The sequence below is a fragment of the Pholcus phalangioides genome, unplaced genomic scaffold, assembly GCF_987345545.1.
Source record: "Pholcus phalangioides strain wild (caught in Gottingen) unplaced genomic scaffold, Ppha-v1.0 ptg000017l_1, whole genome shotgun sequence".
NCBI lineage: Eukaryota > Metazoa > Arthropoda > Arachnida > Araneae > Pholcidae > Pholcus > Pholcus phalangioides.
In genome coordinates, this window is record NW_028301610.1 from 24,090,569 (window position 1) to 24,162,657 (window position 72,089).

Sequence of the window (72,089 nt, forward strand, 5' to 3'; positions counted from 1 at the left end):
TTTTAATTGCAAACTAAAGTAGAAAGGAATCACGTGGAAATTTAATTTTTCATCTCAGTACACTATGTTTCTATAACCAACAGTTCACGAGTTATTTGAGCTTATGATGAAGATACGCCCATCGCAATTCGTTATTAAAGAGCGACTGGGAAAACTCTCATCGGAGTTACGTGTCGTGAATCTAGATTAGTGCGATAAGAGTTTTAAAAATTAAAAAAAACTACAAAAATATTAACCTCAATTATGGACGAAATATTAGAGGTTAGTACTTGCACGTTACAATACCTATGCACGTTAGAACTTGTGATCCACGCACCTTAAATAAGACTAGCCTCTCAGTAATGAATGAAAACTAAAAATTTTACATCCATATCCTTAACATTAATTTTTCTCGATATGAAAGCAATTACTCCGGTGATCTCGGCAAGTAATTTGTAAGTCACGCGAAATATCCATAGATATTCCATGTTCCGCCCTCAAATTATCTTCGTGTAAATGTATATATACGAGTACACCTATACTTGGATATCGATTTTTTTTTTCTAAGTTGACCGGTAATAAACCCGTGGTGGCTCCTTACAATGAGAAAATTATAAACGACAGAAAATTGGGAAATTATCTGAATTTTTTTCCCTCTCGATTATATATGCACCTGCTGTCAAGTACGTACTTTGATTCTCAACTTTTCGATTTGTGCATAATGAAGTTTCTTCAGTTCGCGCAAGACTTTCATCGATCGCTTATCGATTCCTGGACAGAGTACGCTGAATTTCGTACTAAATGCAATGTCAGTGATTTAATCTATAAAGCTTACCGTATACATCCCGCATTAGCCGCCATGCCGGGGAACGTTACTCCGTCCTATGCATAGGATTTTAACATGGGGTTACGCTCGTTGGCTAAGATCACTGTTGGGGGGCGCGCGCGTCTTCGCGCCTTTATTACGAGCCGCCCTTTTAATTAGGCTGGTGATAATTTTTACTATCGTTTCACATTCCTTGGCAAAACGTTTGCTACAGTTAAAACTATTATTTTATTCCGAGAGATTCACGGCGGTGAATGTGTCGGGTAATTCTTTCAAACCTCGCTTTTCCCGGCCGCAGGGAATAGACCCGGTTCTAACACAAGATTCATTGAAAGACTGGTTACTTGTGGAGATGAAGATTACAAAGAAGAAAATTCATCTTTGCCCCCACGGGGACTCGGACCCCGGTCTCTCACTTGCCGGACGAGTGCTCTACCATCTAAGCTATGGAAACAGATGGAATATTTAAACCTTGGAGCGTATATATGCGTTGAAAGGCTCCGGCAAGCGAGAGACCGGAGTTCGAGTCCCTGTGGGGGCAGGGATGAATTTTCTTCTTTGTAATCTTCATTTCCAGAAATAACCAGTCTTTCAGTGAATCTTGTATTAACAAGTGGAGAGGACATTTCTACTAGTAGACTCTAACAATCAAAAAGTTTTTACGGTACGCTGGCTAATGCGGATGGATACCAGTATATTCTTCGAACTGAAGGATAGTTAATTTGTGCATCATGTATAATTTGCGTATAGATCAGTCACGATCACCACAACACGTCCTCTATTGTGAAAACTTCTGCCGTAAAAGCTTCGTCTCGGAAGGAGTTTTGGTCTTTTTAAATGAATCAATAGAATCGAGCACTTCCTTTTCCTTTTGCTCGCTTCCACCGATCCATGGCCTGCCCTTGCTTCTTATCTTTTGAAGCCTTTGAAGTTTTACATACGAAAATGTTTTATTTTTACTCATGACTTGCCGTCAAGTCGTAAACCATATACTCTTCAGTCTGGTTTTCAAACGTCTGCAAAATTACTAGAGGTCAGACAGAAGAGTATATGTTTATGATTTGACAGCAGTCACGAGTAAAAACAAAACAGTTTGGTATGTAGAACTTCAAAAAAGCTTTCGCCGAAGATAAAGTAAGGCAAGTCGTGGATCGACGATAGAGAGCTAAAGAATAAGGAAGTGCTCTGTTCTATTGATTCATTTCAAAAACAAAGGTGCTCAACCTTTTGAAGTGTGTGGACCACGTCATTGGTTTCAAAATGCATCTTGGGCCACTTAGTTGAAGTGAGAATGCCGCTGCGGTGGTCGAGTGGTCATAGTGACGGACTCGCATCGCGAGGATCCGGGTTCGAACCCCACCGGCGCCACAGTGGTGGTCGGCTGAAGTTGGTTTCCTGTGGTTCCCAACTTCAAGGCGCGAATGCGAGCCGATCTCGCCACAGAGAGCAACAGGCCTACAGAAAGTTACAAATATTCAATCATTACACTTCACTCACAATTTGAAGTATAGATGGCAGCACTGAAATATCAGGCACAACACTGGCCACACACTCAGATTGTTATATGCACTCACTTTGTTCCAGACTCTGCCACGAAGCAGGACTGGAAGAGATCTCGGCAACGGGATGTCCGGTGGCAGAGCCCCTGGCGTTCACTCATTCAGTTGAAGTGAGAATGTGCCACGAGCAACTTACGTGATCCGGAACAGCTCCTCAGGGCACTTATGTTATCTGAGAATGTGGCGCTGGTCACTGAAGCGATATCGAACTGCACTGCGGGTCACTTAAATGCTCTGAAAATGTACATCGGAGCACTTGAATGATCTGCAAACGTACCACGGGTAGCTTAAATGTTCTGGAACTGTGCCGCGGCCCATTTACGTTCTCTCTATGACACCGCAGGTCACTCAAGCAATCTGTAAATATGCCGCTTGGTTCATTTTTGTAAAATTAGGTTTGAGCTCGCGGGCCATGGGTTGAGCATGTGTAAATCTCTTTTTCTAGGAAGAAGCTTCCACGACACTTTAAATAATTCTCTTCATAAGTTTTCGAGCAAAATGCAACTTTATGCACCTTGAAGATACATTAATATGTTGTGGTTTTTTTTTTTTCCAGTATAAGCAGTATTATCTGAACCATGCTTACCCATCCAATATGGCGATAAGCTGCGAGTTATCTACAGAAAGAAAACCAAGACTATGTCTCGGCAAAGAATGTTGAGATAAAGTATAAGAGGAATAATAATAATAATTATTATTATTATACGAGTGTATTTCCCGTATTTTCAGTACAACTCTATCACGCCTCAATACTTTATATGTTGGGGAAAAAAACCTCATGGAGGTGTGTAATAAAACTCAGAAAGTCCATAAAACTTTCATTTATCCTTCCACTAGGTGGTTTTATAACTCAATTACAGATTAACCGCAGAGATTACAACCACAGGAATTCCTTAGTGCTAAAGCGAAATGAATAGCTTCTTCGCATAATAACGCTGAACCTACGATATCTACCCAGTATCATGCCATAACCACACCTTTACATCTTTTCTACGACGACGAGCACTGATTTTAAGCCACAAGCAAACATCTCCATCCGTTTCCATGGAGGTCGCAAAGGAATGCTCTTCAGCTAGACAAGCTATAATATTTCAACAGCACGTCTCGAACATTCCAGACATTTCCGTCTATAGAATAGAAATATACTGCTTCTCTCTCTCTCTCTTTCCTTCTCTCGTGCTTATTTCAATCTCCAACGGAAATTCTTCAAATTATCTTGCAAGACCATAGGAATGCTGTGAACGAATTCCTTACCTAATACCTTGGACAAAAAAAAAAAAAGAAGCCTATATATATATTTCGCGAATAATCTCGTTGTATCACGTTATTTTTATTTTATTGCGAAACGAAAATAAGTATTATATATGTTTTCCCTTTAATATCAGAATCTTGAAGCATGAGACATATCTTACAATTTCGTTTTTTTGCAAAATTTCTATTGATAATTCTGATCAGGTAAGGGCGTACGTATGAAGTACACACATATATAGAGTACTAGCTGTAGTCTTAGATTAAGATATGCAGTACTTGGAAGCATTTTTGCATTCTGTCATCTTGGCCAATTCTCTCCTGTTTCAGACCAAACATGAAGTGAATGGTGATAAGCTGGTTGCACTACGGAGCCGGTTTCTCGGCCTGTAGTCCAATATTTATGCTCTTTGGCAACATCTGCTTTTGAGCATTTAACCAGCTCAGTCGTTTCGTTAGCATTCATGCTATATTTTCAGGTTCTTTTTGCTCGCTCAAATACTGTCAAATTTTTCTTACATTCCGAATTTCCATACTTTCATCAGCATCCTTCAAGGATAAATTAGCGGGACCTCCATTTGACCGGCCAAGAAGGGGAAATCAGACTGAAGCACTGACTGCTGTGAACTGTAGCTTGCTAGAAGTTTCTTCTGCAATAGAAACTAGAAGTCAGTTCAACCAATAGAAACAACAATTTTGCCACTGGAAAAACGAAGTTTGCTGCCCTTCTCCCATTCAGAGTCTAATTTTCTTGACTACTCTTTCCCCGAATTCACCATCCTGTGCTATAACCCGCTTGGCCTTCCCCCCCCCCCCAATTTCGACAAGTACGTACACCTGTGTCTCTAAGTCACTCTTTAGGTAACTCCCGTGATTGCACACTCTCTAAGTCACTCTTTAGGTAACTCCCGTGATTGCACACTCTCTAAGTCACTCTTTAGGTAACTCCCGTGATTGCACACTCTCTAAGTCACTCTTTAGGTAACTCCCGTGATTGCACACTCTCTAAGTCACTCTTTAGGTAACTCCCGTGATTGCACACTCTCTAAGTCACTCTTTAGGTAACTCCCGTGATTGCACACTGTTTTAGTCCCACTCTCATGCTCGCACACTGTTTTGGTCACTCACATGCTTGCACAATGTTTTGGTCACTCACATGCTTGCACACTAATTTGGTCACTCACATGCTTGCACACTAATTTGGTCACTCACATACTAGCACATGCTCTAGACCAGAATTTTCCAACTGGTGTTCATAACATTAATCAAAGGTGACGCAGTCCCAAAAATCTTAATCATGAAGTTCAGCTTCATAATGTCGAATTCTTATCGCTTTTCTGAATAGCAAATCCTAAATAACGCTTAAATCTTGAGTATTCTTATGTTATTCTCCTGAAGATTTGAAAGAAAAAAAACGTAATTTTTCACTTTTTTAAAAACCTTTTTTTTTTGTTTTTCATATCTAAACAAAGTATGCAGATAATGCATCGAGTCCACTGCTCTTTGAAAGTTGCCTAAAAGAATTGAACCAAAATACTGGACATCAGTGTTTCTCAAACCACTTGATACCGTATCTCCGCCAAATATCAGTCAATTAATCAAAAATCAAAATTCAAAGTTTTTGAGGTGATAATATGCAATGAAAAACTATTATAGCGACACATTTTTGTAATTAACAATAATTACATAGATTCAATGCATAAAAATGATCATTTTTCAAACAATTTTAATTTGAGTTGAAGTGAAAACGTCGAGTAATTGAAGTTTTTGTGGCTCGTGAATGTCCTGTTGTCTCCTTTTTTGCTCCTGACCTCGTCTGTGTGGGACTCGGGTCATTTGAACCCCATGAGAAGAGCTCGAGAAATTTCTTGTCCCAGGTACTCATAGCTTTCTACTTCTATCTCTGTGTTATTGCGCAAGAGCCTTGTTGAGCCTCTTCAACGCAAAGGGGTTGAACATAACTTTAGTCTTTTGCAGATTCATTTTCAAGCCCACCTGAATACTTGTCTTTGCCACTTCTTGCATCACTCGCTTGTACTCGCTTCGGCAGTACATATACTAAAATTGGAACGATACAGAGAAGATTAGCATGGCCCCTGCGCAAGGATGACAAGCAAAATCGTGAAGCCTTCCACATTTTTTTTTTTAAAATGTGCCCGAGTGGCAAGGTGGTAATATACTCGTCTACCATCGTGAAGGTTGTTGTCTAGATCCCGGGTTCGAACCCAAGGGAGGATATAGATAAGATATTTTCCCTAACGAACTCGAGGCGACCACCGATAGACAGCGCCTTAACTTCCAACCCATCTCACTAATGGCAGTAAATTGCAATATAGCGATATGGCCCGAGTTGGTGTTTGGTGAAGTAGTTCTTGCATCATTTCATCTAGTTCGTCTGGATTACTGCTGATAACAACAATGTCGTTTGCGAAACGCAAATGGTTGAGAAATTCTCCATTCATTTTAATTCCTTTCTCATCCCAATCCATTTTTCTGAATACTTCTTCTAAAACAGCGGTAAAGAGTTTTGGTGAGATAGTATCGCCCTGCCTGACTCCTTTTCCAAGTTTGTTTTTTTTTTTTGAAACTTTATTTAACATGATGAAATAGCACATAATAATGAAACAAATTCATCAAGAGATCCCGTGGATCAGTACGGATGAACGCGAAGTATCGATGAGTAATTACAATGCAATTTCAAGGACAGAACAAGCAAACAAAAAAAAGAGGGGGGAAAAAATAAATATATCGAAATAATTCTGCATCTGTGAGCAAGTATACAATTTTAGAATACAATACAGAATTTTAGTTTAATCTTTACTTTTTCTTTATTAAAACGAATCGTTGCAGTTGCTTTGTCACATATTTTCTTGATGATATTGATGTAAGTCCTCTACATCTAGAGCTTTAACAACAGCAGATATGAAGACAGAGTCAAATGCTTTCTCAAAATCAACGAAGGCCATACACAATGGTAATTCGTATTCCTTGTGCCTCTCTATGAGTTCTCTGATTGGATATGGTCCATTTTGTACCAAATTCACTTCGAAATCCTGCTTATTCTTTTGGCTGAGTCCAATCTCGTCCAATTTCTTCATAAAAGGTCTTCTACTTCTTCCTCAGAATAGCTTGTTGTTGGTGCATGTAATTCTATAATCTGTGTCCGGTATCCGCTTGATATTTGCATAACCAACTTTGCAACTCTATCAGATGTCCTATCTAACTCTCAACGACGTGATTTTTCCGCTTTTTATGAATGAGAAATTTTCCTCCACTGGTTTTTCCATTATCTGTTCCTCTGTAGTAAAATACATGTCCACTGGCAAGTTAGATTTTCTCCTCTCCTTTTCTTCTTACTTCGCAGATGCCTAAGATGTCCCAATTTATTCTTTTTCTCCAGTTCTTCTTCCAACTCCTGCAAACGATTTTCTGAAGAAAGAGATTGTCCGTTATACGTGGCCAAGGTCATCATCTTATGGCAGCCTGGTCCAACCCAGATTCTTAGCACCCTCTGTCTTCATATCTTGCTGGTTGCTGCCGTAATCAGAGACACTCAGACTGCTGGGGACTGAGGGCCTTAGTTTATTGACAGAGTTCATATTTCTTTTTAGAGGGTTTTTGGCCGTGATCCTCCACGCTGTCCAGTGCGGGTTGGAGGAAACCCATCAACGTCTGTTCACCACGTGTAAAACATGGCTACTTACAGGCTGCACCACGAGAAGGTGCGGATTGGACTTTAAGCTTCTACTCCTAGTCGATTCCTTCAAATCTTTATAATGAAACAATTTATAGTTAACAATTAAAGACTACATACAACAGCCCATAATGTTAATCCTTAATACTCAATCAAATCCTTAATAATCCTTCGTTAACACTTAAACGAAAATCAGTGGTACTGTGTATTAGTTGCCATGATTAAAAAACCGTGGGTATTTGTGGAATACCTACTTACATAGCAATGGAATATGGTAGCCCGGATGTTCAGAGATGTCGTGTGGTCGATACCCTCTTTTGTCTTTGCAGTGCCTTTTCTGATACAAGAACTATTACAAAAACAGCCCCATGAGTATCAAACTGCTCATTGCTATTGAAGAAAGTCTGCATACCAAACGTATTGGTGTACGAACCTCTTGGTGAGAAACATAAAAAAGCTGTTCGGAATCAGCTGTGAACTGTATAAGTAACGGTCTAATTAGTCCTATTGTGCAGAAAGAGAAAGTGGTGGGGGAAAAATGATTAAATGAGCATTTTTTCGATATCCTGAAGCTATGTGTATAACTAGGATAACCAAATGAGGAAAAAAAATCTGACATTCTCATTGATGTAGCCTATAGCCCATGTTAAAATAACGAATTCATAAGTTAAAAATTTCAAAGAGAGTTTTTTTAGCAAACTTGACACAATCAGCATTTTTACTGAAGCGATGAAATAGCTGAATATTATAAAAAAAAATAACTTTGTCCCGTAAAATATGGGTCATATGGTCACACTGTGTAACACAATTTTTTTTTAGACACTTATAGGCGCGTATACATTAGCGCGCGGATCATGGAATGAAAGCAATGGCAATTGGTTGTTCAGTAATTTGTACGGTGTTGTGAACGATTCTTGAGCTGTTTACACTGGACCCACCCGGAATCGGTTCTTTCAACGAACACAAAGGAAGTTTGTGTGCCCACGAGCGGATTAGAACCGCTGCAGGGGGATCATGCGTTGCAAGATCGGCGCGCAAGTGCATACGCGTCTCTATATATTACAAGTGGGGATTCTTGTTCAGCAGAGCGAATGCGGACTTTTGAGACACCCTGTATATTGAAGAAATATTCAAAATTAGTTAAGGGTTCCGCGGAATAGCCTCGTAATCATTAATGGTTCCGAACGAGATTTCACGTTGGAAAACCCTGCTCTGGATCACTCTTTTGGTCACTCACTGACATGGTTCCTTGCTTTATAGGCCACTCTTTTGATCATTTACACGTTTACATATGAAGGGTCCAGGGGAAAAACGACTTTACAGCAAAAATTAGATTTTGAGGAAAAACGAGTTTGAAAGTTTGTAATACAATGGTTTTCCCCATTAAACCGAAACTTCATTGCTACTTTTTACATCTTTAAAGTTGTTCTACCCTAAAAATATGAATGCACGTGGGGATAGTATTCCTTGAAAGCTACAAGAAGACACTGCTATCTTATTTTCGAAAAAATTGCTGTAAAGTCGTTTTTCCCCTGGACCCTTCATATATGCTCTATATCAGTGTTTCCCAAAGTGGGCAATAACCCCCCCCCCCCTGATGGGCGATGGAATGGTCCAAGGGGGCGATAGAACCTACTGATTTAACATTGGATCCTATAGGTTTACTTGAGTTGGGGGGCGATGAGAGGAAAAAATTTCTGATGAAGGGGGCGATGGAACAAAAAGTTCGGGAGACTGCTCTAGATCACTCTTTTGGTCATTAACATGCTTTTACACTCTCTAGGTCACTCTTTTGGTAATTCACGTACTTACACACGCCCTAGGTCATTCTTTTGATCCCTCACTGACCCAGTCCCTTACTGTCTCAGCAGTTGCTGGTTTATTCTCCCATTTTCTATTACATTTTTTGGTCACTCATTAATCAAATTTGTTGCCCCTACAAAATCGCCGTCCTTGGCTATAGCTCGCTAAAAGCCCCCCCCCCAACCCTGCCCCCGTAAATACGCCACTGGCCACTCGGCGTAGTATTTGTTGTAGAACACGGATAAGTGTCTTTAGACAAACAGAATCACACATTAGTATGTACCAAAAACTAAAGTGGGGAGCAAAAAATGTCGCAAAAAAAAAACAAAAACACCAGGGAAAACCAAAAACCGACTATTGGGAACCGATTAATCAAACTGTCTGGAAAATGTTTGATAAATGACTTTGAAAAAGTTCTGAGTATTTTTCTGTTGTTGTTCTAAATTGCTGTAGAACGAAAAGTAAAATGCTAAAATTATAGTAATTAACACATTGGCACTTCTATAATATAAGTGAGTGAAGAAAAGCACAACAATTCAAAAATTTTCAGGTGTTTTTTCATACTCGGGATGACTGAAATAATCATTTCAAGCAAGTTTGAAAGTTTTCGGGCAAACTTTTCTTCTGGTAATTTTCACTTCAGACAGAAAAAAATAAAACTCGTACACTCATCGATGTGATATACTTCCACTATTAATGATATGTTTTTCGTCTTAGGACTTGGTCAAATTTTTTTGTTTGTTTAGCTGTAATTACTATAAGTACTGGTCACTCGAATTACGAGCAATTTTCGTTCGGTCTTCTCTTGGACAACCGTCTATTTAAAATCGATTAGGTTTTGTTTTTTTTTGGAGTTTCTCTAAACTTTGGATAAAACATTCTCTTGGGAATTTTTCCCAGACATATCACTATCTTGTCAGAGTCTAAGTGATCTTCTTGTCAAGAGAGGAGATATTATCGAAAAGAAATCAATCGCAAATCGGTTTCCTTCTTGTTTTACCAATAGTATTTGATTGTTGAAAGTTGCTTGACGCGTCACGACAATTTCTAAGTGTCTGGACCAGTTATTTTGATTGATCGATATGCTTTCGTAGTAACGAAATTTACTACGCAGTCTACAAACATTCTACAAAGACAGAATCAGTGTATATACAAATGCAAGGCCCCGACAGGTGAAATGGCCAACGAGGTGGCTGAGAAAAAGATGCCCATAACAAAAATATGAATGTCATATATTTCTAAAATGCAGCAACCAAATTAAAAATGCAATTAAAAAAACTAAAGATTATATACATGATAAAATATTATACAATGCCCGTAAAAAATATTTATGGTTGTCTTATTCCACGCATGTGGATAGCTTCTCGATTTACCCTCAACATGTTGGTTGATTTACCTTTGATTTCACAAAATCAAGTCTCTCTTCATAACTCAATCCCCGTGTGCCAATACGGACACGCGTAGCTCTTCTCTGCACCCCTTCAACCAAGTCTGAGTCCCTCTGTAGGTACGATCTCTAAAACCTTACAGCATACTCCTGTCCAGGACAAATAAGCCTCAGAAAAGCGGAAGAATAACTTTAGAAGAACGCGAAGAGACCTTCTTGAAAATGAAACTAAACCATTATATTCGCTTTCTTGACCACCGCTGAACAATGTTCAGAAAACCTCAGCCACTCGTCAATGAGAATTCCCAAATCGGGGACCCTAGATCATAATTTCCCAAACTTATTGTACCATCGCCTCCCTTTTCAGGAATTCTTTTCTCTCATCGCCCCAACTCCAGCGAACCCATAGGATATTATGGTATACCTGTAGCTTCTATCGCCCCCCCCCTGTACCATTCTATCGCCCAACGGGGGGGGGCGATATTGCCCACTTCGGGAAACACTGCCCTAGATGCATCTGGGATAGTGACACCATTCAACTCGTAAGAGAAACGTGGGTTGTGTTCGAACCAAAATGAGCGACCATGCACTTGTCAACGATGAAGGTCATGCTCCAATCATTAGCTCATGCTGCAATCATATTCAAGTTCGTCTGGAGCCTCTCCCTTTCGCTTTGATTCCCGACTACCGCATAAGTATCATGTCATCTGCGAATTTGTTCACAATCCCATTGATATCCTGAACGAGTTTATCGATAAAAAGTGGGAAAAGTATGGGCCAAGGACGCTTTCTAGAGGAACTCCAATTTGTGTGTAGTGACTTATTTCTCAACCATGATTCTATCCATTTCAACTAGTTGCTCCCAATCCCATGTAAAAGCTTCAAGAGTTTACCATGTTGGACCCGATCGAATGCCTTCTGGAAATCAAGATCAAGACAACATCTACATTTTTGCTCTTACCCAAAGCCTTAGTCACGTGATCATAGAAGCACAAAGGAGGTTGGTTACACGTGACTTCTTTCTGAACCCATGCTGATTATCCGAAAATACATAATTTTCTCGTCTATCCACTTTACCAATTGGCTTTTGTTGGAATTTCCAAAATTTTCGAGAGGGAGCACGTCAAAACTGGTAAAACGTCAAACCAGTATATGTCACGGTAAAAGCCCGACGACTGGTAGGAAATACCAAGGCGAGATGGTAAAAGCCCGAAATACGCTTGTAAACGTTTTCATTTCGGACTTTAACCACGTCAGAGCCAGTTTTTAATTGATCAATTAACCATCATGAACTTATCAGTTCTTGATGCTTGTCGCTTATTAGATAATTAACAACTCTAATTATTTAATAATTACAATCAATAATTGACTAGGGAATTAATTAACCACCACGAACTAAGTGAAGCTAACTAAGTAATAAATAATAATAATTATTTTTGATTAATTAATTGATTTAAAGTTCATACTGTTTGAAGTAAACTAATTAATTACTCCGAGCAGTAAAAGCCAGTTATTAATGAATCAGTTGACCATCATGAATTTTGTTAGTTCCTGAAGCTTAGAAATTGATATTTGTAATTATTTATTGATGATAATTAATTGTCATTTAATTAATTATAATTATTTAATAATTAACTAATGAATCAATTATTCATTCACCGTGAACTTATAATGCCCACATATGTATTATAACACACGTGTATATATATTAATAAAATTCTCCGTGAACTTATTGTCTCCTAACAATTAAGTAAGTGAGGGGTCATATAATACACTTGCTGCATGGGATAATTATAATTATCAATTATTTAATAGTCATTCATTGCCTTCAATTATTGAATAATTATAATTCTAGAGAGATTTTGATGGCTTTTTCTCAGCCCAAGAGATATCAAGGAAACAATAATTTTTCTGGATATTATGCTGAGGTGAACTCGGAAAGAAAAGCCATCTTTTCTCCACCGGGACTCGAACCCAGGCCCTCTTGCACACCGGGCAAGCATGCTACCATCTACACCACTGCAGGCACGACCCTGCCATAATATCCAGAAAAATAAATGTTTCCTTGATATCTTGGGCTGAGAAAAAGCCACCCATCTCTCTAAACCGTCCCACCTGGGAGGACCATTTCCTAAAGTTAAAAGAGGCTACTAATGTCTCTACTTCAGTGCCTCACGCCACAGTGCGTGAAATAAGGAAGGCAGGGTCGTGTCTCCAGTGGTGTAGATGGTAGCATGCTTGCCCGGTATGCAAGAGGGCCTGGGTTCGAGAGTCCCGGCGGAGACAAGATGACGTTTCTTTCCGAGTTCACCTCAGCATAATATCCAGAAAAAAATAAATATTTCCTTGAATTATAATTCTATTTCATAATTGAGCGTTATGTGAACTGAAAATTTCATGGAGTTTAATTTGTTAATTAGCTAATTTTTTAATAGCCGTAATTATTAAATAATTACAATTATTAATTAATTAATAAACACAACTCACACTGTATGTTACGATGAAAACTTTCATAGTAACATACAGGGGTGCATGGGCGAAGATAAGGAAGAGGGGAAGCAACCCCCCTCCCTCCCAGCATCAAAGGTGAAGTCGACGGATCTAATGCATATATGTACAGATGAATTGACATCATCATCATCATCGTGTTCCCCTAGCAATAATGACCGTGCCCCCCCCCCAGACATCCAAATCTACCCCCGTCTATGCAGGGGTGTCCTGTAAGTGCTAATGCGGTTTTTATCACATCAACCGTCCATCGTAGAGGTATATTTTTACTTCAAAAAAACGCTCAAAAGGCGTTCAAAAACTACCATGTACCAGTTTTGAGAGTGAAAATACAGCGTGTAACAAAATGAAAAAAAAAAACTAGATTTTTATACGGTCTCCTGTCATCTAACTTCTGACAAGAAAGTTGTTGCCCTGTCTCTCCTGAGGCCAACAAAAAAATCTAAGCTTGTAAGTGAAATATTCATTGAGATATTCGAATTAAAAAATTGGAGAAAAGTTGGGAAAGGACAGCATGAATGAGGGAAAGGAGCGTTGTGTCCGTTACTTTTTCCTGTTCTTTCGTAACTTTTCTCCAAATTTTGAATTCAAATATCTTAGCCAATATTGCACATAGAGATTTGGAATTTTTTTTCTGTTGGCCTCACACACACACAGGAGATTCTGTTCCACAACTTTATAATTGGAAGTTAGAGGACATTTCATTTCATACTGTGCACTGCCCAGGCTCTATCGACCACTGTCAATTTTAGCCTTTGCCCCGGATGAGGGGGGGGGGCGGGTGGTGTCGGGTGCTTTATTATGCATATAAAATACATTACATGAATATAAAACCAAATGTAAAAAAAGTATACACAGATTTAAAAAAAATTCTTATAAGGCTGGGATTAACCTATAAAAGTTTTGTAAAAGCTCTTTGATAAAACGTGAAAAATTCAACCAATAAGATCACCGGTTGCATTTGCTCGAATGCAAGTTTTATAAAAGATATTTTATCAAACTTTTATAGTACAATCCCGGCCTTATACAAATTTCCTATAAGGCAGGGATTACATTATAAAAGTTTTCTAAAAGTTCTGTTATAAAATTTGGAAAATTCAACCAATAAGATTATCGGTTGCATTTGCTCGAATGTAACCTATGAGCTTTACCGGTTGGATTTTTCAAGTTTTATAAAAGGGATTTTATAAGACTTTTATAGTGTAATCCCGGCCTTATACAAAATTCCTATTATACAAATTTATTATTGTACAAAATTCTTATTGTACAAAATTCTTATTATACAATATTTATGTCTATAAATGGTTCTTATTATGTCTTTGTACCCTGACCAGGCCAGGTCCTGGACTAGAAGTAAGAGAACAGGGAGACCGTATAAAAATTTAATTTCTTATTTCGTGACACAATGTATTTTCACTCTCAAAACTGGTACGGAGTTATTTTTTAACGACTTTTGAGCAGTTTCTAAATTGGAACCACACCTCTACGACGGAGGGTTAATGAGATAATTCCATAGTGAAAAATGAACTGTAAGGTTTTCTGTGACAGTTGAGACAAAACTACAAAAAACTCGCATTTGCTTCATACTATTTTATTCTAATACACAAATAAATCAGAAAGGATTCTATATTTCCCATTTCAGCTATAATTTCTACATCTCCTATTTTTGATTAATATACAATATTTATTCTAACCAACTGAGAATACAATTACCAGAGCATAATTATAAACGACAAATTACACTTTTAGGAAAAATCGTCGGTAATTTGAAGCACGTTACCGATGCAAAAATACAAAAAAAAAAAAATAATAAATTGCTGAAGCCTGCAGCATCATCCTTCAAAACAGCAGAATCAGCTTTTCCCCAGTCAAATAGAAGTAAGACGTAACTGTTTCTTAAATAGGCCATATACAAAGACTTTTTGTTGACGTAGAGAAAATATATGTATGTATGTACAAAAATATTGATATATATCCGTTAGTCTTGTAACTAACTAGCTAAGCAAAGTTCTTGCCGATTGATGATTGCTATAAGGCGGCACTGGTTATGATTTGTTCATTTTAGGGATGGCGTATGCTGCACGTTCTTACGAATTCTTATAAAAAATTCCAAAACTTTTACTATGACTCCGTAAACTTTTGGCCGTTCAATCTCATTGGACTGGCACTTTCTGGATTGACCGAGGAATCCCCAGAAATAGAATGATGTGTCGAGCCACAGAAATTCACCATCGATAACCCAGGATCAGAAAAAAACTCAAATATATTCCTTTTTTTTTGTTTTATCTAGGGCTCGTAAAAGTCACGTGATGCCTTAGATATACAGGGTAGATACCATTGACCGACCAATAATTACACACGTGATTCCTTCCTGAAAAAAAGAATTTTTTTTTCAGTTTTGTGATTTGCCCAATAATTATGGAGTTATAACGCATTAAAAATTGATGGCGTTACTTTCAAACCCTGCCTAATTCACCGAACGTGCACCAAACGTATAACTTAGTGATTTTAAGGTGATAAAAATACTGAGCGTAATCAAGGAAGCTAAAACTGTGAAAACCAGTTTTTTGCCTTGCCCTCTCCTTCAAAAAATTTGACCTAACAGTGAAGGGGAAAAAATTACCATATTTTTTGGCAGAAAAATTTTGATTTTGGGAAAGCAATTTTTTTCAATAAATCTCGTTTAGCTAACGCTTTACAAATCTGGTGATAAATTTGCCAATATAGTGGGGCGAAGGTAACACGTAATAACAAGGTTAACATCACCCTACCTGAAGAGGAAAAAGCACCAATCGAGAAAGAAAATAATTGATCTGGGCTTCTTAACGGGATTCAATATTTCAGTTCATTTGCAATTAGCGGCAACCAGCTGTATGAGGTAATTTTTTTTTTTTCGTTGGGTGTTTGGCACGTAACTGACTGTTAGAAAATTGACACGTCACAAAATTTCAAAACGTTATAATTAATATTCGTCGGATCCTAAGATGTGAAACATTTTTCGATATTAGTGTTTTAGAATCACGTGTGTGATTATTGGGCGGTCGATAGCATCCACCCTATATATACGAACGTGATGTTTGGTTCAGCAAAGTGGTAAATGAAGTTATATCGTCGAAGAACAATTTTTGTCAAGGAAGACTACGATCAGAAAATTCCACCTTTTTTATACGCAAAGATGTGATTAAAGTTTCAAACTTTAGGATGAACGATTTGCAAAATTTTAGGCTCCAATAAATCTTTCTGTAAACATGCAGTCTAATCACAACCCTGATGTGATAACATTTTGAGAATGTTTTGGGTCATTATCACAAATACTCCAATGCTCAGCGTTGGAGAAAGAGATAACAGAATTACTATATTTCATACGATAATATTTTTTATAATGGGGCACATTGAAACAATGGCCCTGATTCATCATCTACAAATGGAGATGTCATGTCCCTTTTTGAGTCATGATCACATTCAAGACCTACATCAGAAGAACACCAATCTGGAAACTCAGACTTATGTTTGAGCTTAGATCATCGCGATGAAATTTCTTAAATGCAACTTGAATATGGCGATTTATTGGGTTTTCAATTAAGACCTCGAGAGGAAAGAATTTGGCACCAGCATCCAACACTTCTGCAATCTTTTGTGAGCATCGGTCTGCTCACGAACAAGTTGAAAATAAGATATGATTGAATACAATTTGAACCATCTCTTGAAATAACAGAGGGTCTTGCCTTTTTGTCAATTTGATTTGATATCTACCGGCAATTTATCGACCGATTCAATTTTGATGGTTTTCAGCAACTGATTGCCATGGAAGCATCATCGAACAACTATGTCCATCGTTGAACACTTTGAATCCCATTATGGGACACACAACTTTTTGTTTCATTCTGCCATCGTTTTGGCCCATAAACGGCTGACTTTATTTTTTAGCAATATATGCATGAAGCAGCCTTTCCATTTGGAAACGGAAAATTGGAACCAATCAATCGGAATGCAATTCAGATCTTAATGCATCCATCTTTATATAAAAAAAAAGCATCAAATAATCCCTGGTCAGTTCTTGAACGTTTGCTTTGCTTGACATTTGAGCCGAATTGTTGCTACACCACTGGGATTGACACTTTTTGGTGAAGATTAGTACATGTAATTTCCATGTGCTGTGATGCCTATCCTTCGTACATACCCCATCAGAACCAGTTTCCGTTCCATTGGAAAGGCCGCGTTTTAAACAAAGGTACAGCCTCTCGATTACGATTGATAACAAACTAGTCTCTATGAATATCCAAAATGAACAGGTTTTATGTTTTAAACAGAATGAAGATTGTCGCAAGATTTGTTGGGCATGCATGTTTTTCTCCAGAGTCTAATGATGATGCCAGTTGCCTTGTTCTTACGACGATTAGACGGAATATCACTGAATCCCTTCGCTTCGTCTTTCTTCTTGTTCTTCTGGTTGATTTTTGCCCTGAGACGGATTTGTGTCACGATGCCGACCAGAAGTTCATCTACTTGATGGTTGATGGCGACGGACGTCTCGATGAATTTCACTCCCCACTCTTTGGCACAAGAACGTCCTTCTGTGAAAGAAAAAGAAAAAAAATTGTAATATGTCTCATCTCCACGGATATGTGTGTTAGGAAATAAAAATAGCATTTTCTCTCTGATCTGTTATTGTTGGGTTCTGTGAAAATGGTATGGTTAGTCTTATGGAAGTTCTACAGGGTGATTCTTATAGAACCGGCCTAAATTTGCTAACAATTCGTAGGTTGGTGCATGTAACCGCTAAACATTATAAAATACACTAATCTCTCTTCTTTGTAGAGTGAAATAGTCGAATAATTTGCGAATGGTGCAAACTGGTGGCACCACATATGATGCCAGGTTCGAAGACATATAAGGCCCTAAGGTCCCCAGACATCAGAAGCCTTGATTTCTTTAAATGGGGGAATTTTTCTGAGAAACAGAACGTACACATTGAACATTGAAAGTACACACACGCACGTCCTTCTTCGCATTTGAGAGAGGTATCGAAGTGTTCTCGTAGAACGGGTATAAACCATAGTATATTCACAAGTAAACCTCACATTCATACATTACAAACTTTAAAGAGTAACATTCCTGATGCGATCAGGACAATCACCAAAGGAAAACTGCAACACATCATCACTGAGAATATGGATACACTCATTGTCATAAGAAGTGGCAAGTCATATCAAGTGGCCGCGTCCCTTCATGAAAACGGTACCCACTTTCCGCACCTGCCCTAATCACGATAAATGGCACTCTAACGGACAGTCATGGTCCCCACAAAAAGGGGGCTGACAAGGCTTTAACCCTGGAGCCCGGGACAGTTTTCATCATTTTTTGCTTTTTCACGCTATAAATTAACTACAGAAGGGCCCCCCCCCCCCATGAAAAGTCTGACCGGGGGTCCGGCAAAAGATCCCAGCCCAGGAGCCCCACTTCAGAATGTGGGAGCCATGCGGACAGTACACAATCCAAGGTCAGTTATATATTAAGCACATAATTATACGTATGGTATCTTTTATGTTGTACCTCATTTTGTAGGGCCGGTTCTAGATGAATCACCCTATAGTTTTGTGTATCAAGCAAACGTAAGTATAGGTTATATAATTAATCCTAATTTTTCTATTTATTGAATTTCTTTGAAAGGCAGACTATTCTGAATCATTCACCAAGTTCTTCTTGGTTTCTATCAAAGTTAAAGAATTTACCTTTTAACCCAGCTTTGGTTGCTAGTGAGCAGATGCGTATTGCCACAGAATCACTGTCTCCCTCTGTGCCAAACCAGTTGCGGCCTCGAAGTGTTTATGAACAACACTAAAGACGCCAAAGGGGAATCTACAAAAATTAGTAACTCTCTGGAATGTCTCTTATATTCACTCCCAAGGAAATGACCCGAGCAAAGAAAGCATTTACTGATGCGTGATCTATGCCTAATTGTGTGTAGAGTCAAATTACTTTCCATGATGCAATGGATACGCAACTTGACAAAATAAATAAATAAACCCACACCATATAATATATATAATTTCACGCATATATTATTTTTTAGAATGGTTTACCATTTTCAAAAATGGCAACCCATGACTCTGGCCCATTATCCACTGCTGGGGATTTCAACTTCAACCCCTTCAGAGTCACTAGCATTGTTTATAACCTACATCAAAAGGAGGTGTTGGAACTTGGACCAACATAATGTAAATTCTTGAATGCAACTTGGACATAGCAGTTTGTTAGACTTTTAATTAAGCACTCACGAGGAAATAACTAGGCAAAATCATCGAGTACTTTTGGGTGCTTTAGTGAAGACCGTTTTGCCAGCAATCAAAAGGTTAAAAATGTCAAAATGTCTGATCTACAGCAATAATTTCAGCCATCACAATCATCGTGATGGAAAAACTGTTGGCGTTTCTTGAGCTCTAGGACCACTTCAGAATCGTATCTATCGAATATCGTCTAATTTTGAATGCTATCACGTGCTAGAATATTTTTAGGTTTTTCGCTCACAGTGACAAAATAAAAAAAAAATCAATTCTCATTTACTTTGACCCATTAACAAACCACATAACATCAAATACAACAAGTTGATGCTTTATCACACCGAACAAAATCAATTTTGGTGACAACACACACAAAATTACTGAATTCAATACTTAGGGGATATCAGATACCTAAAACTTCAGATAAAAATCAAAAAAATAAGATATAAAATCTGAAAAACAGATATATGAGAAATTTATTAATACAAGGAAAAAGTGATTTTTACCCAAAAAGGGAAATCTCGCGGAAAATACCGAAACAAGAGGAGTATTATAAGCATCTAATTGATGGCGAATTTTCGCTGAACACCTTTACACGCTAATCATAATTAGATTTTGTCTCATTTCCAAAGATTTACTGCTGATGTAACGAAAAGAATCCAAGAAAAGATTATTTCTCCTTGAAAAATAAGAAACTTTTCCAAAACAAGTAATTTCGTCTTAATGAAATATCATGGGCGGATTCTCTCTTTCAGTGATTTTCTTTTTCACATGGAGTCAGCATTTTCCAGCCGAAAACTCAATTTTCATCTCTCCAACCATCTTCAGAGGCATAAGCGTACAGTAAATACAAGTTTTCATGATCTCGTAATCTTGAAGGCATGCAACTTTTCTGAGATCATCTTTTGAATCTCTTCCATCATCTCATTTTTATTTTCTAGCATTTTTCCAATTTTCCCCCTTAGAGACGGGAAGAAACTGAAAAGTAATTGGGATTTTGTTTTTTAAATATGGCGTCCATGTCTTATTTACACCGAAAGTATCCCAGCTTCGTCAGCACTCTCCATATTTTTTGGTTTTAAGTTGTATAAACGACGTTGATTAGGAACTGCAGAGAGAGACTCATTAAAAATTGGTACTTAAAAGTTGTTAAATATGCCCGCTATTTCTCTCTCTCTCTCTCTCTTATTCATTCCGATTTTCATGATGTCTTTTCTTAGCTACTGTCGCATTCCTATCTCTCTCTCTCTCTCTCTCTCTTTCTAAGAGCTCTAATTACTTATATCAATGTAATCAGAAGCTCGCTTTGTACTGAGTTAATGATCTTAGAATATTCATGAGTAAGAAAAAAAATTTAAAAAAATGTCTTGTTCACAACGATACAATTGAAAGTAATTCGTTTGTGAATTTAGTTCCATTATCTAGTTTATATTTCTGGATTTTCATTTGTTTGATGACCGTATTAAGAGTTCCGATCATAACAAATCCGATTTTGGTCGGTTGTAAACTTCACTGATATTGGCATGGTCTGCATGCAATTAATGAGGGGATGTTCAACCTTCTCATTCTTAACTAGTATCCAGTTCTTCGGCCCTTTTACGTATAATACACATCTTAACTTTTGCCTACAGGCACCAAAATAGCACAATTCAAGGGACAAAAGTTGTCAAGTTACTATCGCGTCATAATCTCGATACTAATAAACGCATGAAAAAAATGGTAATTGATCTGAAGAAAGCAATAGTGAAAGAGATTATAGTAAAAGAGAAAATAGCGCTTCAATTTAATAATTGACATACAGCATTTTTAAAATTAATAACCGATTCGAAAGGAGTAAAAATGAGATATACAGGGTGGAGATACTACCTACCACTCAGTATAGTTACACCCGCGATTCCTTGTGAAAAACTAATATTAGAAAGTGTTTTCCGTTTTAGAATCGGGTGAATATTAAGGGAGTTAGAGCGTTTGATTTTTTGTGACGTGTCGGTTTTCTAACGGTCAGTTACGCGCCAAACACCCAACGAAAAAAAATTTTCCTCCATATATCATGTTGCTGCTAATTGAAAGCGAACTGAAACATTCAATCCCGTTAGAAGCCAAGTTCAGTTATTTTCTTTCACGATTGGCACTTTTTCCTCTTTGTGTAGTGATGTTAACCTTGTTATTGCATGTTACATCCGCTACACTATATTGGCACATTTATCACCTGACTTGCAAAGTATTAGTCAAACGAGGTCAATTTAAAAAATTGTTTTCTCAAAATCAATACTTTTTTTGCTAAAATGTGGCTTTTCCCGTCACTGTTAAGTAAAATTTTTTGAGGGCAAGGAAAAAATTGGTTTGCACAACTTCAGCTTTCTTGATTACTCTCAGCGTTGTTATCATCTTAAAAACGCCAAGTTATACGTTTGGTGCACGTTCGGTGAATCAGGCATTGAGAACTCCCAAATACAGGGTGGGAAAAAAAGTCCGTAAAAACTTTAAAAATTCATAAAAACCGAAAACATAAATTGAATAAAAAACGGTTTGTAGGGACACCATCACTAAGAGAGGTCACGGGCATTTTTTAAGACAGGAAAAAAATAACTCATAAACGGCCGATAGGGGGCGCTGACGTACACAAGTTAAAGAATAACACATTATCACACTATACAACACATTATACACATTATGTAGTGGTATTTGAGAAATCTAACGAAATGAAACCAAAGTCGAAATGAATTTATCGAGGAAGAGGCTGCCTCACATTGCAGTTTGGCATAACAAAACGAGTGCGGAAAAAATTATGCTGTAACTTTAAAACTTATTAACTTATCGCTAAAACAACATTTGATTCGAAGAGAACAAGGATCAGAGCGTATGATGAGGTGTTAACTTGATGAGTTAATTAAAGATAGTTAATCTTAACGAGATGAGTTAATTGATGGTAGTTAGGGAAAATCGAAATAGTTTATGGATATTATATAATAGTAGTAGTGATCCATGGGGAAAACGAGCAGAAAAGAAAGAAAAGTAAGAAGTTACAGTGAAGGTAAAAGAAACCTACTATAGTATAAGAATGTAGGTCAGGAGGCAAAATTTTGGGTAATAGGGAATCGCATGTGATGGGAAAGTTTAATCCTAGGAGAAGACTGTTGAATTTATGGGAAAAGCTATATTTTGGAATGCAGTTGTATGTAGTCGAAGATAATAAAGGAAATGTAATAAAACGGGACCCTAGTTGAGAACGTTAGGTGGGTAAAATAATATTCGTGTCAAGCTGAAGACCGTGGCACTGGAAATCTTATGAAAAATAAGATAAGGCTAATCTTTGTCGCTGGTCAAATGCATTGATTTACGAAGGAATGTGCGTCTAGACGGTTTCTATGGACGTGGAGCGGATCTAAATTAAATGGTAGGGTCAAAGGTTATGGGAATGTGAGATTTTCCCAAAGAAGGAGATGGGCCAATGAAATTATGTTTAATACTAAAAAGTGGTTCAGACGGGAAAAGAGAATTTCAAGATGGGCGAATGGAAAGTCTTGAAATAGCGCAAAAAGGTGGAGTTGAAATTATCAATCAAAATATAAAGAGATTTTAACAGAGGGATAGGGGGCATTCCGCAAGCAGAGGAGAAGAGAGAGTTTTTGGTAGTTAGATCAGAGGGATAGGAATCTTAGGACAGAAGGATGACGTCGAAGAAATTGTGGTCTAGGATCTTTGATGGGGTAAGTGGTGCTCAATATGTATTGTCATGTTTTTAGAATATGTTCCTCCACATCACTGAAAAAGTTAATTGTTAATGTGCATGTACCTGTGTAATCTGTAATGACTCATTATAATAATGTAAATAAATTCAATGTAAATTTAAATGGGAGTATACGTAATTATTTTCAAGTCTCTCAATAACTTCTAATTAGTTTAGAATATGTTTAACCCTGGGTTAATACGGGGATTTGGGGTTGCTCTTCACTATAGAAGGAGACCTCAATCTCAGTAGGAAGTTACACAACGCGATGGGCTACCAAGCATACGGGGAGAGCCAACAATGGTGCCGTGACAGTAACGTTACATATAAATGATTTTGGAGACTGAAAATAATTTTTAAATGTTTATAATTTTGTTTTCAAATAAGTTAATTAATTGAATCTGGTACTTGCACTCAATTAAACACTAAACAAAATGAGCCACAGTAATGAAGTAGAATCATCCGGTGACAGAGCAGCTGTCAAAATAAATACAATTGCGGGTTATTTAGGCCTCCTTAATAGTTTCTCCGGTTCAGAGCCGTCTTATCCGGCGGAATATTTCCTCCAATCTATAGAGGAAATTGGTAGAATTGCGGAATGGGCAGATACAGAAAAGTTGATTGTGCTTAAAGCAAAATTGAAGGGAAGAGCCGCTGAATTTCTGGCAAACAGTCCGGAACTAAGAGAGGAAAGAAATTATGAGAGATTCAAGACAGAATTTTTGAGACATTTCAAGAATGAATTTCCTTTAACTTACCATCTCCAGAACTTTACGGGATGTAGACAAAAACCGAATGAATCGGTCAAGGAATTTGCCTCGCGTGTAAAAAATGCTGCTTTCGGTTTCCTGCAAGGAGCAAATTTCAATAGTCCAGATGTTGAACGATTGGCAGATCGTACTAAATTGTCACAATTTTTAGCGGGGCTGAACCCTAAAATACAAAAACATGTATTAAACCATGACCCCCAAGATTTGGCCACCGCAATTAAATTTGCTGCCCTTGTAGAGGGAAATGAGGGAATTAGTCGTAACTATGGTACAGTAAATACCATAGAGAGGCAAGCAACGGGCAATTCTTTTGAATTGAACACATTGCAGTCTATGTTAGCGGAAGTAGCGAAAGAAAGTATGCTCCAGCGTACATCAATGGAAAAATTGGCTCAAGAATTACGAGAAGTAAAAGAAGGAAATGTCCTTGCTCGTAGGGGAAGAGGGGTCCCACCACAAATGTCTACTACCCCACTTCCAGCTCAACGTAATATGCAGAGGTTTGAGGCAGGGGGTGCTGTAAAACCGGTTTTCTAGCTACTCTTTTCGAAAAATCAAGTGACGTCACCCGATTCCTCACGCGACCGTCTCCCGTTGGAACACTGAGTAAAATTACTGTTTTTTGATAATTTTTTTTGCATAGTTCTAATTCACAAAACTCTATCATTTTTTCAGAGTAGATGCCACAAATACCGCTGATTATCAAAATGTATTTTTTTTATATTTTTGAAAGTTTTTTTTATTTTTGACAGATTTTTTTTTCGACCCATGTATGCAATGTTAAATCAATGGGAAGTATGCACGTTTGTAAAATCGAAAAGGGAAACGGAAAGGGAATTATCAGAATGGGGGAAAACATTTTCCCCATAAATGATGGCCTTTTGATGTTCAACGTTCAGTGGGAATGTATTAATTGGAATAAATTTTCATTTTCTTATAACTCGGCCGTACATTCAGAGCCGCAACTAGGGGAGAGCAGGCGGGTTTGGTCTGGGGAGGGGGCAAATTTCACCCTTTCACCTCTCCTTCAATCAACATTACAAGCAGGGCCGCAACTAGATGCTTGGTCACCCAGGGCAAGTGTGCATTTTAGCGCCCCCTTGTAATATTGAAGGAGAGGTTTGGGAAGAAAATTTGCTCCCCCTCTGTTCCAGCGCCCTGGGCCATGGCCCCCAGATCCTGGAGTGGGGCCCCTACGCTGGAATCTTTTGCGGGCCCACCGACCAGACTTTCACGGGCCCTTTTATGATGGATTTTTAGCGTGAAAAACAAAAATAATGAAAATCGTCCCGGGGCCCCAGGGCTGGAGCCTTGCCAGCCCACCCCTTGTGGGGGCATGCCCTGGGCACGACACCCACCTGCCTCCCCCCCCCCCCTAGTTGCAACCCTGATTACAAGGGAGCGCCATAATATGTACTTGCTTGGCTGACCAAGCATCGGTTGCGGCTCTGCCCACATTACTTGTTGAACATAGAACAGGGCCTGATTTCCGCATGGGGAAGTGAAGCATTCGCCCTGGGACAGGACCGCAAATAGATGCTTGGTCAGTCGGAGCAAGCAAGCAAATATTTTGGCGTTCCCTTGTAATGTCGAAAGAAAGGTTAGAGGATAAAATTTAGCCCAGGATCCGGAGCACCAGACCCACCCGTTCCCCTCCCGTTTACGGCCCTGCCTACTAGTTCCAACATTTAAACAACATGCGTTCACTGATTAACAAAACGTCTTTGATCCAGGTCACGGATAACCCCCATGTCTCATTTGGGCCCCGACATGGATGTTCAAACTCTTAAGTTTGCGGGCCATATGACAATGAAAACAGGGATAAAATTAATTTCAAAATGTTTAATTGATGCTCGAATAATTTCTGCATAGTTACTACTGCATCACAATCATTAGTGCATTATATAATATAATTCGATTTTGCATACGTGTTACCCAGGCGTGTACTTTTTAGCTGCTGGCCACAAACTCTCTCTGATACAATTATCGTGTTGTAAGCACTAGGTGCTTTCTTAACAACACTTTTTCGCGAGCCGTATGGAATCTCTTGTCATCCCACCACTACGGGTGGGGGACTGGTAGTCCCATATATACGGGCTCTAGCCCTTATGCGGGTGGGGCAGTGGTTGTTGCATTGTATATTTATTAATTATGGGGAGGGTGCTCAGCCCCTTTTTAAAATTTATTAGGGAGGGGGGTCGAACTGCCTCAACCCCAGGTTCCAGTGCCTATGACCCGGGGGCAGGACCGGATTTAGTCATTCAGCGGCCCGGTGCAAGAACAGTTTTGCGGTCCTGGTGATAGGGGTTGGGCCCAGAGGTTAACTAATCTTTGCTCTATAAATCCACCGAAATTTCTTTTAGGGGCGTGGGAGGGTCTTCGAATTTGGATCCGTAAAAAATATTTCCGACGAGGAGGCCCCAGTAAGTAGGGCCGTTCTAGCGCATGGGCAGACTGGGTATGGGCAGTGCAGGTGGTTACAAAGCTTCACGTTCACGAGAAATATGTAAAACAATATAATGTCTAACAGGGCTGCAACTGGGGGAGGGGGTGCAGGCGGGTCTGGTGCCCCGGGCGCTGTGCTAGAGGGGGCGCAAATTTCACTCTTTAATCTCTCCTTCAAGATTATGGGGGGGGGGCGCCAAAATGCATGCTTGCCCTGGCTGACCAAGCATCTAGTTGCGACCCTGATGTCTAATACTGTGAAATAAGATTTTGAATCGGGATAACTGGCGCTTTAAGTCTGATAGGGCGAGTCCCTTGCACCGAGGGCTCATCACAGTGGCATGGCCAATTTATGGGAAAGGGGTGTAGGGGCTTTAGTTATCGGTCTTATGTTTATAAATATATAAAAATATAAAATTTCTTGAATTTCAACCAAGAAAGCCAGATAAAAATCTTAGTCTGGGGGTCCTTTCAAAAATTAAGGTCCCCATCCAAGGATGTGGGGGGCTGCAGATTCACTACCATATGTGTGTGTCTTTTAATAAATCGAAGTATTTTTCATCAATGGATTCGATAAAATTTCAAGTTTTGCAGCTGCCTAATTTCGACCATGGGGGACCTGAAGTTGTGCACGCTAGGTTTAACCAAACGTATTATAAAGCAGGGTTCTTCAAAAAATGCACCAGAAGCGATATATGTGTATACATATATTGAGTATAAGTTCTTTGTTCCCCCCCCCAGAAAATATTAAATGACGGGCCTCCCACCCCCATCAGAAAAAAAAATGAAACCCAGCCCTTCAGAAAATATTGCGTAAGCCTATGTGTAGTAATAAGACAATTTTCAATAAAAGTATCAGCAGAATATCAGAATATTTGCGGTACAAATAGCAATGACATCTCAAGATGATGTGGCTCCCCATTCGGAAATCACAGCCCTCCGTCTCACTGTCTTCAATATAATCCCTAACATATCTCGCGGCACTGCCGTACTCAGCGAGAAGAGCAGAGTCGTCCTAAGAGCAATCTTGGGGTCCCCGGAAAAATTGATTTTTTAAGACCTCCCTACCTAACTAGAAATGGTTACACAGTGCCGCAACTAGATGATTGGTCAGTCGGGACAAGCACGCATTTTAGTGCCTCCTTTTAATATTGAAGGAGAGGTTAAAGGCATGGGAGGAAATGCGTAAGGGGCAATGACCCCCCCCCCAGCAATAATGACCTTGCCCCCCCAAACTTCCAAGTCAATCTCCCCCTATGGTTAAAGGTTGAAATTTGCACCCCTTCTGGTTCAGCGTCCAGGGCACCAGACATGACTGCTTCCCCCTCCTCCGGCCCCGTGATTGCTTACCAATTTGCATGCTGAATCTCGAACGATATCTCATTATCATGTGGGCCACCTCTGCGTGAGACCCCCAGACCGTGTCCGGGTGGGCCCATGCGTTAAGACTACACTAGGAAAGAGCGCGATTACTTTTTTTAATGCAGTTAAAAAACGAACGAAAACCCCTTCCTCTTGTTATTGCCCCATACCCACGGTTCCGTGGCATCCTGTTTGGGAATCAATTTCACTACATTATAACTGTTTAAACAAGTTCAGGTGTGGGCGAGTTCAAAATAATGATAATAATAATAATAAATAATAATAAACAACTAGTAATAAATAATAAATAATAATTAATAATAATTAATAGTAACTGTTATTACCAAGAATTTTTTTTTAATTCAACCAAAATTATTAAACACTTTCAAATGTATCTAATATTTTTCTTTCCCTGTATGTTTTTTTCTCCGTAAAGACGCGTTCCTGATAATTTCCCTCTCATGGTTTCTAGAATTTCCCTCTCGTGGAAGAGAGAAGCTGCTTCCATTGACTTAACATTGCATACATGAGTTGGGAAAAAAATTCATTAAAAATCAAATAAATTTTTAAAAAATAAAAAAAAAATATCTTGACAATAAGCGGTTTTTGTGGCATCCGCTCAAAAAAAATGATGAAGTTCTGAGCGTAAAGACTATGCGAAAAAATTCATTAAAAACCAACAATTTTACATTATGCTCCCGTTTGAGTGGGTCATGTGAGGAATCGGGTGACGTCAAAACCAGTTTCATTCCGAAGCGCGCGCTTGCTAATACTTAACCTTATATATTCTAGAAACCTTGGTTTGAGGTGCCTCCGCGATTTTCGGGTCGAGGTTTCCAGCCGAGAGGGAATCTCGCGTGTTTTGGATGTGGGTCAACCACCCACCTATTGCGAAATTGTTTTCGCAGAGGGAATCCCCGTCAGCAGCAGGATTTTCGTAGGGGACAGGTTTCTTCCAATAACTGGGGCACTAGGGGAGAGACAGGGTTTTGTAAACAGCAGGTTTTCCGACCTCGGAAGTGACGGTCATGGGGTAGGGGAAGACATGTAAATAGAAAAGAAAACATTGTATATAGGATTCAACAAAATCAGGTTAGGGGTTTTCCTCTACCGATTGTGACGGTGAAAGTCGGAGATATAGAATTTTGTGCTCTTATTGATTCTGGTGCTTGTATTAGTGTAATTGATTCTAGTATTATGAACAATATAATGTGTACTGTGAAGTGTCGTCAATTAAGAAATCAAAATATTGAAATTCGTGGTGTAACTGGCCAGACGTTACCACACGAAGCGTGTTATAGCATACCTATAAATTTGGGAGAATTCAAAGTGAATCATAAAGTATATGTCTCCGAGTATGAGCTGAGTAGGGATTATAAGATGATTTTAGGTTATGATTTTCTCCAAAAGGGAGATTTTGTTTTTGATGTCAAAAGGGGCATGTTAAAGAATAAGTTTACAGAAATAAAACTATTGAATTCAGGGTGTGCTACAGTGTCGCAGGCAGAAAATGTATGTGTAAATTTAGTAATGCCTAATAAAATTTGGGTGCCCGCGCGTACTCAGAAAGTGATTACAGTTAATGTGCCAGGATTTGAATATGGAAGTGAAATAGAGGTTACGCCAAGAAACAATAAGCTGAGTGATTTGTGGGTAGCAAACTCAGTGGGAAAAATTGACGAGACTGGGAAAATTCAAATATTAATTTCCAATATGTCTGAACAGCCCAGGCATGTGAATAAGGGTACAAAATTGGGAACTGGGACGATTTCGGAACAAGATGATGTTAGAGAGGCTCCAATTCCATTAAGGAAAAAGACATTGCCTAGACTGTCGGAACAGGATTTTGACCTAAATAATTTATCACCGGCAATAAAAAGAAAATTATTACCATTGCTCTTGAAATATACACATGTATTTGCCAGAGATGTTACGGAAATCGGGCGAACTACTTTGGCAAAGCACAAAATACCGTGGAATGGAACGCCGATACAGAAATCCCCACGATATAGAACTCCGTATCATTTAAGAGCGGAATTAAGGGAGCAAATAAACGATATGTTAGAGAGTGAAATTATTTCACCATGTGTCAGTAGTCATCCAGCTCCCACTCTTATGGTACGAAAGAAAAATGGCGGGTATCGATTGTGTGTTGACCTTCGTAAGACAAATGAAGCAATTCAATCGGATGAATATGCTCTTCCGTTAATTCAGGATATTTTGGCACAATTAAATGGTGCTAAATACTTTAGTAGTCTTGATCTTTGTAGTGCATATTATCAGGTCGAAATTGATGAGAATGATAGAAAACATCTGTCTTTCAGCAATGAAGAAGGGTGTTATCAATACAATGTTGTACCAATGGGGTTAAAAACAGCACCGGCAGCATTTCAGCGTCTAGCTGACAGTTTATTGTCGGAATTACATGACGAACATATTCATTGTTTCATTGATGATCTTTTGATAGCTAGTCCTGATATAGAAACCCATATCCAGAAATTAGAGCGAGTTTTTCAATTGCTTGAAAAGTATAACTTAAAATTAGCACCGAAAAAGTGTGATTTCTTGAAGAAAGAAATTAAATATCTAGGACATGTCATTTCCGAAAACGGTGTGCGTCCACATACCGATAATGTAAAAGCAATCGATGAATTTCCACAACCACGCACAGTCAAGGACTGTAGACGTTTCCTCGGAATGTGTAATTTCTTTAAGAAATTTATACCATTTTATTCGGATTATGCAAAACCTATTACGGATATGACTAAGAAAAATATCACATTTACATGGGGTCGGAGTCAAGAAGAAGCTTTTCAGTATTTAAAGAAAGCATTACGAAATCCACCGGTATTAGCATATCCTAACTTTAATATGGACTTTATAATGTCGGCGGATGCCAGTAAGATAGGAATCGGATGCTGTCTATATCAACGGTATGAACAGGGAAATCATCCTATTGCATACATGTCCCGAAAATTTAAACCGGCTGAGCAGAAATATCCAGCAATTGAACAAGAATTACTTGCCATTATGGAGGGTATCAATTATTTCAGACCTTATTTATTAGGTAGACGGTTTACTGTGGAAAGTGACCACAAACCATTGAAATACTTGCTTAACCTTAAAACACATAATCCACGATTGACGAGATGGTGTTTGAATTTGTCAGAATACGATTTTGAAATTGTTCATAAACCGGGTCGTGACAATGTCGTCGCCGATTGTCTAAGTCGACAGATAAATACTGTCGAAACTCACTCGACTTCGTTAGAAAATCGAATACGCGAAGCGCAAAAACTGGACCCACATTTAAAACCAATTATAGACATGTTAACTTCGGCTAATGCAGAGCCAGTCAAAAAGATGGTTGAGGCATATTTTATGAAGAATGGTTTGCTATGCCATTATGCTTCAAAAGACATTAGGCCTGTCAGAGAAGAGTATATTGAACAAATTGTAATACCGACTTTAATGCGAAAAGAAATATTGGAAGAAATTCATGATAATTTGAGTAGTCACATGGGTTTCGACAAAACATTTGAAAGACTGCGTAGTCAATATTTTTGGCCGGGATACTATAGAGATTGTCAAATTCACGTTAACACTTGTCGCATTTGTTTAGAAAGACGAAGTCATAATCCAAATAAGAAAGCACCATTGCAACGGAACTTTATTCCAACCGAACCGTTTGAGTTAGTTTCGGTAGATATTATGGGACCATTCAACGTAACTATGTCGGGGAATAAATATGTTTTGGTCATGATGGACAATTTTTCTAAGTTTATTGAAGCCATAGCATTGCCAGATACGAAATCTGAAACGTTGGCGAAGACATTTTATTCCGAAATTATTGCACGATATGGACGGCCTCAATTTTGTCTTACAGACAGAGGTGCAAACTTGCATAAGTCAGTTTTTCGTGCCATGCTTGAGAAGTTAAAGATCAAACCTTTAGCTACCTCAGCATTGCACCCCCAGACAAATAGCAGTAATGAAAGGAGTCATGCGACAATTACGCATACCTTAGCGTGCATGATAACGGAAACCGAAGAATGGGATGATATGTTACCCCATGTTTTAATGTCTTATAGAAGTGCTGTTCATGCGGTGTTAAAGGAGACACCACATTTTGTTCTCTTTGGAAGAGATATGGTAACGGCAGGGGAATTGTTGAAAGAACCACCTGTTTTTAATTATTATGCGCATGAACAATATGTATTGCAGCTGCTGCCAAAGTTACAGAAAGCACATGATTTTGTACGTTCTAGCATGCTGCAAGCAGCAGAACGTCAAGAGCAGTATCGCGACAGAACGGCTGTTGACAAGAAGTTAAAATTAGGTGACTCCGTATATTTATTTAACCCGGGGAAACCCAAAAGAGGGGTGTCTCATAAATTATGTAGGCTATCCACGGGACCATATAGAATCATTGAACAAAAATCTCCAGTGCTATTTAGAATAAAAAACGTACATAAACCAAAAGATATTCAACTGGTCCATTCGGATAGACTCACAAAAGTATCATTACATAGGCCATATGACCCATTTCCTGAAATGAGGGAAAATGAGTCGCAAGTAGAGGACAGGTCAGAAGTAGAAATCGTAAGTGCAGGGGGAAATTCAGACGACGAAGAGGAAAAAGAAAATGAAGCCAATGGGGGGGAGTTACAACTGCCTGAGTTATGGCATTCGTACATAATCCCCAGAAGACAGACGCAGTTGCCTCCGAATGCAGAGGGGGGAAACCGAAACCAGCTGGGAAACCATGTCTCTCCAGAAAGTTTTCACGTAGACCCCCAACAGTTATCTTTTATTGATGACGCGTGTAGTGTAAATGAAACCGAAAACGAAAGCAGCTTAACTGCCGCGAATGTGGCTGATACTCAGTCAAATTCAGAGGCAACACGTTACAATTTACGTGCGCGCAATGTGTATGGTAGAGTGCAAAAATTGAATTCTATTGACAGGATGGCAGAAAGTACCAATCCTGCTGGAGATGGAGAGTTGGAAGGTGGAACTAGTAATGATGCGAGTAGCAATAATATGAATATTGCTGATAAATTATTTGCTTGGATGGCACAACCTAGTGCATCACAAGAGTCGGAAAAAACGGTGCTGGACCGATTAGCTGATAAATTGGCGAGTAAACTCTTAAATGTCATTGAGGTGAGGAATTGAGAAAAAAAAAAAAAATCCAAAGAAAATTTAAAGTAAATCATGTTAATTTAATGAATAGTAATATTAAATTGACTTAATGCAGTGATGTGGAGGGACTGAGGAAACATGGCAGGATTTGTTGAGTATGACTTCTCCATTAAAAAAAAAAAAAAAAAAAAAAAAAAAAAAAAAAAAAAAATCAAAACATAAGAATTATACCTTAAACGCATTCAATTAATTTCAGATTTTGGTGCTGGCGCTATTACCAGTGGTGGCGCTCAAACACAACGCGGAATATTGTTTGTTTAATGAAGGAACTAAGAAGTGTTCCCATGCGGTCCCCAAAGAATACCTCGAGTATTTCCCACGAAATAGTTGTGCTATCTCAAAGCTATGTAGCCAGTGTGACCAGAAAAAGTGGATTAGTTACATTTGGTCACCACTAACGGAGGAGAAATTCATTACACCTCGCCTGTTCACAATATCACAAAATGCATCATTAACTGGAACGTCACGAATCTTCGAATGTGATAAGGAGGGATTTCCTTGTGCGTGCACTACTCAGTTGCCTTGTAATGGAACTGCCGAGTATTGCCAAGAAGTAAATTGCAGTAGGGAATCAGCATGCTTTTGCCACATTAAGGTTGGTCGGTCCAATATTTTTCATTATGACGGTGTTAAAAGAATTAATGAACCCCGCGTTATATCTTTGAAGTTTTGTGAGCACCCATTAGAATACTCACAAACACATCAACGTCATAGAAGGTCGCTACTTGATGAAGAGGAGGCAATATTCACCTTGAAAGGTGAAACTTTGGAATTTCATGATCCTATTGTGGCAGTGTCATCTCCAGGACTTTTGATCGTGCGTAAAGAGGGCCTGGAAACAATAATTCACTTTAATCTCACATCTACTCAAGCCGTAGTTCCAGAAAACTTTCTTCGTTTTCCAGGGATATTGCGATTTATTTTCGTAGCCGAAAAAGGCGGTCACACGATACGAGAGGAGCTGCACGTCAATGGTCGTACGATATGCAGAAAGTTACCGTGCTTCTTTTGTATAGCAGCATTTCAGCATTTGAAATGTCTTCCAGCAACGGCAGCATATTTCGTCTACACCCTGTGTATATTGTTAGCTTCAATAACAATAATTTACTTAAAATCCGCATTGGTGGCGATTTTCCAAGTGGTAAAAACAACAGTGGTGGTTGTTTACCAGATATTTCGATTGATTAAAGGAACGGCTCGAATTACGATGATAGGAGGTGCTCATGTGGGAAATCATTTGCGAAATTCAGTACAACAAACGCAAGAGTACCTTAATCGTGTAGGGATGCCAGAGCATGCAGCGAACATGCTGGTACTAATAGCATTATTTGCTATGGTGCAACCCTCATCAACCCTATGCAATAATCATTTAATCGTGCAATCGACTACGGCAGAGTGTGAAGATGTTCACGATGCGCAATCATGTAAAATGACCACTCAAGCGACGGTGACACTAGAAAATTTACATTACACTCACTGTTTATGGTTTCAGGATGAAAATAAAAATAATTTATTTTCATTAAGTATCAAACTGAATAAAGTTAGATGCTCATGGAATACTCAGAGGATGTACTTTACATTTCCCACGGAATTGAAGGCGGTAGCACAGGTAGCGTGTCCTCAAAATGTTATGTGCGGTTGGGGAGAACACTGTGTTTCTGGTAAAAGGTTCTCAGCCGAAACAACGGAATCTAAACAGTTTCCGGGAATTAACAGATGTATTGCGATTGATGGAGGTTCATCGTCGTGTCATATAATAGACTCGCAACCTTGTTTATTTTACAGAGCTTTTCTGGTTCCAGACTATCTCCGTACCTACGAAATCAGGGCGATTACAGGGTATACTTGCTCATACGATCTCGAAATGGAGGAAAGTATGAACGGAACATCACAAGCCACTGTGATGAATTACGCGATGTCTACAACGAACGGCATAAAAATAAAAGTTCTAGGAGCTTATGATCAACCGATTCAACTTATACAGAAGTCGCTCATTAGGCGTGTCGGAAAACAACGTGAAGCATATATGGAATATGTTTCGCCAGCAGGGGTGCCTCAAGATAACGCAATCGGGCAGGTTCAAGCAAATGCATCACTAACAAAAACTTTCATTTTCGCGGAAAGTAGCATCGTGTGTAGTGCATATGAGGAGTTGCTTCGTTGTGACATGAAGAATTCCGCGCTCAACCGTATGATTGATAGCAAAGTCGCTGCGCTTCCTCGCACCATAGGCTATCATTATTATTTCATTGATGAAAATGAGCAGTTGAAATCGGAGCTGCTTTTCACCAAACCTGTGAATGTGCAACTCATCTTTGACAACTATAACATTGTAGTTGAAAGAAGAACAGTGTGTCCTAAATTTCAAAGTGAGGAAATCACGACAACTGGCTGTTATGCCTGTGCGCCACTCGCCAGAATGACGTTCATGGCGTATTCGACGTGTGCTGAGGGCATGGTGACTGTCAAGTTTGAACGAATCGAGGTCGCTACTAGTACTCTGAGACTACAATCTACACCCACTAAACAGTTGGTAGAATTTAAGGCGGAAACCAGGTGCATTTCCGACAAGCTATGTCTCTATGGCCGTACCGTACATACTTGCCAGCCGCTGTCGTTTTGCTTAGAAGCTGCAGACATTGAACTGTTGCATCCGAATTTAACTACATTGCAGTTTTACGCAGGACAAGTATCTCCTGATCGTTGGTTTTCCGGTTGGAATGGACTTCCCAATACATTCCTGTCACACTTTTCAAGAATTATCTTAATGACATTTCTAACGACATTTATTTTTATTTTCAGTTGTTCTACTCTTGTTTCTCTATGTAGACGATAAGAAGAAATGAAGAAGGTCATTGTATATATGATTTATTTAGGTACAAGCAGACTCACCTTATGATTCTCCCATTGGAAGATGATGCTAGCGAGATCTGTTGTCCTATCACATATTCTATTTTTCAAATGGATTTTCTGTTTATCATTTATGTTTAATTACAAGCTTTAGTTGAGGGATATTTATTCATGTGCTAGTAAATTTAATATTTTAATGTTTGAAAGAATATATGTTATTACTTATGTAACCCTTAAGTATTTGTGGACCTTGAAGTCAAATAATATTAGTACTTGCATGAACATAATCGATATGTGGTGAAGGTAGAAAGTAATAATCATTCTAGCTGCAGTATTTGAAATGTTATAGAAAGAATTGCATTATATGGTGTTGTAAAATGAATGATATAAGTATGATTGTGTTTATCATGAAACAGTTATATGTTTTTGAGTATGACTTGCCCCAAACCAGCCTAGTATAGTATACAGTATTGTTGTTTCAATTCAAATCAACAATATGATGAAAGGGTAAATGGAAGAGGAGGAATGATTCAGTAGTTAACTAGTCCCAGGCTGAGAGGATTGAAAATTTGCTGTAAGCAAATTTTTCCGGCAAGGGGAGGAATGTTAACTTGATGAGTTAATTAAAGATAGTTAATCTTAACGAGATGAGTTAATTGATGGTAGTTAGGGAAAATCGAAATAGTTTATGGATATTATATAATAGTAGTAGTGATCCATGGGGAAAACGAGCAGAAAAGAAAGAAAAGTAAGAAGTTACAGTGAAGGTAAAAGAAACCTACTATAGTATAAGAATGTAGGTCAGGAGGCAAAATTTTGGGTAATAGGGAATCGCATGTGATGGGAAAGTTTAATCCTAGGAGAAGACTGTTGAATTTATGGGAAAAGCTATATTTTGGAATGCAGTTGTATGTAGTCGAAGATAATAAAGGAAATGTAATAAAACGGGACCCTAGTTGAGAACGTTAGGTGGGTAAAATAATATTCGTGTCAAGCTGAAGACCGTGGCACTGGAAATCTTATGAAAAATAAGATAAGGCTAATCTTTGTCGCTGGTCAAATGCATTGATTTACGAAGGAATGTGCGTCTAGACGGTTTCTATGGACGTGGAGCGGATCTAAATTAAATGGTAGGGTCAAAGGTTATGGGAATGTGAGATTTTCCCAAAGAAGGAGATGGGCCAATGAAATTATGTTTAATACTAAAAAGTGGTTCAGACGGGAAAAGAGAATTTCAAGATGGGCGAATGGAAAGTCTTGAAATAGCGCAAAAAGGTGGAGTTGAAATTATCAATCAAAATATAAAGAGATTTTAACAGAGGGATAGGGGGCATTCCGCAAGCAGAGGAGAAGAGAGAGTTTTTGGTAGTTAGATCAGAGGGATAGGAATCTTAGGACAGAAGGATGACGTCGAAGAAATTGTGGTCTAGGATCTTTGATGGGGTAAGTGGTGCTCAATATGTATTGTCATGTTTTTAGAATATGTTCCTCCACATCACTGAAAAAGTTAATTGTTAATGTGCATGTACCTGTGTAATCTGTAATGACTCATTATAATAATGTAAATAAATTCAATGTAAATTTAAATGGGAGTATACGTAATTATTTTCAAGTCTCTCAATAACTTCTAATTAGTTTAGAATATGTTTAACCCTGGGTTAATACGGGGATTTGGGGTTGCTCTTCACTATAGAAGGAGACCTCAATCTCAGTAGGAAGTTACACAACGCGATGGGCTACCAAGCATACGGGGAGAGCCAACAGAGGTAAAGCAGAACGAGCCATGCTAGTAAGTAGTGAGTAGAAAGAGCTAAAAATTTCGCGGCTAAATCAAAAAGATAAACATATTTATCCTACAATGTTTTGTTATATCTTTAATGCCTTAGGCCGGTATTACACTATACAAGTTTTATAAAAGTGCTTGTATAAAACTTGAAAAATACAACGAATAAGCTGATGGGTTACATTCAAGCTTATCCAACCGATCAGTTTATTGGTTGTATTTTTCAAGTTTTATCAAAGCACTTTTACAAAACTTTTACAGTGTAATACCGGCCTCAAATCTCCAAAAACGCTACCAACAGTAGTCGGCTGTACGTGAGTAACTCTACGCTGGTAATAAATTCCATTTCCCCATGTAGGTGGCCCGCTGAAAGACATGGCAGCGGAGCCTGTTAAATAGCATGGGCTTAGGACAATATTGTTTTATTAGATTGATATTTTTTATAAAATACTATATATGTATCTGCAAATTGATAAAAGTTTAAGTTATGACTTTTTATTAAACGGTCAATGTCAAAATAAACTACGCACAGTCAAATGCATTCCACAGTCAACTAATATTTTACGTTTTGATGCAGTTGCTCTCTTGCCACCTGTCTATGTCCAAAAGGTGGTTAAGCAAGTGAAATTTAAAGTCAATGTGGTTTATTTGAGGCAATTCCATCCGATTTTTGATGCTATATTTAATGCAAGTTCTTAAGAACAAAAATAAAATGAAAAAGAAATATATCTGGAGAAAAATATATTCTTTTTCCCCACGATGCGACTCTTTTTGAATAATTCACAGGAAAAATGCGTATTCAGCATAAATGATTTCTTTGCATGATCACGATCTATCAGTTGCCGCAAGGTCCATCCAAAACTGAAGTGCTTCCCTACATGAGCAGCTGGAGTGAAGCCCTCCAAGAGCTAAAGTGGAGCCTTCTAAACCCATTAAATCCATTGACAGCGGACGTGAGAATTTTCCTTTCAGAGCGTGGTAGGACGACGCGTGGGCTTAATTTGCTGAGAGCCATTTGCTGAAACGTTCACCTGGGCCAGGATTTCTCTCTTATGGTTCAAAACGGCCTTTATAAAGCGGACGAAGATATTTTCAGATCTCAAGCTTAAGGGGTTCGTCAGTATGAAGTAAAGTAAGCGTCCTTTATACACTGCGAAAAGAGAGAGAGAGAGAGATAGCTCGAAACTATGCATTAACGACTTATAAATAGCCCCGAGATGTAAGTAAAGAGAACGATTAAAACATTTCTGGAAAGTGAAGGTTAGGTTTATCCGCTTAAATAAAATACGCTTGAATTGCCCAAAATGTGCCAAGTCGAATCGTTTGCGACGGAAGAATTTCACGTTTAGTTTCTGCGTCAAATTTAAATATAATGATGCTACTATGTATTGGCTTATGGAAGCGGAAACTGGATTAGATTGACCTGCTAAGAATCGGAAAGAACTCTTAAATTATGAACGATGATGTGAGCGGTTGTCCTAATGGATATTGTGGCACTTTTACTGGAAAAAACTCTCACATCACTCAGATTCCTAGACAAAAACGGAGTGTCTAAATGTTCCTTCTAGTTTTTCTCGAAATGTCTCTATGACCAGAATAGGGACTTTGAATGTTTTAGCATTGAACCTTCTTTCTGCGTCCGGTACATAACAGAAGAGAATACAATGATGTTGTTGCTTTCAGAAGATTTTCATCCGCTAAATGACCGAAAATTACATTGACATACGTAACATTAATTAGCAGGACTGCAACTTGAAGTTGAGCTTTTCAGGTGACAGAACAGCCAGCGACTTCAAATTTAGCCTACCCTTTGCTTTGTTAAACATTATGGAAGGAAGGCCTTGAAATACATTATTGCTCCGGCTGACAGAGTACATTTTTATTTACAGTTTAAGTCCCTGTATAGCTTTTCCAATGCAAAGCCATCGCGATAACCTTATGACCACATTATTTTAAATGGGATAGTAGTAAATTGCCATAAAGATATAAACCGAGGGTGTGAGTAATCAATAATCGCACAGATGTACAGTGCCCAATCAATACTTCCATCCTTAATGTCACCCAAGACTTCTAAAGGGACCCCGCATCTACAGGCGGATGTAAAAACTTGAGCAATTTTTTGATTGCACCGTCAAAAATAACGGAGACGTCACACTAAAGACAATTCTGCGTTTATGACTCACTTTACGTGACTTTCAAAACTATGCACATAACTCCAAACTAGTGCAAGCTGTGAAACTCTATAATTGTCTGCAGTAGTCTTGGAGATCAGTCTGAATTATGAAAACATTTGACAAATGATGCACAAATTACTCTAAAAATATCTCAACTTGAGAGAGTTACGTGAATTATTTTAGTCACTGCTGTAAGAAAGGCCATCTCTCTACTGGACAGAATGAGATCGAAGCTAAAATTTGTGAGAACCAATATACAGTATGCTAATGGTGTAAATATGGTGATTTCGCCTGCGCATAAGAATTTCGAGATCGTTGGTGAGAACTTGAGACAATTCCATCCTTGTTCTGAACTGAGGGAGCATTCAAGCAGTAGATAGATCAGAAAATGAATTTAAATCTCACACCAAAACATTTCACCAGTCTTATCTCAATTCAGTATAACATTTTTCAAATAAATAACAGTTGTGTGTGTTAAGGGTAATTATTTCCAATGAATCAAGAATTCAGGATCAAATAAATAAATAAGAACGCTTACCTAACGTCGAGACAGTTCTCAATCTCGCCAGATCGGTCTTATTTCCAACCAGTATAATAGCTCTTGATGTATTGAGTGGTTCGATTTGAGATAGAATCTTTTTCGCTTGCAAGTAACTTCTACGATTAGTCACTGAATAGACGACGAGGAAAGCGTCTGGTAACAGGGCGTCCATTAGGGTCTGAGTGGGCAAAAAAAAGAAAGAAATATATGGTGCATTAAATCAATTCAATAATGGCCGTTCGTGCATCTCAAGTAAAGAATCGCATCTCTTTTATCGTATGCATCTTCAACGCTTTCGCTCTTATAGAAAATATTTTACTTAAGATAAATCGAACACGGACTCTTGTTTAGTCATCCTAAATTTAATTTTATTTGTTCAGAAAAGAGTTTCAAATTCCTTTTGACTAATTAAATCAGGATTTTAAAGACATTTTTAACACGTTTTGAAGACATATATATATATATTTCTTTTTAACTGGTTTACGAGTTTCGGCCCTGAAATGAAGAGCCATCTTCAGAACGTCATGGTCTGAGAGAGAGAAACCACAAAGAAGTGAAGCCGTTGAAGAAATGGAAAGTCACAAGGATGACGTCACTCTCCGCTACCATACGGAAGTTTTAACAACTGGCTGTTGCGAAGATATATTTTGAAAAGAGAGAAAATTCCATTTGGTGGCAGCGTCAGCAGTTGTGAGCTTGGCCTGAGTCTGGTTCGGCCGTCCATGTACGGTCCCTTTCAGTGTACACGAGCTCCAAAGAAAGATTGAGAGATTCTCTGCCTCTGTAGTCTAGGGCGTTCACCCGGAAAGTGAAAGGACGTGGGTTCGATTCCCCGCAGGGGCAGTTGAATTTTCTGTCTTTCCAAAATATATCTTCGCAACAGCTAGTTGTTAAAACCTTCGAAATGGAAAGTGTTTGCTGTAACGGTCGTTTGGATAAGAGTTCACCGTTGCATTGGATCAAAAACCAATCAAGCTCATCAAACACAAAGGCTGACTCTTACACAAACGACCCGCAGTAAACAGCCCTTCCAACCCCCATCAACGACTTCCTTTGTTTGTGGATTCAGACCACTGTTTTGAAGACGTCGTCTTTCTATTGCAGAGATAAGAACATAGTGCACGCTGGTTTCCGGTTCTACGATTCGACGCCATTACGGATTGGTTAAAAAACTAGAAATTCAGGTTTTTAACCAATCCGTTATGGCGCCGACTCGCAGAATCAGAAACCAGCGTGCACTATGTTCGTACCCCACGGCAGAAACGCTCAAACAAGTGAAAGAAAATTTGTCTTTGAAACGGTATTAGAAAATGTCTGAATTAAAACCAGGCAAAAACAGTTTCTTTTCGTGTCAAGTCAGGATTTATAGGGAGCCAAGTCGATTATATAGGGATAAGTGGTATGCATTTGATTGTTCGTTTGCTTTTCCAATGGTTCTCGAGATTCCAGTTGAGAAAATTCAGGAAAATCACTGATTTTATTTCAGATTTTGGATTTTTCTATATCTTTTCTGATGAAGTTTTAAACTACTTGTACACTAAAAATTACCATTTATCAACACTTAGAGGAGCAAGGGAAAATTCGAGTTGGATAGAAACACACAGGAATGTCGATGGTTAATGGTGGGAGAAAGGTTTTTGTAATGAGAATGGATGTTAGTTTTGGTCCTCCTCCACTATCTGTATTTGGGTCATGCGCAATTAGTGGAAATTGTATCCAGGAAGCCGTAAATATCAGGAATGAAAAATAGTGAAGAGAACGTTTTGTGGGAATTGTGAGAATGACCTATTTGGCACTGTACCCTCACGGGGTGTCCATATTTACGTTTTTCAAAAAACAACAAATGTGCACTTTGCAAGTTTTAACTCCACAAATTTTCGACTTTTGCAAAAGAATAAGAAAAAACTTGAAATTAAGCATCAATCTACATTGCTTGACAATTGTTAAGGGACAGTGTTATTTTTTGTGATACCTAACGATAGACATCGTTCAAAGAAATGAAACTCGGCACATTTTTGATAGATATCTTGAAGTATCTTTATTATGCAAAATGGAACAGATATCGTCACGAGGCAAAAAAAAGTTAAGCAAAAATAAAAAAAAAGATGATCCTTACGGCAACTGCAAACAATTACGAAAAGTGCTCGTTCTGCTGAAAATAAGGACAGATATGAGTTCTTCAGTATGAAGTGTGACCTTCTCGGACACTGATGCACCTTTACCATCTGTTGTGCATGCTGTGCACTAAATTGTTAAAGAGACCTTGAGGGATTTTGACCCATTCGTTCATCAAAGAAATTTTGAGTTCCTGTATCGTTCGAGGAGGGTTATGTCTTAGAGCAATACGTCTGCCGAGTGTATCCCAAGCGTGATCTATGGGATTTAGGTCCGGCGAATATGCAGGCCATGGCATGCGCGCAATATCTTCACTTTCTATATATATAGAGTGTTCAATATCTTCCACTTCATCTGTTCTATGGGGGCGGGCATTGTCATCCATGAATCGAAAGTTTTAATCAACTACACCTCGGAAAAGGCAGATATCACCCAGTAGAATGTCGGCGCAATACCGCTGTGGTTTTACGATACCTCTATCAAAGATATGAAGCAGAAATCTGCCATTGTGCTTGATACCCGAGTACATCATTACTGCTTATCCATAGCCAAGTCCGTAGCGGGGGGGGGGGGGGGGACTTGTGGGTCTGGTCACTCCCCCCCCCCGAACTGTGAGAAAATGACCTAAAAAAAGGAAGAAAGAATTCCCCCCTCCGAAAGAAATTTCTGGGTATGGGCTTGGCCATAGTGATTAATTTCCTGGACGATCTGCTGATGGTAACAAGTTCCCTGCTCTCTCCACAGTAGCTGGTGTCCAGAATCACTGTTGATGCTGAATCGGGATTCGTCAGAGAACATGACTCTGGACCACTCACTGGTGCGGTTTTCAACGAATACGTTCATTACACCAACGTAATCTTCTTCGACGATGATGTGCTCGTAGCAGAATGCATTTTACAGACTTCCTTGCATATAAACCAACATTATTTAATCGCCGAGAAATGGTTCCCGCAAATGCAGGAACTCAAAATCACCTTGAAGGATGAATGGGACAAAATCTCTCAAGCTCTCTTCAACAATTTAGTAGACAGCATGTGCACAACAGATGCCAAATGTGCACCAGTGTCCGAGGAGGTCATAATTCATACTCACAAACTCGTATCTATCCTTGTTTCCAGCATAACGAGCACTTTTCGTAACTGTTTACAATTTGCTGTAAGGAGCACCTTTTTCTTTTCTTTTTCTTGTCTTTTTTTTTTTGCCATGTTGCATATCTGTTTCATTTTGCATAATAAAGATACTTCAGGATATCTATTAAACATGCGCCAAGTTCCATGTCTTTAAAGGATGTCTGTCATTAGGCATAACGAAAGATAACACCGTTCCTTAGCGATTGTCAACTAGTATAGATTCAATCGCTTTAATGAAATCACATTAAAAACCAATTTATTTCAAATAAAGAATTTTACGTGGCTGGTATTCATGGTTAACCATTACTTTTCGGTATTGCATCAGCTACATTGAGTCAATACATCAGCATTGTCAAGATGTAAGTTTTTTTTGGTTTCTTCGGTTCCTCGTAGTACAAATGGGCGAAAAAGAGGAAAATACTGTCTAAAATTTTTCTTTTGTGATGTAGCTATTAACCTACAAAATATTTCCTAAAAGAAAGAAAAATCTGGGAAAAAAAAACTGGAAAAGCGATAAAGAAGATCAGAGGGGTCCCCTCTTCTTTAAACAAAGAACAAAACTGTCTCCGTCCTTTGTGTGTAGCTTGTTATCTGTTGGCACCTTTTCAATCCAAGTTCGGCTCCACTTGTCTCAAGTTCTTTTCACTTCCCCGAGAAAACGTATAAAAAATGTATAAAATTTAACAAAGAAACAAAGAAATAAAATGATCTTTTATCCAGTATTTTTTTTTTTTATTCCGTCTTTTTACTTTTATGAACGTTGCTCAAAGGAAATCATATTTGACTTTTCCCGAAACCTCACGATGGACTTATGGATCGATTCGGAACGGGAATAGGACGAAAAAAAGGAAAAATTGTATTCACAAGCACATGCCAATGTCCAGAGAGATATTCAAATATTGAAAGACCTCATTTTTATTTCTAGAGACACTGTATACGAAGGCCTGTATATGAATGGCCCAGAAACATGGATGGTGACCAGTTCAAACAAAATACTACATAGACATGCAATCAATATACAATGCATTCAATTTGAAATTTTACTGGAAATTCCATCATGGTGATTCTGAAGGATTTTTTCTGAATCAATGACCTTTTAAAGGATTGAACAACCAAGATCTCCAAATCTTGCCGTTCCGAATTTCTCATTTTTGTTTGAGGATATTTAAATCTGAGTGTATACATAAACAATTTACACACTTTGGAACAGCTAAAGATCAACATCATCGTTGCTATTTGGAGTATACAGGGTGATTCTAAATTCATAGGACAAACTTTAAGAGATGATACAAGACACCTAAACAAGCGTTTTTGATCATAGAATGTGCGGTCGAATCGCAATAGCAAAGGCGGCAGAGGGTGTTTTTAGAGAGTGCACAACAGCACTTCACCAAAAACAAATGTCATAATTTTACGATGGATATATGCTATCACAACCATTCGAGAGCGCATATGCACTTTCGGATTGGATTGGAGTTTGTTTTTTTATTGGTGCGATGTCCATCAAGGTGCGCCAAACAATAATCAAGTGGTATAATGACTTGTGGTAGAATTTATGTTAGTGCCTAGGTTGCACTATGAGAAAAGACCTACCACATTACAATACCCTGCATTCTCGAATGGTTGATTGCACTTATTGCAGCAAATCCATCAGAAAAATATGATATTTGTTTTCGAAGTGCTGTTGTGCACTCTCTAAAAACGACCTCTACCGCCTCTGATATATTGTGATTCGACCTCACATTCTATGATCAAAAATGGTTGTTTAGGATTTTTATATCACCTTGAAGTTTGTACCATGAATTTAGAATCACCCTGTAGACACTAAAGTGCTTCATCAGATCGCAAAAAAAAATTTGTTAAACGTGAGGGCAGATGTGGTGATATCGTGTTCAACACTATTATGGACAAAAAAGTGCGTATTTTTCTACGTATATGTACAACAATACTCACTCTCATGATGCTTTTCCGGTGTGGTGCAGTTTAAAGAACGTGTGGTATGATACTATTCAATCACATTTCTACTGTTATGTATGAATATTAAATGAAAAAGTTTAGCTTACTTACTTTTTCATCGAGGCCAGCGTACTCTGTCAGTTCCAGCTCGACCTCGTCTCCATCGAGAACTATTGTTACGTTTTTATTGTTCTCATCTATACAAGAAAATACGGATGAATCAATTTCTTGGTAAAAGTTTATTTTTTTTTATAAAGACCAGATAGTTAATTTTCAGAAGGGTTTCATATGAAATGTGTAAATGGAAGTATCCCAAGCAAATTTGAAATGTCAATGCACTTATGTTTGGAAACTTCATTGGTAAGCGGGGTGGATTCTACTTGAAGATATCGAGAGTTGTAGCAAGCACACGGATCCCTTCATGTTGAATCTGCCGATGTATTTTTCAACTATGTCCGTGTGAAATCATAAAATAAATATAACGCCGTGTCTTCAGAAAATGTTCTTTTATAAAGAGTCACTTTCAGTGATGAACGACTTCATTGTCGAACTTCATCTGTCATTTTTCATGAGCAAGTCTCCTTGCCAGTTCTTCCATAAATAGAATCCACCAGCAGTACTAATACTGCAATTATTTTTCGATACAAAAGCAACTATCCAGAATTGTTGAGATTTTGTTGCTCGATGAAGCAACACAACCCCGTAAAATGTGAGATGTTTCTAAACTAGTTTTCCTGAAAATGTCTAAAACTCTCATTAAACTTATAGATTTTATGTTTTACTCTAGCATCGAGGTTGATTCCTTCATAAGCCATTTAAAACAAGGATCTGATGGCAAGATTGGGAGCTTTTAGAAGGAATATTCTTGTAGTACTGAATAGTTTTAGGAAACGGAGATTTACTTTCATATACAGGGTGATTCTGGTCCACGGGACAAATGTTAAGAGGTGATATAAGACACCCAAACCATCATTTTTGAGCATAGAATGCGCAGTCGAATCACAATAGCAAAGGTGGTAGAGGGTGTTTTTAGAAAGCAGCAGCACTTCAAAAACAAATATCATATTTTTCCGATGGATTTCCTATGATATGTGCTATCAACCATTCGAGGGTGCATATGCACCTTCGGATTGGATTGGAGTTTGTTTTTCATCAGTTTCAAGTCCATCAGGGTGAGCCAAACAATAATCAACTAGTATAATGACTTGTGGTAGAATTCGCGTTACCCAGGTTGCGCTATGAGAAGGCCTACCACATTATAGTACCCTGCACCCTCAAATGGTTGATCCGTCAGAAAAATATGATATTTGTTTCTGAAGTGCGGTTGTGCACTCTCTAAAAACACCCTCTACCGCCTTTGCTATTGCAATTTGGCCACGCATTCCATGACCAAAAATGCTTGTTTAGGAGTCTTATATCATTTCTTAAAGTTTGTCCCATGAATTTAGAATCACCCTGTATAGTGAAATCTGTCTAAGCACAGTTACAGTTCCATAAAAATTTGTCCAAGTTAAAGGAGTGCCCAAGATATAGAGGTAAAGCATTGTGTGGACATTCTGTGTTATAGGATAATGGCCGATTTCATTCGAAACAGTCCAATATAGGGCTAGAGACAGGTATTCAAATCAGCAGGTTTTACAGTACTATATATAACCTTCACTAAATTTACTACCATACTAACAAGAATAAATACTTTCAAACAAAAGGGATCAAGTGTTATCAAGTACGGAAGGCTTTTTCTTACCTCATATAATTTAGTAGTTATATTAATCCAAATAATTTCATAGTAATAAATTTCATACCTTTCGGGCTGTTACGCCGTGTTCTAAGCTTCTTTGAAGCAGTCGTTTCGTCCACTACTACGGTGGACATCTTCAATGCCAGCAAAGGCGTCAGTGGACTACAACGGTGATTCAAGGAGGTCTTTTCGTTTCCTCGCTTGTCAAAAACAGCACTGAAGTGGACGGAACGCGTCTGTGTGTGACCACGACATAACAGCCCGAAAAGTATGAAATTATTAAAACTCCAGCCGATGAAAGCCTGCCTTCTCTTTTCAGTTTCATAGTACTTACTGTGGTTTTACCAAGTTCCGTATAGATATATCCTTTTTCTAAATCTCTATGTCACATAAATTACAGTGAGATTAAATCACCGCAAGTGCGGTTTTTTGATCTGAGTAATTAGACGTAATATACCAGTGGCGCATTTACAGGGGGGCTTAGCGGGCTATAGCCAAGGGCAGAAAATTCAGAGAGGCGGCAAATTTGAGGAATGAGTTTCTAAAAAAAATTAGTAGAATGGGAGAAGGGCTACAAAATTTGTATAACCCTAAATAAATCTGCTTCTGCCGAGCAGTGCCATCTTAACACATGGGCCTACCCGGGCACGGCCTCGGACCTCAAGACCAGAGAGGGGCGGCGTCATAAAAATTAGATCCGGTTAAAATTTTCGAGAGCAGGCGTGTAAATTTGTACTCCCAAGCATTTCTAGCCAGGTAGGGAATCAAAAATATCACTTTGCCCAGGGGCCTCTGATGCTTTAGCGGCCGAGACGGACAGTAAGGGCAGTAAGTTTGGTCAGCGAGTGACCAAAAGACTGACCTTGAAAAACTGCAAGCACGTGAGTGGGCAAATGAGGACGTGAGCAAGCATGCGAATGAACAAAACAAGTGACCAACTACAGAGCGAGGGATCAGGTCAGTGAATGAACTAGAGCGCGCGCGCAAGCAGGTGAATGACTGAAAGAGTGACTTAGAGAGCGTGTGAGCATGGGAGTGACCAAAAGAGTGACACAGGTGTACTTTCAGGAGTTGGGGGAGTCCAGCGGGTTAGAGCACAGGGTGGTGAATTCGAGAAAAGAGTATCCCAGAAAATTAGACTAGAATGGGAGAAGGGTGGTAAAATTTGTATAGCCTGCAGGCAGCAAAATTCATGTAACCCGCAGGCGGCAAAACCATAAATGCACCTCTGAGTATTACACGTATTATTAGATTCGCATAGAGCTCGTTATAATAATCATCCATCTTATTTCATGATAAAGAAGCAGTAATTATACGTACATAAAACAGGAAATCTGAGGTATAACTTTCCAAAAAATGTTCAAGTATCGATGGAAAGTAGATTTTTTTCTCTCTCGATATTTCCTGCTGTATATTTAAAATGATATATTTTTCATGCATTATTAATTTGAGTAAATTTTTCTCCGAATGATTTTCGGAGATTAATAACAAAATCAATTAGGGTTCCACGCGATATGATCATTAAGTGAATCGTATCGATTAGATTGTGAGCATCTTGAGCGTGTATTCCCCAGCATTGAAAGAAACAAAAATTCGACTACAGCACGTCCGCTGTTAAATGATAAGAAGATGGTGTTGATTTCTTAAGGGGGGTTGATGCACGATCTTAGCTTCCCAATGCTTTCCTATGGGAAAAATCTCCATTTTTTTTAAAAGGAACATTTAAAAATTTTCTATTCGCTTTAGGCGCTCAATTTTTGTTTCTGTACTAAGAATATTTTTATGCAATTTAGCTCGAGAATTTAGGATTTTAAAAAATTGTTGGTTATTTTTTTTTTAATCATATTTTAACTTCAACAGCGTGAGACTTATCCAAAAATTACCAAAATTTACTCATATTTCGTGACATGAAAATTTGTTAAATAATTTTAATAAAAAAATAATCGTGTTGAAGTACGTAACACCATAGTATTGAAAGTTACACAAAGTTTCAAGACATTTGAATGAGTGGTGTTCGAAAAAATGTTCCTTATATAACAAAAACTTTTGAGAAAAGAGAGTTTTACAGTGGAAATCATTAGTATACACAGGGTGGGAAAAAAGTCCGTAGAAAATTTAAAAATTCATAAGAATCGGAAAAATAAACGAAATAAGAAACGGTTTGCAGGGTTAGCATCGCTAGGTGACGGGAATTTTTTTTTAAGACCTGCTGCGCACTGGCGTTGCTGGATTTGTGACTCGCCTGCAATGTGTTATCCCCTGTGGTGGTGGTCATGTGGAACACATACTGATGTAATAAACGATTTGAAGGCGTTCTGTTCGTTATTTGCGTATCTTTTCTTCTTTGACTTGTGTACGTCAGCGCCACCTATCCGCTTTTTTTTTCTTTTTTTTTTCCTGTCTTAAAAAAATTCCCGTGACCTAGCGATGCTAACCCTGCAAATCGTTTTTTATTTCGGTTATTTTTCCGGTTCTTATGAATTTTTAAAGTTTCTACGGACTTTTTTGCCCACCCTGTATTTTAGAAATATATGAAATCCATATTTGTTATGGGCATCTTTTCCTCAGCCACTTCGTTGGGCATTTTGCATGTGCAGCAGTGTATTTGTATTTGGGAGTTATCAATGCCTGATTCACCGAACTTGCACCAAACGTATAACTAAGTTTCCACGGACTTTTTGCCCACCCTGTATAATGCCTGACAGCAGTTTATATTAAAATATTCTAAAAATATTTCTAGAACAGGGTAAGAGAACAAAAATTTGAGCACAGTTAGACGCGGAAAATTTCATAGCGTTTGAAAGTTGAAAAATTCAAAAATGTGTTTTTTTCGAAATTTTGCGTGCACCAAATCCCCCTTAAAATCTAAAATAAGGACTGATTAATACTTGACAATATTTTTTGGGTTAAAACATAACTTTCGAGGTTTCATTCGTTTATTATCTTCAGATCTAATTTCTTTCTGTGATCATTTTCCGATGACTTTTTCAAAAGACGTACATATTTCATTTCTCTCCAAACGTAAATCACCTCAAGAAAAAAAATTGGATAGTGGCTGTGTCATAGACGCGATCGCAAGTCTTGACGTGAATACGTTCTTTTAGCCTACCTTTGCGTAGAAGGTATTGACATAATGAAATTGGTATCATCGGATTTGTCCTTGGAATAACTAACAGACGATACCAACGTGGTCTATCGGCGTTGTGAACTTCTCGAGATATAGCGTATAACAATTCCGTTACGAATACGGGCCACGTGACTGGTGTCCAGACCGGAAGACACTAAAATCCGTAGGGTATCATCGGATTTGTCTTAGAAATATCTAACAGATGATACCATCGTCTTTTATTTGAGTTGCGAACCGTATAGGGATCATATAGTCATTGAAGAAAAAATTGACTTTTTATACGAATACCCTTCCCAAAAAAACGTAGCTGTTGTTGCCCTGTATCTCCCGAATCCGGCAAAAAATTCCACGTTTCTAAGTGGAATATTTGCTGAGATATTTGAATTCGAAAATTGGAGAAAAGTTTGGAAAGAACAACATAAAGTGAACTCGTCCGTTAGTTTATGCTGTTCTTTCCACACTTTTCACCGATTTTCTCAAATTAAATATCTCGGTGAATATTGCACTTGAAAATATGGACTTTTTTTTGTGTAGCCTCGGGAGAAAAAGAACAAAAACTTTCTAATAGAGGTTTGTAGAACAGGGTGCGCGTATTAGAAGTTAATCTTTTTTTATTTTAATAACTGAAAAAAATTCCCTTGTAATATGAATTCCGTATACCTGAGGTTCACACGTTATTTGGATACTTTTTCTAATTGGAAGTTTGCTTCTAGGATCAAATGTTCACCAGTAAAGGCCAAGGGAATTGATGGGGCCCTGGGCTTTCGAAAGTAATGGAGCACATTATATGTTAAACTGCTCACTCCAGCTGTCCTTTGTCAACGGCAAATTGTCGCCTTTTTTGTGTGTCTACGAAGAGAGAAGTGACAATTTCTTCAAATAAAATAATAGTTCAAAATTTTTTAGTCCTTCTGCAGGCCTCGGGGCCCTAGATTGCAGCCTGTCTGGCCTATAGGGAAGTTCACCACTGAGCATAAGTATGTAAAAGTTGCCGTAAGGAGTGCTCTTTGTTTGATGATGAGTATAGTCAGTGCTCGTGATTCGAGAAGGGTTGAAGACCCCTGCTATAAAGAACATGATGTTGAATTTACGAGATTGTGCTGTTCTGGTGGAAACTCTGTTACGAAAACGGTGATTTTACACCAAAACAGCGATACGGAGATTTCCGATCTCTAAAAAGGAACTCCAGAAATTTTTCTGGTTTGTAGTTAAGGCTGTAGATAGCTCAGAGTAGCCCAACTGTAATTAATGACATAAACTTTCTATCGACAATCGAGTATCTTATAAAAAATAATCAATTTTATTAACCTTACCTCTATAGGAATCATTTTCACATATGTACTCCGATGTCATGAATTGCAGTTTTAATGCCGTTTTCCCAACACCAGCAGATCCCGTCACCCAAACACTGTACTTGGGTGCATCAATCTCTACGGAACATGAAGCAACAGGTTCTAGAGTAGATGCTTCAGCAGCACTCGATACTGCAGAGGATGTATCAGATGGTCTGGCAGGAGCAGCAGCAGTAGCACCAGCAATAGGTTCCAACGGTAGTAATGATGAAGTAGGCTGTACTTCCAGAACGGGAGGAGTTTTCGGGCTGGAAGATCTCGACGTCGACGAAGACTTTCGTCTGAAAGAATCCCCTCGATTGACGACACCTTTCGGAGTTATGCTGAAATTCCTGAGTCGATGAAATTCACTTTCGTCACCTGGAACGGACAACGAGTAATTGAAACTCCTCGCTGTTATTGCATCAGAGCTAGATGTTCCACCTTCATCATCGGCAAAAAGTCGACGATTCTGGCTCGGCGATTTCAGTGAACGCGACCTAGCACTCGGGGATCCAGAGAACTTGGGTGAACTTTGCAATCTTATCGAAGAGTAACGTCTCCGTGACAGATCCACAGAACTATCACGTACCCTTAGAGTATTATTAGTCGTCTTTGATGTACTTCCAACATGTGCAACTGATTTACGCCTCAGATCTTTTACTGACTGACCTGCAGTTGGAGTCCGAGGAGTGGAATGAGATCTTGATGTTTTTGAGTTCGTACTTGGAAGTTGATGCGTCATGTTATAATCCTTCGAAAGAAAAAAAAAAGTGTTCAATCCATACAAAAACTGTGTTTTGATGCTATTAATCGCTTATATCACCGGCAAAAATATTACCTATTCGTTGTCATAAGTAATCGAATAGAGCAGCACTGCAGAAAAACAAATTTCCAGTTTAACTGATCAGTCCGTCCACTTGGATAACTCTAGGACATTATGCTCTCAACTAAAACGAACGTGTGATACATCTAGTGGCAAAATGAATCTCCAAGGGGTAAAAGTTCTGTACTGGAGTTATTAAAAAAAAAGTTGAGAAAAGTCTCATCGCGCAGGTTCATACTTACGTCAGTGACCTGTTCTTCTTCCAATAAACTTTCAAAACGTCACACGAGCATAAAAATCTAGGAAAAAGGAAAAGAGTGAGGGGCACACACATGCCAAAATGGAAGCATGGTTCTTAGCCAACTGCTTGCACTCTTTTTCACCTCCTCTAAAATCCCTTCCCATCTGTTGATGAGGTGAGTAAACAGAGTTGTGTCCTTCAAATTGGGGAAAAAGAAAGAAAACGCCCTAAAAAACTCTCTCTCTCTCCCTTTTTTTTCGGCTTAAAGGGTTAAATCGAGCTTGCGAACCATGAGTTATGTCCCAAAGTTTCTCAAGACGTTAACGGACAACATATGTTACCGAGTGCATCTATACGAAAACTATAAAGACGACGACGATGATGATACAGTCCATGCAGAAGCCGAAAGATTTTTACTTTCTATTGAGAAATATAACAGTTTTGTCGTTCTTTAAAAGAAACATGACTCTTATTTTTCTACGTTGGCCCATCGTCAAAAATCTTGCCTGGCGCCCAACTCATATATTCGTAGCTATTTAGACTCATTTGTACCAAACTTTTCTTGTAAAATCTTCCGTTCCGGTCTCAAAACGAGGAAAAGAGAACCCTCATAATAAATATGTATGATAGAGTATTTTACATATCTTTGAAATATTCCGAATTCCCCTGAACAAAAGTATATTTATATTTCCAAGAAATATTCCGAAATATATTTCGTTTTTTTTATATATTTTTTTTTAGTTTTTAGCTTGGAGCTTCATTTATCAAATTTAAATGAAACTTATTAGATTATAGATACATCCTATTGCTTCCGTTAATGTGCAAATTGATGAAAAACCACGGAAAGTTTCTTAAAAGTTATTAAACATAAAAGATCACAATTAATCTTTAATATGCTTTTGAAAAGGCTACTTATCGAAACTAATTTCTGTCAAGTTTTCAGCTTCAGGGGGCTCTCTAGTAGAAATATCATTAAAAATACTACTTAACCATTGATTTATTTCTAATTTTTGATTGTATATGTTATCCTCTACGTCGGCATAAAAATGTAATATATCTCTAATACTCAATTGTTTACAAATTTTTAACATAAGGAACTAAAAGCAGCTTGCGCACATGATAAAAAAGCATGACGTCAATGTAATTGAATAAAAATATCGATTCAAAATATAAAGGAAACTATTCAGTTCATAAAATGAAGCAAAAGATTGTGATTTTATTAATTTAATCTTATTTAAAATTAAATTTCAAATTTCAATTTTTGAAATTCAGAAAAATTTAAATTTAATATTTAATTTTAAATAAGATCGAGTCAATGGAATCTCGATCTTTTGCTTCATTTCACGAACGGGACAGTGGTAATCGATAGAATAAAAATCGATTTTTATTCAATTCAATTGATGTCATGCTATTTTATCATGCATGCGAGATGTTTTTAATGCATTTTTCTGAAAATTTGCAAAAAATTAAGTTATTATACAGGGTGCATAGCAAACAGGGGGTATTTCATTTTATTGGTGAACCTTTTGATTCTAGAGGTATACTTCCAATTAGAAAAAAGTTTTCAAATTACGTGTAGTGCTCAGATATGTCATTCGTGTTTCAAGGAGCTGTATAGTTGTTAAAATAAAAAATTAACTTTCTATACAGTCCCCCCTGCGCCCTAAAATCCAATTAGCGAGTTGTTGCTTGGTTTCCCTGATGCCAACAAAATAAATTCCATATTTATAAGTGGAGAGAATATCTCTGTGAATATTTCGCCTAGAAATATGGGAAATTTTTTTTGGCATCAGGAGAGACACAGCAACCACTTTCTAATTGAGTTTGGGTCATAAGGGGACAGTATAAAAAGTTATTTTTTCATTTTAATAACTATACAACCACTTGAAACACGAATGACATATCTGAGTACTACACATTATTTAGAAATTTTTTATAATTGGAAGTATGCCTCTAGGATCAACGGTTCGCCAGTAAAATGTCATACCCCTTGTTTGCTATGCACCCTGTATAAAACTTTATACTGACATAAGGTAGTATAGGGCGCGGTAGCCCGGTCGATGAGATACTCGCCTAAAGTACCAAAGGATGTTTAGAGGTGTCGCGAGTTCGATACCCGTTTGGTCCTTGTCAGAAAACTTTCCTGACACAGGAATACAACAAAAAACGGCCACTTGACAGCAGCAAACAATTGCTACCGCAGGGAGTCTTCATCGAGGGGTTAGTGCACCAACCTCTCGATGAGTATAAAAAACAAGCCTGCCGTTCGGAATCGGCAATAAATTGTAGGTCCCGGTCTAATTAGCCATCATGTACAGAAAATGACCGTGGTGCGACAAAAATGATCAAATAAAATAGTATATACAAGGTGGGCGAAAAGTCCGTATGAACTTTAAAAGTGAAAAATAACTGTAATAAAAAACGGTTTCAGCATCGCTATGTCACGGGAATTTTTTTTAAGAAAAAAACTCGAAAACATCCGATGGGTGGCGCTGATACGAGCGAATCCGGTGGAAATATGCAAATGAGACGGTTATAAAAACTTGCGCTCCTAATCCACAAGCAGTTCACCGTTGTAAACCGTGTATGTGGACCTGCTGCTCTGCCGTTGCTGGATTTGTGACCCGCCTGCAATGTGTTATCCCCTGTGGTGGTAGTCATGTGGAACACATACTGCTGTAATAAACGATTTGGAGGCATTCTGTTCGTTATTTGCGTATATTTTCTTCTTTGACTTGTGTACGTCAGCGCCACCTATCAGCTGTTTTTGAGCCTTTTTCCTGTCTTAAAAAAATCCCGTGACCTAGCGATGCTAACCCTGCAAACCGTTTTTTTTATTTCGGTTGTTTTTCCCGTTTTTAGGCATTTTTAAAGTTTCTACGGACTTTTGGTCCACACTGTATTAAAAAATGTTTAAAAAACGACTAGCTTCACATGACGACCAGCGTTAGTATGAAAAAATAAAACGAAGTGAGTAAACAACAGCATTTTACTAAATTACTTTTTGGCAGGGTCACAACTAGGGGGAGGGGGAGCAGCGGGTTTAATGCCCTGGCTGCCGTACCCATGGCCCCACAATCGCGAGGCCGACAGCGTTCTAACCTCGGGGGGCCAGGACAATTGTCATCATTTTTTGCTTTTTCAAGCTATATTCCCGTGACCTGGTGATGCTAACCCTGCAAACCGTTTTTTAATTCGGTTATTTTTCCGGTTTTTATGAATTTTTGAAGTTTCTACGGACTTTTCGCCCACCCTGTATATAATCAAAAATATATTTATAAAAATTTGAAATAAATCAATGGTTTCATATATATATACACTGCTGGCCACCCAAATTGCAACACCAAGAAAGACAAGAGATATCGCAACAATATTTGTTTTGTAGATAACATGTTGACCAAGCATCAAATGATTAAATTTATAGACTTCTGTGAAGTGTGGTTCCTGCCAAAATCAGTAGCCAGAGTAGCCGCCATTGTTGGAGATCACCGCTGCCACACGCCTCGGCATTGATTCAAAGAGACTTTGGATGTGTTCTTGGGGTACAGCAGACCAAGCAGCTTCCACGCGTTGCCAAAGTTGATCTGGTGTGGCAGCTGGGGATGTAATCTGGGTCAATCGTTGAGCAACCATGGACTACATGTTTTCTATCGGCGAAAGATCCGGAGAGCGAGCTGGCCAGGGAAGCAATTCAATCTGGCGATTGACGAAGAACCTTTGGACAATGCGTGCCACGTGTGGTCGCGCATTATCCTGTTGAAATATGGCTGTGGGCAAGCCCTGAAGGTAAGGAAGGACAACTGGCTCCAACACCTCGGAGATGTAGCGCTGGCTTTTTAAAGTACCGGCAATGCGTACTAGAGGAGTGCGAGAGTGATATCCAATACCGCCCCATACCATAATACCCGGTGCAGGACCAGTGTGGCGGTGCATAACGCAGCTGTTCAGCATCCTCTCTCCACGGTGTCTCCAGACTCGAATCCGACCATCGTGGTGTTGCAGACAGAAGCGTGACTCGTCAGTAAAGACAATTTCATTCCATTGTGCCGTCCACATCCTTCTTTCATCGCACCATTGGCGGCGGAGACGTCTGTGGTTCTGCGTCAAGGGTAGACGAAGCAATGGACGTCTTGCGGACAGACCACTCTGCTGTAAACAGCGTCGAATGGTACGCGCAGACACTGGATGATGCGGTACAGACTGAATGTGCTGTGCTATGGTTCGTGATGTGGCTGAGCGATCCGTCACTGCCATACGCACAATACGCCTGTCATCACGTGAAGTGGTGCACTGAGGTGGATGCGATCGAACACGTCGGTCCGTCGTACCCTCCTGCATCCAACGATCACATATCCGCATTACAGTTGTTTGGTTTCGTCCAACACGACTACCGATTTCCCTGAAAGATAATCCACAATCTCGGTAGGCCACTATCCTTCCTCTGTCGAACTCGGATACTTGATCAAAAGATGATCGCTGTTTTCAACGAGGCATAATTGATCGTTTTTTTGAAAAAACCACAAGAAAAACACAATTGCCGTACTTCAAATCGTCGAAATCTCCAAGCCTTAAATAGCGCCTTGAAGTGGCGCCACAGGCGCGAGTGATGTGCGTCTACGCTGAAATTCTAATCATTTGCATATCTCACCTCCGCTAATGCATGTTGTAAATTTCATATTATTTGCATGCTTCCTTCAGGGTGTTGCATTTACGGAGGCCAGCAGTGTACATATATAAGTGGTATTTTTAAGGATATTTCTACTAGACCCCTTAAGCAAATTTTTATAAATAATTGCATTTCGTCTATGGTTAAAGGTGAAGAGATTGAGCGTGACGTTTTCGGTTAACCAACTTAGACTAAGCTTTTTAGGATTAATCCAATTTCCGGGTAAAATGTACCCATCGAGGGGTTAAACCGTGTATAGAACGAGTATTGTTTGAGTATCGAGTCTTATCTTGGAAGATTCATAGGATAAGTAGAACGCTTTTCCAAACGAAAAATTAGAGTGATATAAGTTAATTTCAAACCTCGCTGCCCAAATAAATTAATTAATTTTTCCGCTTCCTTAACGAGTAAACTTGTCTATTGAATCGAAAAGTAAAGAAACGTAGGGTATTTCAATACCAGGGTAGAATAAAATAAATGGCAGAATTTATGGATACATACAAGTTATTGAATCTGGTAAGAAAATAGCTCTGTCACGAATCTTTCGCATCTTTTACATCACGAAATTAAAGCTCGCCTTGAATAATTCATGTGTAAATCGCTGATAAGCACGATATACTCGCCGAGTATGTGAATAGAACTGTCATCAGTACGAGCGTACCGCACACGAAATTCTGTCATTAACTTACATTAGATATTTATCAGGCTTGTTTTCACTCACTCTCAACAGGAATCGGTGGCCAAAACTGAAAAATAATAATTATGCTTCGCGTGGTTGAATCTTTAAAGCTCCTTCGTAGATATTGATCGGACATCTTAATTACCATTACACTGCTTCGAACCATTCCCGGATCAGAAAAGAAGAAAAATCTTAAAAAATCCAACGTTCTTTTCCAATCGGTAACGTCTTAGGCTGGAACTTGTGACATGGCATGCATCGAGCCTTTGTTTTAGCATGCTAAGTGGAGGTCAGGGCCGCTCTTATTAGACGTGAGCCTGATGCAAAAAAAATAGAGGGATCCTTAGCATCGATTTTTTTTCCATTTGAGAGAGAGGGGAGCATTAAATGCGGTTAAAGCGGTTTATCCGCATTTGATGCTGTTTTTTTTTTTTTTGCCAACTTTCCTCCGTTTTTTGAATTCGAATATCCAAGTAAATACTGCACTTCGAAACGTGGATTTTTTTCTTTTGGTTGACGTTGTGGCAGGGCCGTCTTAAGAGTATCATGGGCTCCCGGGCCAATTGATTTTTCTGAGGCCCTACCAAACAAATTATCGGAAATTTCAACCACATCTAATTTTTGTGAGGCCCCTCTTCGCTTGAGGCCGTGCCCGGGTGGGCCCCATGCTTTAAGACGGCACTGGGCGCCCGGAGAGACAAATCAACAACTTTGTAATTTAATTCTTGAGCACAAGATGTCCGTATAAAACGTTAACATTTTTATTTTAATAACTACTCAACCCCTTTCAACATGAACGACATATCTGAGTACTAGACGTTATTTGGACACTTTTTCCTAATTGGAAGCATGCCTCAAGGATCAACAAGCCAGTAAATTGCCATGCGCCCTATTACCTACGCACCCTGTATATCGATAGCATTTCGTGTCTTGAAAATTAGAGGTAGGTAAATCTGAAGAAAATGAATGACAAGGGAAATTAGTCTAAAGAAACTGGAAGATGGAAAAACACCAAAAAAAACAGCAATTCAAAAAGCTCAAACCCAAACATGTTATTTGGGAACTGCAACTGAGTCAATGCTCGCATTCGTCGAGATAAAGTACGCCTCGTATACATATTTCCCGGTCAAAAAACACCCACATTCATCTTTTCTCCTCTACGTGTATTTTTTTATGTGCTCCAAGTTGTTTACTTCCTCCGAGGTGTTGACAAAACTCTAAGTGAGCTTTTATGGTACCTGTTGAAAACCCGGAGATTCCCTAAGGATTTTTAGTTTTAAGACTTTGCTTTTTTAAGTATGTCTTTTCCGTACCACGTTTTTCCAGACGTATTACTAGGTTTTTTTTTACATTAGTATTTTAGATGAATTCCAATCTAATTTTTCAACAATTATACTGCTCAGCAAGAACAAAGAATTCATGTTCCCAAAGAAATTTTAATGGTTTTATGGGATATTCGGGCTGCTGATTTCAAAACTGGTGTTGGTTTTGCCGAATTGGCTCTAGTTCTTGAGATAATATGCATACTATCTCAACATTTCAATATAGTACGAATTTTTTCTTTCAATTTTTTATATTTTTCCTGTTTTTTTCAACACATTATCGCATTTATGTTATTATCAGACATCAGCGGTCTTTATTGGTATCAAGTTTATTATTGATTGACATTTCGCTTAGATTCAATGTGATTTGTATGCTGCTTATATTACTATTGAAATTTTTCACTTTATCTCAAATACTAGAGTTGATCTGACAAAACCAATGTAAAAAGAGTGACATGGTGGTAAGATGCTCGTCTACCATCGTGATGGTTATTGTCAGGGTCCCGGGTTCGAACCCAAGGGAGGAAATAGATAAGTTATTTTCCCTAACGAACTCGAGGCGACCACCGATGGACAGCGCCTCCACTTCCAACCCATCTCACTGATGGCAATGAATTGCGATATGGCCAACGTTGGTTTTTGGTGAAGTAGATTCCAAATCAACAGCCCAAAATCACTGAAATATGTTTGCCAATGATTTGCTGCATTTATATTAATTGAAATAAATTAAATGAATTACCATTGAAATTAAACTTTCTCTTTATCTCGAAAACTAGAGCCAATCTCACAAAACCAATGAGGTTCGGAATCAACGCCCCAAAATCACCCTTAAATCCCTGAAAAATCTTTGGGAACAAAATCAGTGTTGAATAGTGTTATAGATAATACAGGGTGAACAAAAAGTCCGTAGAAACTTTAAATATGAATAAAAACCGGAAAAATAACCGAAATAAAAAACAGTTTGCAGGGTTAGCATAGCTAGGTCACGGGAATTTTTTTTAAGACAGGAAAAAATAACTCAAAAAACAGCTGATCGGTGGCGCTGGTACGAGCGACTTCGGTGGAAATATGCAAATGAGACGGTTATAAGAACTTACGCTCCTAATCCACAATCACTTCACAGTTATAAACCGTTTATTTGGACTTGTTGCACTCTGCCGTCGCTGGTTGTGTGACCCACCTGCAATGTGTTATCCCCTGTGGTGGTGGCGTGTGGAACACATACCGCTGTAATAAACGATTTGAAGACATTCTGTTCGTTATTTACGTATCTTTTCTTTGACTTGTGTACGTCAGCGCCACCTATCGGCTGTTTTTGAGTTATTCTTTTTTCCTGTCTTAAAAAAATTCCCGAGACCTAGCGATGCTAACCCTGTAAACCGTTTTTTATTTCGGTTATTTTTCCGGTTTTTAAGCATTTTCAGAGTTTTTATGCACTTTTTTGCCCACCCTGTATTTACATCCGTTAAGCTATATAATAATGACTTAAATTTAACATGAAGTTTTTTTTCACTGTGTGTAGATCACTACAAAATTTTTTAGAATAGCAAAGATATTTCAGTAGTTACAGGCCTCTGAAACTTTCCATTTTTTTCAAATCAAAGTATTCATATTTATATTCTTTCAAACCACTTTCTTGGAAATTCTGGAGCCCCTCAGCTGAAAGGTGGTTTGAAACATCGTTCATACCAATCACCATCTGCAAATCATTAACCATGAATGGCTCCTTTAGATTCAAGGGAACAAAAAATGTTATACTGACCTGTGCTTACATATATATCAGTGGTTTTTATGTATTAATATTAAGTTTATTAATGATATACATTTCACGCAGTTTCAATGTGATTTATACTGCTGCTTATGTATTACGAATTTAATTTTAATTTTCACTTTATCTCAAAAACTAGAGTTAATCTGACAAAACCAATGGCAGAGAAAGAGTTTCGGAATCAGCGGCTCAAAATAACCCTAAAATCGCTGATATACCATCGTTAACAAAATCAGTGTTGAGCAGAGTGTTAAGGCTGAGACACACTGCACTGACGTGGCGTGATTTCGCGTCATGTCGGAGACGTTGTGAATTCCGATTCGTGGAAATGTAACGTGGAATTCCCACGTCACATAATTTGTACGTCACAGAATTTCGACGAATAGCATTCCACAAATTGAACATCGTAGTGTGTTTTGGTCTTGATGCATCACACCAGTGTGCACACCGTATAATGTCTGATATGATCCCGCGCCATCTGACGTCCCGAGGTTACACGTCACGTCATAGTAGCGTGTGTGTATATACAGTCAAACCTCGTTTGTGCGTCACCCGGTTAACACGTCACTCCGCTTAACGGGTCACGTTTTGGAAGTCCCAATCGTCCTCAGACAGGAACTGGCACAGCTATGGCTTACTCCGTTTGACGAGTCACTCCGCTTACTAAGTCATATTTTTGCTCCCAAAAGAGTGACTCATTAACAAGGTTTGACTGTATATCCGCCTTTATCTTTCTTTTCTTCCTTATCATTTTGCCATGAAATTCAGCCATAAAATGCTAGCAGAATATTTATCTTCCCAGCTGCTATATTTATACTTATTATTAGCCATCATTTCGATGATAAGTTGCTTTAAGAATACGATGTATATGAAATAAAACTATTTTATGCGCATTAATTAACTTATTTCCATTAATTACTGCAAGTTTAATGGCCCGATAGAAAAGCATCGAGTTTTTCATTCTCAAGCTTCCGGCACACTCTAAAGAATAATAATTTGGTCGAAATATAGGTTTGGAATGACCAAATGAGAGACTTAATCAGTGTCCAGCTGGAAAATGAATTTGATGCTTCCAAGTTGTACCTGCACTGGACAAAGTCCTTGGAGATTTTAATGAGAGTCAATTAGTTTCAATTCAAGTGCACAATGCCCAGGCGATGGCCTTTCCAAACAAATCAATAAAGAGAGATCGTGCGAGTCTAATCCATTGAATCAGAAATGCATTGTTTACGTAATTCCACATTTAATGCCGAAAATTGTTTTGTTCCATCATGCTGGAATGACATTCGCCTTTAGATGGCTGGTGACATTTACAGTAGACTCTCGCTAATCCGGCACGTATCAGACCTCGGTGTGCCGGATTACTGACTAACTAACTAACCGTGTGATGGCTCGGTCCATATCCTAATGCCGGATTACTGGAAGTCAATTGAAAAAGCCCATTTAAATAATAATATAAACTTCCGCGTAATGACATGATTTTTCTCTCAAATGCTCGAAGAAAACCCGCTTAAAAACGCCGGATTACTGGACGGGCCGGATTATCAAGAGAGTACTGTATTTTTGCAAATTCGTCGAGAGAAATATGGTACTTTTTTTCTTCTATATACGTAAGGAAGTTCTGTTATATGCTTTCCAAAAGCACCCTCTACCCCTTAGCTACAGTAAAATCTCGGTATAACGTCAGTCGATTTTGACATCGTCACGCTTGCAACGTCAGTTTTTAAAGGACCCTTCTAGCATAATTAGCAACTCAGACTTGCTCTCGCTATCAAGTCACCCTGCTTATGAAGTCATTTGTTTTTGGCCCCAGCAGCATCGGACATCGGACGTGGTTAGTACTTGAGAGCGTGACCACCTGGAAACTGGTACAGTTGGCATGCAACCCCCCCCCCCCCCCTCACAAGGGTGGGGCTGACAGGGCCCGGGACGATTTTTTGTTTTTTCACGCTATAAATTCATCATAAAGGAGCCCACAAAAGATCCCAGCCTAGGAGCCCTGCTCCAAGATGTAGGGGGCTACCATGGCTGTTGTCATCACTTTTGAATGAATGGTCTCCCCAGGGGTAACGTCATAACGAATTCCGACTGTATTATGATTTGACCACACACTTTACAACGAAAAAAAAATTTTGTTTAGCGTGTTCTATATCATCCCTTAAAGTTTGTACGAAGAGTTGTGAATCCTCTTGCAGTAGTTTCAGTAAAGAAAAGTTACCATGAATGAAACTGACATGCATCGATTGGAATCAACAACCTCAATTTGCACGTGTCTTTCTGCAGCACGGGCGCACGTTACTCCTCTCTCTCTCTCACACACACAATTCGCTCCAAGAAAAATCGGGCACTAGTCCATGATAAACAAAGAACTATTCGTCATTTTGACAAAAGAGTGTTGACAATCACGGCTGCCATTGTCTAAGAGTTCTTTCCACCTCGCAATTCCAAATACACACACATACAGAGAGAGAAAGGGGGGGGAAAAGACCAGTGTGTGCCAAGTGTGGCACAGGGTGAAAGACACGCACTCGTATACATACTTGGGAGTATATAGTCCACAACTCTTCATCCGACCACGTCTAAATCAGAGAAAGTAGACTTTCCTCCAAAAAGGATGACAAGGCCGTCTAGTGATTCGGGTGGTACACTTCGTGAGTCATTCCACCCGGTCTATTCCTTACCTTTGCCAGCACCAGGTGAGATTAACTTCACTCGAGAGTTGTTGCTCTGGTGAGATGGCAACAACAACAACAACTTCAACAAAAAATCGGACGAATTTGAGAAAGAGGATCATTCCACAACGGTTGCAATTCGCCGAAATAGAATCGGGAAGGTCATTCAGCTTGTAAAGAATGATTCTTTTTAGTCGCGTCTCTAGATGCGTGTTCGTTCAGTAGAGCCATCGTGGAAAAAAATCTGACTCTCTCTCTCTCTTTCTGTCTGAAGAAGGCCACGGTGCCAAATGAATCAGAAAAATTCCGTTACCAATTCTTCGTTTGGAAAGTATCTTTCTATTAATAGTTGATCTCCGAGGGGAATCGCCTTGTAAAAGTCTTTAGTTTGAGGTTATTCAGAGGCACATTTTTATAGTTGGGCTACACCAATTTTGCCGACCTTCTCCCATATTCTAGTCTAATTTTCGTGACTACTCTCTCCCCGAATTCGCCACTCTATGCTATAACCTGCTTGACCTTTCCCCCCCCCTCTCTCTGCAGGTACCCTAAGTCACTATTTCGGTCACTCCCATGCTCACACACTCTCAACACGAATTTGATCTCTTTTTAGTCATTTACGTGCAAATCAATCGAATCAATCAATCACTCTTTTAGTCATTTACGTGCAAATCAATCGAATCAATCAATCACTCTTTTAGTCATTTACGTGCTTGCACACTGTTTTGGTTACTCGCATGCTTGCACACTGTTTTAGTTACTCGCATGCTTGCACACTGTTTTAGTTACTCGCATGCTTGCACACTGCTTTGGTTACTCGCATGCTTGCACACTGCTTTGGTTACTCGCATGCTTGCACACTGTTTTTGTCACTCCCGTGCTTGCACACTGTTTTTGTCACTCCCGTGCTTGCACACTGTTTTTGTCACTCCCGTGCTTGCACACTGTTTTTGTTCCTCATATGCTTTCACGCTGTTTTGGTCACTCACGTGCTTGCACACTGTTTTGGTTACTCACGTGCTTGCACATTGTTTTGGTTCCTCATATGCTTGCACGCTGTTTTGGTCATTCACATGCTTGTACACTATTGTGGTCATTCCATGCTTGTACACTATTGTGGTCATTCCATGCTTGTACACTATTGTGGTCATTCCATGCTTGTGCATTATTGTGGTCACTCCCATGCTTACACACTATTTTGATCATTCCCATGCTTACACACTATTTTGATCATTCCCATGCTAACACACTTTCTAAGTCACTCTTTTATTCATTCACATGCTTGCACCCGCTGTTTTGGTCGCTCACATAAATGTACTTGCACACTGCTCTGATCACTGGTTACTCTTTTGGTTGCTCACTGGCATGGTTCCTTGCTTTATGGGTCATTCTTCTGATCATTTACACGTTTACATATGCTCTATGTCATTTTTTTGTCATTCACACGTTTACATATGCTCTATGTCATTTTTTTGTCATTCACACGTTTACATATGCTCTATGTCATTTTTTTGTCATTCACACGTTTACATATGCTCTATGTCATTTTTTTTTTGTCATTCACACGCTCAAGGTCACCTCTTTTGATCACTTGCTGACCAAGTCCCGTACTATCTCGGCAGAGGCGGATTTATTCTCCCATTCCACTGAATTTTTTGGGCAGGCATTAATCAAGTTCATCGCCACTCTGGCCTATAGCCCACTGAGCTCCCCTGTAAATACGCCACTGACAATAGGAGTTATTCCTTTCTACCACACAATTTAAAAAAGCACCAATTACGTTTCTAAAAATTTTGGGATGAGTTTACGCTCAGCTCTTTCATTATAGATTGAATACATACAGGGTGGGCAAAAAGTCCGTAGAAACTTTAAAAATGAATGAAAACTGGAAAAATAACCGAAATGAAAAACGGTTTGCAGGATTAGCATCGCTAGATCACGGGAATTTTTTTAAGACAGGGAAAAAAACTCAAAAAACAGCCGATACGTGGCGCTGGTACGAGCGACTTCTCTGGAAATTTGCAAATGAGACGGTTATAAGAACTTGCGCTCCTAATCCACAACCAGTTCACCGCTGTAAAACGTGTATGTGGACCTCTGCGTGTTTGTGACTCACCCGCAATGTGTTATCCCCTGTGGTGGTGGTGGTCATGTGGAACACATACTGCTGTAATGAACGATTTGGAGGCATTCTGTTCGTTATTTGCGTATCTTTTCTTTGACTTGTGTACGTCAGCGCCACCTACCGGCTATTTTTTAAGCTTTTTCTCTTTTCCTGTCTTAAAAAATTCCCGTCACATAGCGATGCTAACCCTGCAAACCGTTTTTTATTTCAATTATTTTTCTGGTTTTTATGAATTTTTAAAGTTTCTACGGACTTTTTTGCCCACCCTGTACATACCCCAAAATGCCAGTAAATCTATAATAACAATAAAAAGAAAGTAATTACAATAATTGATGAATTTCACTTAAACTATTGACATCATTAATTGAGACCTCCGTTCTTCCGAACTATGGAAATGGTTTCCATGATGGACATCAAAGAACTCTTCATTTTCGAGATAATTTTACTACTGTTGCTAACGTTCTTCCTAATGAGTTACTTTTTTTTAGTAATTCTCTCACATTTGTGACCTTATATATAATTTGTTGCTTTTCATTACTGACATTCCGATGATTTCTTTCCTCTTGAAACAATGAAACGCTTCAATCAAGATGGTGGCTAAGAGTCCCGTAGCCAGAAATTTCGTTCGGACGGGGATCACTTTCATTCCGAGGGGGGTGGGAAGTTGCCAAAGTGATAGAACAATAGATTTAGCCATATTTTTCCCTTTTTTTCGGTCATTTTCCCACATTTCGGCCTTGGAGTCCAGTATTAAGGGGGCGTCCGAGTGGCGCAGTGGTAAGATGCTCGTCTTCCACTATGAAGGTTGCCGTCAAGGTTCATGGGTTCGAAGCCTGCCAAAAGAACATCAGGAAAAGTTCTTTACCTATCGAGTCTGGGGCGACCACCGATAGATGGCGCCTTCATTTCCCACCTAACTCCACCAATTGGAAATCGCCATATGGAGATATATGACTGTAGTTGGTGTGTGGTAAATTAGTGTTAAGGGGCCGTTCAAGTATTACGTCAGCAGATTTTTAGTCATTTTTGATCCCCCTCCACCCCCCTTGTCAGCAAAATTTCATCATCTCTGCTCCCCCCCTCCACTTCCTAACGCATATTGGGATCAGAGATGTACGCGGGGGGGGGGGACACGAGCGCCCCTGTTCCCCCCCCCCCTCCAGGCGATCAGAAATTTTTGTGTAAAAATTTTTTTTAAATTAAAATTTCTGAAGAAAATACCTTTATACTGTACGATATTATAATCAATTTCTGTTAATTTCAATGCTATTTGAAGACTAGGAACTCAAAATGTATCTTTTAAGAAATTCATTGCGACTCACCCTAAGCCATATATGCTAAACCCATGACCCGCGGGCCGAATGTGGGCCCTCGGGTTATGGGGTGTGACCTGTCACCTCAAAGTTAATTTTGTAAAAATGAACTAAGCGGCGCATTCACAGATCGCTTAAGTGACCCGTGGCACAATTCCAGAGCATTTAAGCGGCACATTTTCAGATCATCAAGTAGGCCCGTGGCACATTCACAGATCACTTAAGTGACCCGTGGCAAAGTTTAACCCTTACAGCGGCAATCCCGAGATATCTCGTCAAACTTGATCTGCTTTATTTCAGTCACCCCAAAAATATCTCGGGTTTTTAAGGGGGAGTTGATGAACGAAAATTTCTCCAAAAAACACATTTCCAAATTTTTCAATTTTCAAATACTAGGAAATTTTCTGCGTCTGACTGTGTTCAAGTTTTTGATCTACCCTGTACTAGAAATATTTTAAAAATATTTTAATGTAAACCGAGCAGGCATTATAATGTATATGCTAATGTTTTCCACTAAAGCATCGGAGCAGTCTTTTTGACCGCTATTGCAAAAATTCGTGATACTGCTGTAAATGTTGATATATTTCTAGATTAAACCAAGTGCCATAAGAACTAGGGTTGCCTGTTTTGAAATATTGTGTATGAGGGTTTTTAGAAAAACGGGGAGGCCCCTGGGGCCAGTGAAAAATATTATGTTCGTATTTTTTCGAATTTACATTGCACATTACTCATTGATTTAAAAATTTCGGAATGTAAGTTGCTCCACGACAATCAAGTGACACCCCCTTCTACTCAAGGATTTCGATAAGGCAAAACAATGAAGGATTACTAGGGATGCCAGACACCTGTCATATTAGGAATTCAATAAATTATGCGAAAAAAGGGTACGTGCATTGTTTTGCATGTTCGTGAATTGTTGAGGGCACGCTTCGTAGAAATTCTTGGGGCTCTAGTGACCTGTTGAATCCTTAGGGTTCCGCAACCTATGCAAAAGTCATGGTCAAAAATAAAATGTGATTCGCCTCCTTGGCTTTAATCTCAAGGGCACTCTGGCATCTATGTGCCCTTATTTATCACCAAGTAATTGTAAAACAAAAAAATACAGATTATTTTTTTTCGTATATAAGGAATTCGATAAAACATGCGAGGGGAAAGGGTACGGGCATTGCTTTGTATGTTCGTGAATTAGTGAGGGCACGCTTCACAAAAAATTCTCGGGCAATCAAGTGACCTGACTCTTTAGGGTTCCGCCACCTATGCCCCCGCCCCATCCCAGCTGGAGCAGTCAAGAAATTTTATATGTTTGAAGCTAAAATACTCAACTAGCAGAAAGAACGTGAGGTGTCGTCGCAATTCTGTTGTTTTTGTTTTCAAATTGTTCCGACGGGCAAACAATTTTATCGTTTCTCATATAATTGTATAATGGATGTCAAAATAGTTGTGTTATATACATGTAAAGACAGATCACTTGAATGTATTTTACCACCTTTTAGAAATCAGTCCATTTTTTGAAACACCCTGTATGTTTGCTTACGCTTGAAATGTAACGTAGCATGGGCGATTCTATACTCTATTTTTAGAACATTAAAAATAAATTTTGTTTTCTAAAATAATCTCTGCATTCATAGTGTATTTGCATCCATAGTGTATTCCATCCATTGTGTATTTAAAGAATCTTAATAAAAAATGAAATTTCCAACTGCTGTCAAAATGACAGCTCGGTAATTCTAGTGTTAAAGGAAGGAGATTTTTTTCCCATAGGAAAGCAAGGGAAGCCAAGATCGTGGACCAATCCCCTTAACCCTTTAAGCGGCAATGACGAGATATCTCGTCTCCATAAAAGACTCTTGTTTTAGCATTGACAAGACCGGATATTTCATAAAAATAATTTCTCAATGGAAAACTTTTCCCTATACCCTTTAGTTTACACCTGTTGAAACGCGAAAGGAGACCTGCTTAATTGAAAAATATATGCCATTTTAAAGGGTGGAATTACTGATTTCTAATTGCCACTTAAAGGGTTAAAATACTTTTATTTCGACATCGACGCACCCAAATAGGCATTGAAGTTGTTTTTACAGTAAAACATATTTTTCATCCCTCTCTCCAATCGATCCACTGCCAGTGGGCGGAGTCAGCTTTTGTTCAAAGTTAGATAACAGAAAGAGAGAGAACGAGAGAGACTGTGTTTTTTTCCCTTTCTTTCAGCACATGAAGAAATACACTCAGTATAAATAATACAAACGATTTTTTTTTCCAAACTAAAGTATTTCTCTTCCTAGAAAGCAGCACATTTCATGGCAGGTGTCTTTGTATCATACTGGGGGGGGGGGGAAATAAAAGCGATGGGCGGAGCCAATTTTCTTGTTGGAAGGGAAGAAGCATTTATCACCTCGCAATCGGGAAAAAAAAATTCTCGAAAATAGGTTTCAATTTCTAGAAAGTTTAGTGATTTCCAATGTGGCAGTTATAATGCGGATCAGGAAAATTCTAAAAACCGCTTAAACGGTTAAAAAACGATAATTCCAGCTTTTGCTATAACGAACCAGCTGTTGCAGAATCGAGCGTAGTCAGTCATTGGCTTTTATGCTTGTTAGCCCGCTATCGATCAAACCTGTCTATGTATCCATTAGCCAATAAGTAGTCAATGATTTCCATCACAGACGCCATCTATCATCTATTGATGAATGACCAAGCACATGCGTTAGCCATTAAGTGCCTGTCTCGAAGCTTGTAATCGCTTCCCACGTATACTCGAAACAATAACAATAATAAAGTATCAGGAAAATCTTTTACGGATTCGACCCACTGGATTTGGGCCTTCCAATTATATTTGTTTTTCGTGACTCGGTAGGTAACTGTATTCTATTCTTTGGACAATGACCAGACGCGCGTTTAGGCTGATAAATGGGGAAACTCCGATGCGTTTACGTTTAACACGGTCGTTTATGGAAGCATGGGAAAGTAAGAGTTTTTTGAATGTTCTCCTTCGTGGCTGGAGAGAGATATAGTAAACATATCTATATAGTATACAGGGTGCCCTGTAAGTGGTAGCACGGTTTATCTCATCAAATGTTCGTCGTAGAGGTGTGATTTCAATTTATAAAATGCTCAACAGGCATTCAAAAAATTACCCTGTACTAGTTTTAAGAGTGAAAGTGCAATGTGTGACGGAATAAAAAGTCTAAATTTTTATACGGTCCCCCCCCCCCTGTGCTCTAACTTCCAATTAGAAAATTGTTGCTCTCTCCCCAGTAGCACAACGATATAGTACAATATTTGGACCATATCGTTATATATCGAAATGTCAGAGGAATATCAGATGTCATAACTATGATATAGAACGATCTCGTCTTATATGGTGGAAATTATTCATGATGTTAATCGATCAAGTCTTTAATTTTTCAGCCGAATATGTATTTGATTCCATGTGAATAATCTCTACTTTGAAGGACAACAACTTGGGACAATAAATTATTTTAATATAGTTTGAAAAACATAGATCTATATCGTGAACCTGACAAAGATCTATATCAGATTCTCTATATACACCTGATATAGATCTATCAAAGAAGACATAGCTCTATATCCTGAACATGACATACATCTATATCGTGAACCTGACAAAGATATATATCAGATACACAATATGCTGATATATCACCATATTGTGTGCCTTTAAATAAAAATATTTCCTTCAAATAAAAATTTGGAGAAAATTTAAAGTCGAGCGTACAATTTTTTGTTTGAATGGAAATTAAAAGCGTTTGAATGAATAATTTTCATATGAAATTTTGATTTTAATAGGATTAATTATGTTGATATATCAAAATCATTTCGTCAATTATAATTGAATCCTTACTGTGTATGTTTTACATCGTAGATGTTGGTATTTTAGGAGGAGCGAGAACTTATCCACCGTAACTTTAATTGCCACTTTATAATTGCACATATTTTTTAATTAAAAAAAATTGCTCTTGTTTTTGTTGTATGTGTGTTTTTCTTAAAATTATTTATTTTTTTTCCTTTGATGTTTTCATTTTCTACCATATTTTGAGAATTTTAACTTTTTTGTGTTGCATATGTTTTATTCTGTATTTTTTGTTTTATTAGCATAAATTAATAATTTTAAATAAATAATTAATATACTACACAATACATTAATTTGTTTCTTGTGTTATATATAATTTCCTTAATTATAATATAATTTTTTAATTATCTGCCTCAAAATGATAAATATGTCTCTCAATTTATATTTTGTAATTTTTGTACGTACATGAAAATGAATAAATTTTATTGAAAATACAAGTAAAAAAAACATTACTTGTAAATTAATGTTATAATAACAACTAATAACCAGCGCTGTAATGGTGGGTTGGTAAGATACAGAGTTTGAGATGGGAAGAGTTCAGGGGACATTAGTTCAAATCCACCCACCTCCAGATAACTACACCTGTTGTTGTTTTTTTTTTTTTCTTCTCTCTCTTCCGAAAGGGCGCCATCTATCGTCCAAAATGTGAAGTATTTCAATATATCACATTCACGATATAGATCTATTTATCTCCGACTATGCCTTTTTTAGCCAGAACGATATCGTGGCCCGATATAGATCTATATTGGAAACTGAAATTTTACGATATAGATCTATATCTTTGTGCTACTTGGGCTCTCTCTCTTGATGCCAACAAAAAAAATTCATGTTTTTAAGTACAATATTCACAGAGATATTTGGATTCGAAAAACGGAGGAAATTTGGGAAAGAACAGCGTTAAATGCGGAAAAACCGTTTTACCCCCATTTAACTCTGTTCTTTCCCAAATTTTCTCCGTTTTTCGAATCCGAATATCTCTGTGAATATTGCACTTAGAAACATGGATTTTTTTTATCGGGAGAGACAGGACAACAACTTTCTAATTGGAAGTTAGAGCGCAGGGG

At 38.5% G+C, this 72,089-nt stretch overlaps 1 protein-coding gene and 1 non-coding gene across 2 annotated transcripts; one reads left to right on the plus strand and one right to left on the minus strand.

The window, feature by feature from the left end:
* Positions 1-5,646: 5,646 nt before the first annotated feature.
* Positions 5,647-5,753, plus strand: LOC149072576 (U6 spliceosomal RNA). Its single transcript, XR_016194538.1, has one exon. It is a non-coding gene; the product is annotated as a U6 spliceosomal RNA (small nuclear RNA).
* Positions 5,754-14,589: 8,836 nt separating this feature from the next.
* On the minus strand, positions 14,590-52,616 carry LOC149072577 (uncharacterized). The gene is made up of 5 exons (XM_089247179.1): positions 52,384-52,616; positions 51,525-52,296; positions 45,458-45,543; positions 40,143-40,323; positions 14,590-17,578 (listed from the first exon to the last, which is right to left on the minus strand). The coding sequence occupies exons 2-5, from the start codon at positions 52,285-52,287 to the stop codon at positions 17,307-17,309; spliced, it is 1,302 nt and encodes a 433-aa protein (XP_089103305.1). The 5' UTR covers positions 52,288-52,296; positions 52,384-52,616; the 3' UTR covers positions 14,590-17,306.
* Between the last annotated feature and the right edge of the window lie 19,473 nt (positions 52,617-72,089).

Coding starts and splice junctions, on each gene's coding strand:
- LOC149072577 (XM_089247179.1), bottom strand. CDS start 52,287: ATGACGCATCAACTTCCAAGTACGAACTCAAAAACATCAAGATCTCAT. Junction 40,324..45,457: donor ACGCTGGCCTCGATGAAAAA/GTAAGTAAGCTA, acceptor TTGCCCACTCAG/ACCCTAATGGACGCCCTGTT. Junction 17,579..40,142: donor GAGAACTGTCTCGACGTTAG/GTAAGCGTTCTT, acceptor TTTCTTTCACAG/AAGGACGTTCTTGTGCCAAA.